Here is a 72,089-nt window from a genome sequence, read left to right as displayed (position 1 = left end):
GTGTGGTAATGTGGTGGGGGATTATGTGTGATAATGTGGTGGGGGGGCGGGATTATGTGTAGTAATGTGGTGGGGGGCAGGATTATGTGTGGTGATGTGGTGGGGGGTGGAAATATGTGTGGTAATGTGGGGGGCGGGATTATGTGTGGTAATGTGGTAGGGGGGGCGGGATTATAGGTGGTGATGGGGTGGGGGGCGGGATTATGGGTGGTGATGGGGTGGGGGCGGTATTATGGGTGGTATTGATTTTGTGTGGTAATGTGGTGGGGGGGCAGGATTATAGGTGATGATGGGGCCAGGGGCGGTTTTATGGGTGGTGATGGGGTGGGGGGCGGGAATATGTGTGATAATGGGGTGGGGGGTGGGATTGATTTTGTGTGGTAATGTGGTGGGGGGCGGGATTATGTGTGGTGATGGGGTGGAGGGAGGAATTGTGTGTGGTAATGGGGTGGGGGGCGGGAATATGTGTGATGTGGTGGGAGCGGGATTGTGTGTGGTGATAGGATGGGGGGCGGGATTGTGTGTGGTAATGGGGTGGGGGGCAGGATTGTGTGTGGTGATGTGGTGGGGGACGGGATTGTGTGTGGTGATGTGGTGGGGGTCAGGATTATGTGTGGTGATGGGGTGGGGGGCGGGATTGTGTGTGGTAATGGGGTGGGGGGCGGGAATATGTATAATGTGGTGGGGGGGCGGGATTGTGTGGTGATGTGGTGGGGGCGGGATTGTGTGTGGTGATGTGGTGGGGGGCGGGATTGTGTGTGGTGATGTGGTGTGAGGCAGAGCATCTGTGCAGGGGGCGGGATTAGCGAGTAATCACGATGCCTCTTATATATATAGATGTATAAATGTACTGTATGTAGTATGTATGTAGTATGTATGTAGTATGTATTTTTTATTTTCATTCAACACATTAGCCGGATGATGGGACTACTACTGTCCCATCATTGGCTAATGTGTCAATCACTGTCACTGTAGCAGGCATAGTCCGATGGGACTTGTAGTCCCATCGGACAATGCCTGCACAGACCCCCGGCAGCCCGCACAGAGCCCCGGCAGCCCGCACAGAGCCCAGGCAGCCCGCACAGAGCCCCAGCAGGCCCGTACAGACCCCTGGCAGCCCGCACAGAGCCCCGGCAGCCCGCACACAGCCTCGGCAGCCCGCACAGGGCCCCGGCAGGCCCGTACAGACCCCCGGCAGGCCTGCACAGAGCCCCGGCAGGCCCACACATACCCCTGGCAGCCCGCACAGACCCCGGTCAGCCTGCACAGAGCCCCTGCAGGCCCGCAAAGACCCCGTCCGCACACACAGACATGCACAGTGTCCGCCCACGCACCGCCCACACTCTTCCCCCTCCGGAACAGGATGTAGAAGGAGAGAAAGGGCTTTTTTACATTCCGATATTTGTGTCCCATTGACTTGCATTGGTATCGGGTATCGGCAATATCCGATATTTTTTGGATACCGGCCGATCCAATCCGATACCGATACTTCTGGATATTGGAAGGTATCGCTCAACACTAGTTATAATATGTTACTATGGAGTAGGACTGGTACTGTTATATTATGTGACTATGGAGTATTCCTGGTGCTATTATATCATATGGATATGGAGTATTCCTGGTACTATTATATCAAATGGATATGGAGTATTTCTGGTACTGTTATATTATGTGGATATGGAGTATTCCTGGTACTGTTATTTTATGTGATTATGGAGTGTTCCTGGTACTATTATAGCATATGGATATGGAATATTTCAGTTACTGTTACACGTTATATTATGTGACTATGGAGTAGGACTGGTACTGTTATATTATGTGACTAGGCAGTATTTCTAGTACTGTTATATTATGTGACTAGGCAGTATTTCTAGTACTTGTATATTATGTGACTAGGCACTATTTCTGGTACTGTTATATTATGTGACACTGGAGTAGGACTGGTACTGTTATATTGTGACTAGGCAGTATTTCTGGTACTGTTATATTATGTGGCTATGCAGTATTTCTGGCACTGTTATATTATGTGACTAGGCAGTATTTCTGGTACTGTTATATTATGTGACTAGGCAGTATTTCTGGTACTGTTATATTATGTGACTATGGAGTAGGACTGGTACTGTTATATTATGTGACTATGGAGTAGGACTGGTACTGTTATATTATGTGACTATGGAGTAGGACTGGTACTGTTATATTATGTGACTATGGAGTAGGACTGGTACTGTTGTATTATGTGTCTAGGCAGTATTTCTGGCACTGTTATATTATGTGACTAGGCAGTATTTCTGGCACTGTTATATTATGTGACTATGGAGTAGGACTGGTACTGTTATATTATGTGACTAGGCAGTATTTCTGGTACTGTTATATTATGTGACTATGCAGTATTTCTAGTACTGTTATATTATATGACTATGGAGTATTTCTGGCACTGTTATATTATGTGTCTAGGCAGTATTTCTGGTACTGTTATATTATGCGACTAGGCAGTATTTCTGGTACTGTTATATTATGTGACTGGGCAGTATTTCTGGTACTGTTATATTATGTGACTAGGCAGTATTTCTGGTACTGTTATATTATGTGACTGGAGTAGGACTGGTACTGTTATATTATGTGACTAGGCAGTATTTCTGGTACTGTTATATTATGCGACTAGGCAGTATTTCTGGTACTGTTATATTATGTGACTAGGCAGTATTTCTGGTACTGTTATATTATGCGACTAGGCAGTATTTCTGGTACTGTTATATTATGTGACTAGGCAGTATTTCTGGTACTGTTATATTATGTGACTAGGCAGTATACCCCTCCTCACATGTAAAGCGCCATGGAATAAATGGCGCTATAACAATAAATAATAATAATAATAATAATTTCTGGCACTGTTATATTATGTGTATAGGCAGTATTTCTGGTACTGTTATATTATGTGACTAGGCAGTATTTCTGGTACTGTTATATTATGTGGCTATGCAGTATTTCTGGCACTGTTATATTATGTGACTAGGCAGTATTTCTGGTACTGTTATATTATGTGACTAGGCAGTATTTCTGGCACTGTTATATTATGTGACTAGGCAGTATTTCTGGTACTGTTATATTATGTGACTAGGCAGTATTTCTGGTACTGTTATATTATGCGACTAGGCAGTATTTCTGGTACTGTTATATTATGTGACTAGGCAGTATTTCTGGTACTGTTATATTATGTGACTAGGCAGTATACCCCTCCTCACATGTAAAGCGCCATGGAATAAATGGCGCTATAACAATAAATAATAATAATAATAATAATTTCTGGCACTGTTATATTATGTGACTAGGCAGTATTTCTGGTACTGTTATATTATGTGACTAGGCAGTATTTCTGGTACTGTTATATTATGTGACTAGGCAGTATTTCTGGCACTGTTATATTATGTGACTAGGCAGTATTTCTGGCACTGTTATATTATGTGACTAGGCAGTATTTCTGGTACTGTTATATTATGTGACTAGGCAGTATTTCTGGTACTGTTATATTATGTGACTAGGCAGTATTTCTGGTACTGTTATATTATGTGACTAGGCAGTATTTCTGGTACTGTTATATTATGTGACTAGGCAGTATTTCTGGTACTGTTATATTATGTGACTAGGCAGTATTTCTGGTACTGTTATATTATGTGACTAGGCAGTATTTCTGGTACTGTTATATTATGTGACTAGGCAGTATTTCTGGTACTGTTATATTATGTGACTAGGCAGTATTTCTGGTACTGTTATATTATGTGACTAGGCAGTATTTCTGGTACTGTTATATTATGTGACTAGGCAGTATTTCTGGTACTGTTATATTATGTGACTAGGCAGTATTTCTGGCACTGTTATATTATGTGACTAGGCAGTATTTCTGGCACTGTTATATTATGTGACTAGGCAGTATTTCTGGCACTGTTATATTATGTGACTAGGCAGTATTTCTGGCACTGTTATATTATGTGACTAGGCAGTATTTCTGGCACTGTTATATTATGTGACTAGGCAGTATTTCTGGCACTGTTATATTATGTGACTAGGCAGTATTTCTGGTACTGTTATATTATGTGACTAGGCAGTATTTCTGGTACTGTTATATTATGTGACTAGGCAGTATTTCTGGCACTGTTATATTATGTGACTAGGCAGTATTTCTGGCACTGTTATATTATGTGACTAGGCAGTATTTCTGGTACTGTTATATTATGTGACTAGGCAGTATTTCTGGTACTGTTATATTATGTGACTAGGCAGTATTTCTGGTACTGTTATATTATGTGACTAGGCAGTATTTCTGGTACTGTTATATTATGTGACTAGGCAGTATTTCTGGTACTGTTATATTATGTGACTAGGCAGTATTTCTGGTACTGTTATATTATGTGACTAGGCAGTATTTCTGGTACTGTTATATTATGTGACTAGGCAGTATTTCTGGTACTGTTATATTATGTGACTAGGCAGTATTTCTGGCACTGTTATATTATGTGACTAGGCAGTATTTCTGGTACTGTTATATTATGTGACTAGGCAGTATTTCTGGCACTGTTATATTATGTGACTAGGCAGTATTTCTGGTACTGTTATATTATGTGACTAGGCAGTATTTCTGGTACTGTTATATTATGTGACTAGGCAGTATTTCTGGTACTGTTATATTATGTGACACTGGAGTAGGACTCGTCTATTCTCTGAGACCACATGGGACCCATAGACACAGTGTTGTTTTTCCTTTCTTCTCCTGTTACTTTCTCCCCACAGGAGTTTCTTGTTCTTCTCTGTAGTTGCCCTCTGGTGTTAATGGGATTTGCTCAGTGCAGTCCAGGTCTTGTTCTTACTTCTTGCTCCAGATCAGGGTTTCCTCTGAGGGTCTCTTGAGATTGCCACTGTCCAGCGGGAGATCCTGACCCCGTGTTATTCCACTTCTCTCAAACTCAAAAACAATAAACATGAGTGTGCGCATTGCTGTGGCCCATGTATGTGCTGGGTTATTACAGCTGCTGCTGGGAATGCGCTGGGAACCTCACTCCGTGCTGCCCCTGCAGTGTGGGAGCAGTAGCAACATGAAAACCATCCATAAGATGATTGAAAAGCAGTAGTCGGCACTTAATAGTAAAACTCTGGGATTCCAGAGGAAATGTAAGAGTTCTGAGTTCAGTTGAGCAGTGCTCCTCCAGTATTTATTATTGAACCCCTAGTCATCCAAGCGGAGCCTCCGATTCCTTAATAGGCAGAGCAGGTTCCCACTAGTCACAGCAGTGCTCTTCCCATTATGGCCCTGTAGAGGCCCAGACCCTCCTTACTACCCCAATAAGCAGAGAAAAGCCCCACCCTGGTGGCCTAGTTGTCAAAGCAGTCTGATCCCAACTCCCTAATAGTCACAGCAGCATTTAAAATGTATACTCGATTCTGCAGTGCTCAGATATGAACTCTCCCCGCATCCCCTGCTTGTTCAGTAATCATAGCCATTCTTGTTCTTGGAAGTGTCATCTTTATTATTACAAGTTTTCTACCACTTTTAAGAGGGATCTGAAAAGTCTTCTCAATAACAACCAGCTGAATAGTGAGTTCAGCTCTGAAGTACTTTAAAGTCTATTATGAAATAAGTGATATAACAGCCAACCCTCATTTCCCCAGTGGGCAGAAGCGCAGGTGCTCTTCACTAGCCTAATAGGAAAGCCCCATCCTAATACCCTAGTAGTCACAGCAGCCTGTCCCAAACTCCCCAGTAGTCACAGCAGCACTTACAATGCATACTATTAATGTCTCATCTGCATTCTCGATTCTACAATGTTGAAATTTGAAATCTCCCAGCATCACCTGCTTGTTCGGAAATCACAGCCATTCTTGTTATGGGAAGTGTCATCTTATACCAGGTTTATGCCACTTTTAGGAGGGACCTTAATACGTATCTCAATAAAAAACAGCTGCATTATAAGTTCAGCTCTGAAGTACTGTAAAGTCCAATATGAAATAAAGAATATAACAGCCAGCCCTCATCATTCCCCCAGTAGACACAAGTATAGACCCTCCCCAGTGGCACATTAGACACAGCAGACACAAAGCCCCACCTACTACCCTACCTATCTTCCCTTTATCCCCCCAGCAGTCACAGCAGCACCTCACCAGTGTTGTGACCTCGGCAATTCTGTGTATCTCAGCCTCTAAGGGTGTCTGCGGGGCACCTTAAATATACAGAAATGCTTCCAAAGGATGGTAGGGCATATACATGCGCCAGCACTAGAGCAGCTGTACTCATTACTTGTGTCACCCATCTGGCTTTCAGATGGCACAATTACGGCCCGTGCTGTAGTTTGATTACAGATGTGGGCTGGGTTGTCGCTAATGAGCCCAGATACATTTATGTGCCAAAAAAACTGCCAGACTGAAGAATTCTAAGTTTCCCCGGGGATCGACGACGGCATCTGAGCTGCACGATATGTCACTGAGTGTTTACAGGGCATTAAACTATCAAGTCAAGTTCTGGAGGCCGGGAACCATACAGCGATCTCTTATTTTTTATTATTATTCCATAATTTGTTTTTTATTTTAATGTTGCAAATCGCCAAAATATTCAGATTTTTCCCTGCTAATTAATGACTGCAACTAGTCTATTGGACGATTTACAGCTCATGTCTTGGACTATCAGAGCAGCCACTGTCAAAGGGTTGTGAGGACCCTTTACCACAATCTTCATCCTGTGGCCCCATCTCCGCCTCTTACTTGTACTCATAATTCGTAATGGAGTGGGTGTGCTTGTGACTGTTTCTGATAACAATAGGAAGAACAGTGAGTGCAGCTCTGGAGTATACACTGTGTTCCTAATTATTATGCACAAAGAGTTTAGGAGTGATAAGGTTAGAATTTTTTTGTTTGTCATTTAAACTCATTGATGGTGATGTGTGTCAGGGCTCTTTCTATCACTGAAAGCAATTGCAGATACCTGTGCAAATTAGTTTGGCAGGTGTGTCCAAATAAAGGCAAGACTACTTAAGAAGGCTGGTCCACATTATTAAGCAGCCTACTTTTTGGCCAAAATGGGAAAGAGAAAGGATGTGTCGGCTGCTGAGAAGCAACAAATTGTGGAGTATTTAGGTCAAGGCATGACTACAATCAACATTGTCAAGACATTTCATCGTGATCATCGCACAATCAAGAAGTATGTAGCTGATTCCCAGCACACACGTGTGCGTGCTGATAAGGAAAAATTGAGGACTCTTTCCAACAGGCAATTGCGTAAGGTTAAAAGAGCAGCTGCAAAAATGCCTTGTCATAGCAGTAGACAAGTTTTTGAAGCTGCTGGTGCCTCCAACGTCCCCAGAACAACAAGATGCAGGGTTCTTCAGAGGTTTGCAGCTGTGCGTAAGCCATCCTGTCGGCCACCTCTATCCACTGCACACAAGCAGAAATGGCTCCAGTGGGCCAAACGATACATGAAGACTGACTTCCAAACTGTTTTGTTCACCGATGAGTGCCGTGCAATGCTTGATGGTCCAGATGGATGGAGTGGAGGATGGCTGGATGATGGACACCCCATGAAAACACGGCTAAGGCGCCAACAAGGAGGAGGTGGGGTAATGTTTTGGGCTGGAATCATGGGGAGAGAGATTGTTGGCCCATTTATGATCCCTGAAGGGGTAGAGATGAACTCCATAATCTATGGACAAACCTATGGTGTGGCCACCATCTTCCCCTGACCTCAACTCCATTGAGAACCTCTGGAGCATCATCAAAAGGAGTGTCTATGATGGCGCGAGGCAGTTCACATCTAAGCAACAGCTCTGGGAGGGTATTCTGTCCACATGCAAAACAATTGAAGCAGAAACCATCCAAAAACTGACAAATTCAATGGACGAGAGAGTTCAGAAGCTTCTTTCGAACAAGGGGTCCTATGTGGAAATGTAACATCACCTAGAATAAAGTTTTCACTTGAAAACTGTTTGATTTCATTTTGTAATAAGCTGATAATGCTTATAACTTCACAGTTTACCATTTTTTTTTGTTCAAAATGAAATAAAAAAGGTTGAAAACTCTGCTGTGCATAATAATTTGGAACATGCATTTTGAGTGTTTATTTTTTTAAAAAAGATACTGTTTTCATAGACAGTTTGTTCCAAAACATTGCAATTATACTAGAATAGTAGATGACTGGAAAATAACAATGACTGCAATTCAGATAGGTAATTTAGAGAAAATATGAGGAAATATTATTTGCATAATAATTTGGAACATAGTGTAATACAGGACGTAACTCGGGATCAATATAGAATAAGTAATGTAATGTATGTACACTGTAGTGCAGCGGTAGCACACTTACGCAATGATGAGGCAGTGACCCAACACAGTTCCAAACAAAAAGTCTCTTTAATGCGTTTACTTCACAGCATTAAATGTCCAACTCACAAAAACACAGCATTAATATCCAACTCACAGCTCTACATAGTAAACAATATTCTCTGGAATGCAGCCAGAAACCATATCCTCCAGATTACAGTCCCTAAATACGCTGGTCCATCTCTGACCTGTTCCCGTGGGCGACTGCACCGCTGAGTACGCTGCGGGTGCCAGGAGTTCGCTCTGCTGGGCTCTGTGTTACTCTCACACAGATCTAAGCTTTTGCAGAGCCGTCTGCTTTGCTTGCTGCAAACTCCACTCTGATACTGACACTAACTTAAACCTGCGGCCTAACAGGTAGTACTTCAGAGTGTCTATGGCCCATTCTATAGCCAAAAACTCCTTCTCCACTATGGCGTAATTCTTCTTCTAAGAATAGAGTTTCCAGCTCAGGTATAGGATGGGATGCTCTTCTCCATTTATCTCTTGAGACAACACGGCTCCCAACACAACCTCTGAAGCATCGGTCTGGATCACAAATTCCTTGCTAAAGTCTGGTGCGACCAGAACCAAATGCTTACACAGAAACCGCGTGAGCTCTTGAAACCCCATCTCTGTGTCAGGAGTCCATTTTACCATCATTGACTTGGTATCTACTGTGTGTCACGCTGGATCACCGAGGTCTGTACTGGCAATTTCGGGCACCCATACGTACCACATCATACCCAAACCCGAGCCTTCCATCGCTGTTGATTAGTGAGAGCTCTATTTACTTTTCCCTGACCCCTGGCCACATCCTTGGCCATTGCCAGAGGATTCTTCGTGGGTACAACCCTAGTCGCCTCCTCGACCACACATTCCCCATTCCTCCGGACTCTCTTTTTACATGGGCGTCTCTGCGTGGGACCCTGGAACTGAACTGTCCCGAACTTATCAGAGGACATTTTCAGCTCGGTTGGGTCTCCTCGACCTCTCCTGCCACAACCTCTAGTGAGAAGCTATCGGGGTTACACTCTCTCCCTAGGTTGGCGACCCCTATGGCGGGTATCCCTGATTCGGGATCTTCGGGTTCTGTGTCCAGAACACCATTCACTTTCCATCCTCTTGGGTTGTCCCCAGCAACAAGGGACCCACGGACCAAAGTCACTACGCGCTACATGGAAAGTGAAGTCTTGAAGGACTAAGAATCACCTAGTCACCCTAGCGTTCTTCTTATCCTTCTTCTCTCTTAACCATCTCAGAGGGGCATGGTTTGGTGTCTGCAGGTTGAGACCTGCAGAGGAAAGGACTCTGTTACCCTTGATTTGCTTTTGTGTTTTTTTTCCGTAAGCCAGAAAGGCTCGGTTTTGCTTTTGTGAAACCCTGCCTTGGTGTATGCTGACTCCAAGTGTTCCGTGTATACCTGAAGCAGCTAAGCATGTGAACGCCTCACAACACAGTGACTCCACCAGCAGAACACTGAGTGCAGCTCTGGAGTATAATACAGGAGGTATCTCAGGATAAGTAAGGTATGATCTATGTACACAGTGACTGCAACAGCAATAGTGAGTGCAGCCCTGAGGTATAATACAGGATGTAACTCGGGATCTTTGCAGGATAAGTAATGTAATGTATGTACACAGTGACTGTACCAGCAGAATAGTAAGTGGAGCTCTGGAGTATAATACAGGATGTAACTCAGGATCAGTACAAGATAAGTAAAGACGGGGGCAGGAGTAGGGTGCAACTATATGGAGGCCCCCATGACTGCATTTGGCCGGGAGGTTTTTAAAAAAATAATAAGGGTTGTGATAGGTGGATGGTAGTGGGGGGGAGCCTTAAGGAGGGGGGATCTGGGGTGTAGGGAAAAGTGCGGGAAAACCGCCATTCCATCCCATTTTCACGCAGGAAGCAGACACGTACCTGATGGAGTCGGCGGAAGCTTTGATGGCCCAGCTGCAGGAGGTGGCTCGCTCCAGGAGGGGAGGATGGCTTGAAACCCAGCTGTCCTCTATACTTGGTGCTGCAGAACAATCCGGAGTGAGCGCAAGGGGCAGGAGGACCAAGCCCCCGGAAAGGATTTCCCCTGAAGTGGCGGCACGTGGCAGGCGCAGGCTCCAGAGCCCCTCCAGGGACCCTGCGGACGGTGAGCGCGGCGGCGCGGTCCCCCCCGCCGCACCCGCTCCGGCAGGAATCCACCCACCTGGCCTGCATGCGCCCATCGACGAGCACCAGGCACCGCTGCTGCTGTAGTGAGGGTTGAACCGGAAGTGCAAGGCAGGCAGCGCGCAGCTGGTGCCCTCTTGGAATCTCGCCAGTCCCCAGCACGCAGGGGGCGGTCGGCAGCAGGATGTGGAGGGACACAGGCAGGACCGGTAGCAGTGGCGACGAGGAGTCCGGATCCACCACCTGCGTCAGGTACCTCCGGCGGTGTTCCCCCCATGGGTCCTGTCGAGCAGAACACCAGGCGCCGACAAGCAGCGGGCAGGCAGCAGAAGGGAGCCCCCCTGCTGCCTGACTCCAGCGTTCAGCAAAGGGATGATGGAGAGGCAGGCAGCAGTGTCAAGCTGTCTGCCAGTCAGCGAGGGAGGGTTCATGACCGGGCCGGCCCGCCCGGGTCTGCATATCAAGACCGGTTCAGATCACCTGCGAGGTCTGCAGTGCGGAGGGCTTCATGCGCCCGGACCCTCTCTGGCGATGAGGAGGCCGGGGGCACTGGCCATGGATGGAGAAATTTGTCAGTCCAGCAGTATCAACACGCTTGGGGCCCCCCTGGTGACGAGGAGGCCAGGGGCACGGGCCTGGGGTAGGGAGGGCTAGCGGAGCAGGGGTCCCAACATGCTCGGACCCCCCCTGGTGACGAGGAGGCCGGGGGCATGGGCCTGGGGTGGCAGCGTAACGCGGAGGAGTTGGTGTCCGGCAGCGATTGTCATGGAGGGACGGAGCAGCAGGGATCCGGAGGTTCGGCTGGCGGGGACACAGCACCCGGGCGGCTGAGTGAGTATGATTCCAAGTCTTGTTTATTGCCCGCAGGGGCCAGGTTGCAAGAGGCTAGGTGGGGGGCCAGGTAGTAAGTAGTGAGGAGCGGCAGCGAGGTGGGCCTATTGTGGCGGAGGTTCCAGGCCTTCAGGATATCTTGCATACTATGTCGCAAATTCTGAGGAGGTTAGATGGTGGGGCGGCAACTGGGGCCGTTACGTCGCCAGTGGGGGCATGGGTGACAGGGCAGGGGGTAGAGCACCAGTCGGGAAGTTTATTGTTGAGTCCTGGTCGGGTAGCGGAGGTCGCATCTTCAGGTGTATCGGTTTCGGATCAGACGGAAAAGGAAAAAGGGGATACGGTTAAATTAGATTGCTTCTCCAAGACACCAAGGAGAGCAGACGTGTCTGTCTGCTCTCTGCTGGATGAGGACAATAAGGCGCCGTGCTAGTGGCAGCCCATTGCAGCAGCAATAGTTTTGTTTTGTTTTAGTTTTGTTTTATTTTACTTTATTTTATTTTGGAATTATTTTTTGTTATGTGTGAACCTTTTTCTTTCTGAACCTCAGCTTTTTGGTACTCCTAAGGAATTTTCTTTTCCCCAGTACCTTCTCCTTCTGAACTTGGATCTGCTGGAATGCTTCCCTTGGATTTATGCTGAACCCTTGGATTTATGCTGAACCCTTGGATTTCCCCTTGACTGGTTGCTTCTGAACCTGGGATCCTCTGATTTGTTTCCCCTGGATGCATACTGCTACCCACAGCTTTCTGGATGTATGCTTCTGATCCTTGGCTCCCCTGGAAGGTTTCCCTTGGATGTTTGCTGCTACCCGCAGCTATCTGGATTTACAGTGCATTTGTGATCTCCTTGCAGTCTAGGACTGGTATTATACGCACCTACTGCCAGGCGGCCACTACCTGTCTGGGAATTGGCACAGTTGTCTGGAGGAGTGCACTGTATACCTCCCTACACGGACAGGCTTAGTGCGACTAACATGGGCAAGGTTTTGACTGATGTCCCTAAGTCTGTTCATAAACGTGTTGCTTACTCAAGGGGCCGACTTCTGGAGCTGCGCAGGCTAATGCCTTCTCCTGCAGTGGGTAGACCATGTGTCCCGTGTGAGGTAAGGCGACCCTACAGAGGCTGCATAGCGGGCAAAAAACTTAAGGCAAGGCGAAGACGGTTTAAACCTGTAGTTCCGTCCATCATCATGGGGAATGTTCAATCACTGGGTAATAAGTCGGATGAACTGCTGGCATTAATACGGACCCAGAGGGAATACAAAGAATGCAGTTTGATATGTTTTACTGAAACATGGTTACGTGGCGAGATCCCGGACTCAAGTGTTTCAGTACCAGGATTTCACATGGTCCGGGCGGATAGAGACACTATGAAGAGCGGCAAAAAAAAGGGCTGTGGAGTTATACTCTACATAAACAATGGTTGGTGCAATCAGGGGCATGTGACTGTAAGGGAGCGCCATTGTTGTCCGAACATTGAATTGCTAGCTGTTGGCCTCAGACCTTACTATATTCCTAGAGAATTCTCGCTTGTTACTGCAATAGTGTTGTACATACCACCAACTGCAAACCATGAGGCTGCAGGTGAAGTGCTGTCAGGAGTCATTGCTCGGCTCCAGCTGAAACACCCCAACTCGCTTACTGTAATCTCTGGGGATTTTAACCGGGCTAAAATGTCTACTGCCTTACCTAAATTCTATCAATTTGTTAAATGTACAACACGTGACAAAATTACGTTGGACTTACTCTATGCGAATGTCAAGAATGCTTATTCATCCTCTACCCTGCCGCCCTTGGGGAAGTCTGATCACAATCTTGTACTATTGTCACCAGTCTACCAACCTGTTGTTAGTACACAGCCTGCTACCATTAAATTAGTTAGAATGTGGAATCCAACGAATGAACAGGCTTTACAGGATTGCTTTCATCTTACAGACTGGGATGTGTTGCTTGGGACAATGGACGAGTATACAAATGTTAATGAAGTGGTTGGTAGAGTGACTGACTACATTAACTTCTGCACTGATATGTTGGTGCCGACTAAAAAGATTAGGTGTTTTGCAAACAACAAGCCATGGATAACAAAGGAATTGAAGCATTTGCTCAACAGGAAAAAAAAGGCATTTAAACTGGGTGACAAAGAGGAAATTAAAATGATACAGCATGAATTGAAGCATAAAATAAAGGAGGCCCAGGAAGCCTTCAGAATTAAACTTGAAAAGAAACTGTCCCACAATAATACCAGAGAGGTTTGGTCAGGAATGAAATTACTGACTGGGCTTAAGCTGAGGCCTGAAAATGATCCAGGAACAATGGACAAGGCTAATGAGATGAATGAGTATTTCAATAGATTTAGTAGTACATGTTTAATGCCAACTGATAGTGGATGGGAACTGGGTGCAAATTCTGCAACATTGATATTGGAGGATGAGCAGACTAATTTTAGAGTATCCGAGAATGATGTGAGGAGGCAGTTTAAGTCACTTAACATTGGTAAAGCTGCAGGACCAGATGGACTCAGCTCACGTGTCCTTAAAGTTTGTGCAGACCAGCTGTGTACTGTCTTTACACGCCTATTTAATGGAAGTCTACAAACACAGAGGGTACCAGTGTTATGGAAAACTTCCTGTCTGGTGCCGGTACCCAAGACGACTTCTCCTGCAACCCTAAATGACTATCGTCCTGTAGCCTTAACATCTCACGCTATGAAGGCCTTGGAAAGATTAGTTCTTGCTCACTTAAGACCGAGGGTCAATGCTTTTATCGATCCCCTTCAGTTTGCTTACCGACATAGATTGGGGGTGGATGATGCTATTCTTTCTCTGTTACATAGGGTACATTCATTTCTGGAGACTGACGGTACCATGGTGCGAGCGATGTTCTTCGATTTCTCGAGTGCATTTAACTCCCTGCAGCCACTTTTACTACACAAAAAGATGACTGATATGAAGGTGGAGGTGGGGATGAGAAATTGGATAACTGACTACCTATCAGATCGGCCACAGTTTGTACAGATGGGAGCAGTGGTGTCAAGCAGATTACTGAGCAGTGTTGGTGCCCCCCAGGGAACGGTGCTTGTGCCCTTTCTATTCACACTGTATACTTCAGACTTTCAGTATAAATCTGAACTTTGCCACCTTCAAAAATTTTCGGATGACTCTGTGGTTGTGGGATGCATTAGGGGAGATCAGGGGGATGAGGAATATAGAAGGGTGGTGTCGAATTTCGTGGATTGGTGCAATGGTAACTATCTACAACTAAATGTTAAGAAAACTAAGGAGTTGGTGGCCAACTATAGCAGGATTAAGTTGGAATGCTTACCGATCACTATTGCTGGTCAGGAGGTAGAGCAGGTGGAGAGTTACAAATATTTGGGGGTCCATTTGGATAGCAAACTGGACTGGAGATGCCACTCAGAGTTTGTCTACAAGAAGGGGATGAGCAGATTGTATTTCCTAAGGAAACTGAGGTCTTTTAATGTGTGCAGCAAAATGTTAGAAATGTTCTACCAATCTGTAGTGGCAAGTGCCATCATTTTTGCAATCACATGCTGGGGTAGTAGTGTTCGGGCCTCTGATGCTAGTAAGCTGAATAAGATTATTAAGAAGGCAAGTTCTGCTGTGGGCTGCAATCTGGACTCTTTTGGGGAGGTAGTGGAGAAAAGAACTCTGAAAAAGTGTATGGCAATTATGAACAATAATGCACATCCACTATATGAGCTATTCATGAGACAGAAGAGCACCTTCAGTAACCGGCTAATACTTCTGAGGTGTAAGAAGGAAAAATATAGGAAATCGTTTGTGCCAACTGCCATGGGAATGTACAACAATAACATTAGGGTTAAACCACCAAGGTGAATGTCTACTTATTTCTCTACATTTCAGTTCACTTGTTGTGTATGTCCTATTCTAATGTATAATGTATAATGTTCTTCTGTCAACAAACATGTCAACTATGTAATTCCTTTATGATTTTTATGATTTAAGTCGTGCTGCTGTGATGCCATAATTTCCCACGGGATCAATAAAGTGTATCGTATCGTATCGTATCGTAGATGATAGAGCAAAGGGGGAAGTTTACGTGTGCTTTGAAGGGCATTTGGGAGCTCATTTGAAGAAGGAGGTAAAAGAGAAGATTTGGCGGGATGAGTATGTGGAGATTTTTTCCCTTCTCCCTTTGGAAAAGTTTAATTTAGATAAAGGGAAAAAAGATGATAGCAAAAAGGAGGAGGAAGAAAAGCGGAGGTGGAGATTAATTCCGCAGACATTTGTAAATTGGTTGCAGGCATTTGCAATATTGTCGAGTGTGGTGGGAGAGAAGTCGCCGGAGAATTGCTCGGGATTTTTTTGTTATTTAGACTCGATTGGGGAAGCGCATCATACCTATGGTGGTCAGACATGGCTACGGTATGATGAGCAGTTTAGGCAGCGGAAGGCGGTGAGGCCAGAAATTAGGTGGGACCAGAAGGATATAGGGCTCTGGTTGAAGGTTATGGCCCCAGCCAGGCATGGGCAGTCCTTTCACGGGGGTGGAGGTGGTGGCAACCAGCAGGTGGGACATGGAAGTGGTAGTCAGGGGGCACAGGGATCAAAGGAAAAATCCGGAACATGCTTGCAGTTTAATGACGGCCAGTGTAAATACGGGAATACCTGTAAGTTTAAGCATGTGTGTTCCCATTGTAACGGAAGCTCCCATGGGGCCTCGAAGTGTTTCAAAAAAGGGAAAGGAAAGCCATTGATGGGTGCCGGTCAAGGGGGAGAGCCCAGTGAGACTTTCAGAGATGGCCCCCTTTCTAAATAGGTACCCAGATCAAGTGAAGGCTGGTGTTATTTTTCATGATTTTGCGGACGGTTTTTAGATTCCCCCTCCGTGTCACGAGGTTCCTTTCTCGATTAAGAATTTGCGTTCGGCAATGTTGCATGCCAAGGTTGTTGATGTTAAACTAAAAAAAAGAGGTGGAGCTGGGTAGGATGGCAGGTCCGTTTTTGCATCCGCCGACTGAAGGGATGGTTGTTTCCCCTTTGGGGGTGGTGCCCAAAAAAGAGCCGAATAAATTTTGGTTGATTCAGCATTTGTCATACCCAAAAGGCCTGTCGGTGAACTATGGTATCGCCCAAGAGTTGTGCTCTGTGGAATATACATCATTTGATGCGGCGGTGCTGTGGGTGAGGAGGCACGGCCCTGGAGCCTTGCTAGCAAAAACGGATATTGAATCGGCCTTCCGTTTGTTTTCAGTACACCCAAACAGTATTCCGTTGTTAGGTTGTTTTTGGAATGGTGGATACTATTTGGATAGAGGTTTGCCAATGGGTTGCGCAAGTTCTTGTTCCTTGTTCGAGACGTTCAGTACTTTCCTGGAGTGGGTGGTTAGGGATGTTGCGGGAGTTCAGTCAGTTTTTCATTACTTGGATTACTTTTTGTTTATTGGTCCGCCTGATTCAGCATTGTGCAGGAATGCGTTAACGGCCATGTTTTGGGTTGCTGAGTGTTTTGAGGTTCCGTTAGCAAAGGAAAAGACGTAAGGTCCTAGTACTGTTTTGAGTTTTCTGGGTATTCTAATTGATTCAGAGAGAATGGAGTGTCGGTTACCAGAAGATAAGCTGGCCCTGCTGCAACAAGAGGTGGATAGAGCTAGGAAGATGCGGAAGCTGACTTTGAAAGAGTTGCAATCTTTGTTGGGCAAGTTGAATTTCGTGTGCAGGATTATGCCCATGGGCAGGATATTTTGTCGCAGGTTGTCGGTCGCGACGGCAGGGGTGAAGGCGTCTCACCATTTTATTTGTTTCAATAAGGAGCACAGGGACGATTTGATAGTGTGGCAACATTTTGGGAAAATTTCAATGGGCGGTCTTTGATTCAACTGGAGGTATTAACCAATTTTGACTGCGAGATATACACGGACGCAGCAGGTGCGGCTGGTTATGGGGCCTATTGCAAGGGAAGGTGGAGTGCGGGACGATGGCCGGAGCATTGGAGGAAGTTGGGCCTTACAAAAAACCTGGCTTTGTTGGAATTGTTTCCTATTGTCGTGGCGGTTTCCATTTGGGGGGGAATGTTCGCTAACAGGAGGGTTCATTTTCATTGTGACAATATGAGCGTGGTGTCGGTGATTAACAGTTTATCGGCTTCGTCCCCCCCTGTGATTAAGTTGGTGAGGGAGCTGGTTCTCAGGTGTTTGGAGCTGAATGCTTGTATTTCTGCGGTACATGTGCCAGGTGTCCAGAATTCAATAGCGGATGCATTATCTCGTTTTCAGTGGGAGCGTTTTCGGGAATTGGCGTCGGACGCAGAGGTCTCGGGAGAGGAATGCACTTTGCATCTGTGGAACATGATTATATACGAGCAGGACGGTTGATTCAGGAGTCTGTTACAAGCCAAACCTGGTCATCATACGAAGCCTCGTGGCGGGTATGGCAAAGTTGGGTGTCTTGTTGGGGCGATTTGGTGTCCGAGGAAGATACGATGTTGGTGGTGTTATTTTTAATTTGCAAGGCGGCCGAGGTAGGTTGGTCGATTTCTAAAGTGAATAAATTTGTGGCTGGACGTGCTTTCGCTTTTAAGTTGCATGGGTTGGTGGATGTTACGAAATATTTTTTGGTTAGACAGGCACTAAAGGGTTTTAGAAGAGGCAATCAGATGCTTGATAGGCGGCGTCCAATTTCGTTCAGCCTTTTGAAACGGTTGGGCGGAGTTTTGGAGACTATTTGTTGTTCCAATTTTGAGTTGGCGTTGTTTCGACTAGCTTTTTCTTTAGCCTTTTTTGGGGCCATGCGAGTTGGTGATCTTATGTCAGGCTCCAGGGACAGGGCAGGCGGTTTGTTGGCAGAGGATGTAGATTTTTGGACGGGGGTATTGTTTTTTGGATTCGGCGTTCGAAGACTGATCGTTTGGAAGAGGAAAACGTGTGGTGTTGGGGAGTATTAACGGGTCGTTGATGTGCCCGAGAGGGTGTTTGGAAGCGTATTGGCACTTGTGGTCAGGTAAAGTAGGCCCTTTGCTGTGTCAAGCGGGGGGGCATTTTTGTCTCATTTTCAGTTTATTGCGGTATTGAAAAGTGGTTTGCAGGAGTTGGGCCTTCCCCGGATATATACGGGTCGCATTCCATTAAGATTGTGGCTGCATCGGAGGCTGATAGTCTGGGGTTAGGTGCGGATGCAATAAGGAGAATTGGTAGGTGGACTTCGGACCGCTACTTAACTTATGTGCATCATTAAATATTGGATAGCATGTCAGGATATTGTGTTGAAGTTAATTGCTTTTTATGTATTTTGTTGCAGGTGGTTCTCCCTATTTAGCCTGGATCTTTGGACATTAGTTTGTGCATTTGGGGGGCGATGCGTGCTGATGTGAGGCCGGACGGTAGGCAACTGAGTTTTAGCAGGCAGCAAGTGGTGATTCGATGGTTGGGATTTAGAGGGATGGTTTGGAGTAGGGTCCTTTCTGAATTTTCCAGGGCAGTCCATTTGGATAGACAGCCCGACATTTTGGTGGTGCATATGGGTGGGAATGATTTGGGGGTTCGGCCGGTTAGAGAATTAATTAAATATATACGGTTCGACCTATTGAGATTGTGGATATCGTTTCCGGGAGTGTTGACCATGTGGTCAGATATTGTGCCTAGGAAGAGGTGGAGGGTAGCTAGATCTTTGAGGGGGATTAACAGAGCTAGGGTAAAATTAAACAGGGCATTATCGGGTTTTGTATCCAGAAATGGGGGGATTAGCGTCAGGCATTTTGAATTGGAATCGGGGGTTGGTAATTACTGGTTGGAGGATGGAGTTCACTTAAATGCAATTGGGATTGATTTGTGGACCTAGGCATTGCAAGAAGGGGTGGAGAGAGCATTGGTGGCATTGGGGCACTCATGAGCATGAGGTGGTCAGGGCTGTTCGTGGTTAGTGGGGGGTGGGGGTTCTTGGAGTTGAAGCTGATTGGTAGGAGGATGGAATTGTAACATAATTACAGGCACTTGAAAATGGTGTGGGGTTTGATCTGGCGTTTGGTATGGGCTCTGGACAAGGTTTTATCCTGGGAGCTTTTGGTGGTTTCTCTTCCTGGAACGGGATGTACGGTGCCCTCGAGCTGGTGATGTACGGCTGAGGGTAACATGGTGGTCGATCTTCATTTTGGGGTTTTGCCTTTGCCAGATCTTTTAGCCCCAAGAACCCTCCGCTCATATTTATATACTGATTGTATTACTGTTTATGTTATTGTTTTGTTAATAAAAGTTGGCCGCAGTGGCCAAAATTATCCAAAGAACATAAATGGTTCTGTTTTATTTAAGGAATGGGTTGGGACAGTATGTCGGGGTTTGTTAGTATTTAGGTTTACGCACGAAGGAAAACCATATTCGACATACGCGGTCATGTAATGTATGTAGACAGTGATTGCACCAGCAAAATAGTGAGTGCAGCTCTGGGGTATAATACAGGATGTAACTCAGGATCAGTACAGGATCAGTAATGTAATGTATGTACACAGTGACTGCACCAGCAGAATAGTGAGTGCAGCTCTGGAGTATAATACAGGATATAACTCAGGATCAGTACAGGATAAGTAATGTAATGTATGTTCACAGTAACTGCACCAGCAGAATAGTGAGTGCAGCTCTGGAGTATAATACAGGATATAACTCAGGATCAGTACAGGATAAGTAATGTGATGTATGTGCACAGTGACTGCACCAGCAGGATAGTGGGCGCAGCTCTGCTCATTGTGCTAATTGTTGGTGCGGTCGCTGCTGAACCTGCTGTGTGCTCCTGAGCTCCTGGGAACCACCACCTCTCCGCCTGGGGACCTGCTCTCTCTCTTACCCAGGGAGGGAGTGGGTTTCCTGGGATGAGTGAGGGAGCCAAGTCCCAGGCTTCTGCTTCCCGGACCAGGCTGGCGGGGGGCAGAAGGAACCAGCAACCAGCCTGCACATCAGAGGATTCGGGGGTGAGACGCTCCACCAGGAGTCGCAGCAATGTGGCTCCTACTCCCCCCAGGTCTGCAGAGACCCAGAGAAGCCGCAAGGTTTCCATGGAGGAGAAGCCTGCTAGCGTGCAAGATAGCAGTCCTTCCGGAGGAAAGCTGAGTGCTCACGGAGGTGAGGCCGACCTCACTGAGGAGGGTTGGGCGCTGCAGAGACCCCGGGAGTCTGTGTCCACCTATGCCTCCCGGGTCATGAGCCACCACCGTGAGTATGAACAGGCTAGTAAGACCCTGAGAAGGCTCCGGGAGGAGCTGCGCTGCACAAGCGCTAAAGCTGCAGGCACCTCCAGACCCAGGAAGACGCAATTCCAGGCGGAGGTAAAGATCCTGACGCTTGAAATTAATGACCTGGAGGTAAGAAAAGCATTTATTCGAGAAAAAAAGTGGACCATTTAAAGAAAAGCTAATAAATGAAGACCGATTCAGAGAAATGTCTGATAACAGAGAGCAAAGGCAGATGGTGCTGCAGCCTGAGGGCCAGGTGGATGATGATGATGATGAGGAGGAGGATGTCCAGCAGAAAGCCCCACCTGGCAGCCTGCTTAGTCACTCACAGGCCACGTGCAGCGAGGTCCCTGGAGGACAGGCGACAATGACATCTCGTCGCAGTTCTGCTGGCTCTGGGGAGGACAGTGACATCGGCCAGGGAGGGGCGCTAATGGCAGAGATCAAGCTCCTGGAGTCCCCAGTGTGCCTTCGGAACTTCCATCTTGGTGATGATTTACCAGAGGAGGCACCTGGGGGCCTGAAGAAAAAGTCAAAGAAGATCAAACCTAAGCTGCAGGAAGCGGTGAGCTATTAATTTATTATTATTATTATTATTATTATTATTTATTGTTATAGCGCCATTTATTCCATGGCGCTTTACATGTGAGGAGGGGTATACATAATAAAAACAAGTACAATAATCTTGAACAATACAAGTCATAACTGGTACAGGAGGAATGAGTACCCTGCCCGCGAAGGCTCACAATCTACAAGGGATGGGTGAGAATACAGTAGGTGAGGGTAGAGCTGGTCATGCAGCGGTTTGGTCGATCGGTGGTATATGCCCCCCTCCCTGTACCCCCTGAGTCGGCTGCAGGGTCAGCTCGCTGTATAAGCCCCGTTGCCCAGCCCAGCCCGGTTTCTGCTGTGAATCCGGTGCAAAGGCGCGGGAAGATTACAGAGCACGGTAATGAGGTGCAGAGCTCCGTCTCTGCTTGTAGTAGCGGGGATATAGCAGCAGGTGCATCAGCAGCGGAAAATATCAACTGATGATGCGGAGGGCACACATAAAACCAGGGGTGAGGTCACCTCCAGTTCTGTGGAGGAGAGTCAGCCCCTTGTGCCTGATGATGTGGAGGCCAAAGTGTCACCCCCTGTTGTCACTGGTCCAGCAGGAGTGAATGTGGTGGGTATGGATGCTGAAAACTCTTTGTCTAGTGGTGTGGTTGCTGGTTTGGTGGAGGGTGAGGGGGTTATGGAGATGGGTAATTGTGATACTGTTGGTGTGGATGTGGTCACTGGTACGGTTGCCCCCCTGGTGATGGCAGCGCCTGTCAGGAGCTTGACCGCTGTCACCTCAGGGGGAAATAGGGTGTCCTCCTCGTCTCTGGGCTCTGGGGACGGCATGTTGCAACGGCGTCTCCTGGAGGCTATAAAGAAGGGGGAGAGGGTCGAGAGGTTGATCTATCCTTCTGGATAGAGAGGCATGGCCTTGGGGCCTTCCGAGAGCAAAGAGTGGGGGATACAGTGTGGTCCCTCCCAACAGCCAGGCCTGGTAGTGTGTGTAGGAATGTGGAGGGGCAGTGATGCATGTCCTCCAAGGTCGAAGGTTGTGGAGCTCCTGCTGAGGATGGGCTTCAAGGCGATTGACATCTACGCCTTGATACATCCCTATTCCACACCTGAGTTTGATGTCAACTTGAACTTTTCTGGTCGAACTATGAGTTGGCAAAAAATGAGCCCAGCTGGCGAGACTTTGCCGTTCAGGCAGTGTCTCGCCAAAATCAAGTCAAGAAAGTGACCGTGATGACATGTAACCAGAGGCGTAGCTAGAGCTTTTGCCGCCCGGGGCTGATCCCGAGTTTGGCGCCCCCCCCCCCCCATCCTCCCCCCCAGCTCAATACACACAAAGGTTACCAAAAATGGTTTTCCTGTTTTGTAGAACTTAAACTGGGCCTAATGGTGTCACCCCCACATGCCACACCTGTGACTTAATACCACCACACCATGACCAGGCCACATAGTGACCGAATAATACTACATACAAGGGACAAATACCACCGCACCATTTCCAGACCACATATTACCACCACATAGTGACTGAATACTACAATACTGATCAGTAATAAAAAATAAACCACAATACTATCACCATAAGTGCCAGTATTCACAGGAGATCTGTACTAAGTATGCAGTGTCTGTGTAGAGGTAATACAGAGATCACTGGTGACATTATACACAGGACCTCTATATAGTATACAGTGTATAGTGTCAGTGTATAGGTAACACTGACTCACCAGTGACGTCTCTAGGTGAAGTCCTTCATCTTTCATCCAGCACAGACCGCCATCATTCCTTCCAGCCAGGACTCGTTTCTGCAGGAAATAACACAGTTATCTCGAGCTCCGCTTGCAGAACACATTGCTTAATTTTTCACAACTTCTACATTACACCACATGAAGAAAAAAAGGTGATATAGTGTCACTCTGCACAGTAACAGGACCGCCCCCCCATTTAAAACAGTATACTCAAAAAATAAAATAAATACATCACTGCAGTAACAATATCCCTTAATTATCCCCTATGGTAATAATATTCCCCACCCTGGCCCCGTTTATCTCATTCCTGGCTCCAGCCATATGTTGTCGTATCCTGCCCTCATGAGTACGGTATCCATTCTACCCCATATGATCTCCCCATCCTGCCCCACCAGCCTCCATCGTATCCGTCCTGCCCCATGATCCAATCCTGCCCTGTGTCTCCAATCATGCCCCGTATCTACATTCTGCCCATGCCTCAAGTCCTGCCCCCAGTGTGTCCAGCATATTACCCCCATGTTGTCCAGCAATCTGCCCCAGTGTGTCCAGCATATTACCCCCATGTTGTCCAGCAATCTGCCCCAGTGTGTCCAGCATATTACCCCCAGTGTGTCCAGCAATCTGCCCCAGTATGTCCAGCATATTACCCCCAGTGTGTCCAGCAATCTGCCCTCAGTGTGTCCAGCAATCTGCCCCAGTGTCCAGCCTTTCCCCAGTGTGTCCAGCAGTCTGCCCCAGTGTGTCCAGCATATTACCCCCAGTGTCCAGCATTGCCCCAGTGTGTCCAGCAATCTGCCCCAGTGTCCAGCATTGCCCCAGTGTGTCCAGAAGTCTGCCCCAGGGTCTCCAGCATTGCCTCAATGTGTCCAGAAATCTGCCCCAGGGTCTCCAGTATTGCCCCAGTGTGTCCAGCAATCTGCCCCATGGTCTCCTGTATTGCCCCAGTGTGTCCAGCATTCTGCCCCATGGTCTCCAGTATTGCCCCGGTGTGTCCAGCAATCTGCCCCATGGTCTCCAGTATTGCCCCAGTATGTCCAGAAGCAGAGGCGTAGCTAGAGCTTTTGCCGCCCGGGGCTGATCCCGAGTTTGGCGCCCCCCCCCCCCAGCTCAATACACACAAAGGTTACCAAAAATGGTTTTCCTGTTTTGTAGAACTTAAACTGGGCCTAATGGTGTCACCCCCACATGCCACACCTGTGACTTAATACCACCACACCATGACCAGGCCACATAGTGACCGAATAATACTACATACAAGGGACAAATACCACCGCACCATTTCCAGACCACATATTACCACCACATAGTGACTGAATACTACAATACTGATCAGTAATAAAAAAAAAACCACAATACTATCACCATAAGTGCCAGTATTCACAGGAGATCTGTACTTAGTATGCAGTGTCTGTGTAGAGGTAATACAGAGATCACTGGTGACATTATACACAGGACCTCTATATAGTATACAGTGTATAGTGTCAGTGTATAGGTAACACTGACTCACCAGTGACGTCTCTAGGTGAAGTCCTTCATCTTTCATCCAGCACAGACCGCCATCATTCCTTCCAGCCAGGACTCGTTTCTGCAGGAAATAACACAGTTATCTCGAGCTCCGCTTGCAGAACACATTACTTAATTTTTCACAACTTCTACATTACACCACATGAAGAAAAAAAGGTGATATAGTGTCACTCTGCACAGTAACAGGACCGCCCCCCCATTTAAAACAGTATACTAAAAAAATAAAATAAATACATCACTGCAGTAACAATATCCCTTAATTATCCCCTATGGTAATAATATTCCCCACCCTGGCCCCGTTTATCTCATTCCTGGCTCCAGCCATATGTTGTCGTATCCTGCCCTCATGAGTACGGTATCCATTCTACCCCATATGATCTCCCCATCCTGCCCCACCAGCCTCCATCGTATCCGTCCTGCCCCATGATCCAATCCTGCCCCGTGTCTCCAATCATGCCCCGTATCTACATTCTGCCCATGCCTCAAGTCCTGCCCCCAGTGTGTCCAGCATATTACCCCCATGTTGTCCAGCAATCTGCCCCAGTGTGTCCAGCATATTACCCCCATGTTGTCCAGCAATCTGCCCCAGTGTGTCCAGCATATTACCCCCAGTGTGTCCAGCAATCTGCCCCAGTATGTCCAGCATATTACCCCCAGTGTGTCCAGCAATCTGCCCTCAGTGTGTCCAGCAATCTGCCCCAGTGTCCAGCCTTTCCCCAGTGTGTCCAGCAGTCTGCCCCAGTGTGTCCAGCATATTACCCCCAGTGTCCAGCATTGCCCCAGTGTGTCCAGCAATCTGCCCCAGTGTCCAGCATTGCCCCAGTGTGTCCAGAAGTCTGCCCCAGGGTCTCCAGCATTGCCTCAATGTGTCCAGAAATCTGCCCCAGGGTCTCCAGTATTGCCCCAGTGTGTCCAGCAATCTGCCCCAGGGTCTCCAGTATTGCCCCAGTGTGTCCAGCAATCTGCCCCATGGTCTCCTGTATTGCCCCAGTGTGTCCAGCATTCTGCCCCATGGTCTCCAGTATTGCCCCGGTGTGTCCAGCAATCTGCCCCATGGTCTCCAGTATTGCCCCAGTATGTCCAGAAGTCTGCCCCAGGGTCTCCAGCATTGCCTCAATGTGTCCTGAAATCTGCCCCATGGTCTCCAGTATTCAGTGTGTCCAGCATTCTGCCCCATAGTCTCCTGTACTGCCCCAGTGTGTCCAGCATTCTGCCCCATGGTCTCCAGTATTGCCCCAGTGTGTCCAGCAATCTGCCCCATGGTCTCCTGTATTGCCCCAGTGTGTCCAGCATTCTGCCCCATGGTCTCCTGTATTGCCCCAGTGTGTCCAGCAATCTGCCCCATGGTCTCCTGTATTGCCCCAGTGTGTCCAGCAATCTGCCCCATAGTCTCCTGTATTGCCCCAGTGTGTCCAGCAATCTGCCCCATGGTCTCCTGTATTGCCCCAGTGTGTCCAGCATTCTGCCCCATGGTCTCCAGTACTGCCCCAGTGTGTCCAGCAATCTGCCCCATGGTCTCCAGCATTGCCCCAGCCCCAGACAGTCAGACATAAAGAAAAAAAAAAAAAAGTAAAATCCTCACCTCTCCCGTTCCCAGCGCAGGTCCGGTGCAGTCAGCGTCTCTCCGGCTCTGCGACGCTCAGGACAGAGAGGCAGAGCGGCGCGCACAGTAGTGACGTCATCGCGCCCTCTGCTCTGAGACGTCGCAGAGTCAGAGGACGCTGAAGCCGCAGGAACCAGGAGAGGTGAGTATTAGAGCGGGGGGCGGGGGCGGGGGCGGGACCCGGGGGTGGGGGGAGCTGGCCCTGGTCGTGGCGGCGGACGGCGCCGCCCGAAGATTTAAAGGGGCGTCTTTCTTAGGTGTCACCTGTGTGGTGAGTTAGGTCACCACAATAGAAAAGCAATAAAAAGACGCCTGCCCAGCTAAGGCGTCTAGACAAGCGCAGACAGGATAGGGAGCTGGGCGAGCCTCGGGCTACTGGAGCGGCCCCTGTTCTGAATGCCAGTCTTGCTGCTGAGGCCCCAAGGGATGATGAGTTGGATGAGGAGGTCAGGAGGATCCACAGGGAGGAAAGTGCCACTGCCTCAGAGTCCTCCCATTATGAAAGTATGGATATGGATAATAGGCAGTGGCTAGAGGACAAGCGTAAGCTCGGCACCAAAAAGAAGAGAAAGAAGGGAGATAAAAAATCTTCTCTCGCTCTGACCAAGGTACCTAAGGAAGGAAAAACTGACTCCCCTCTGGTTGGTTTTTCTAACCGGTTCCAAGCCCCTGAAAACATCTCTTCCTCTGAGGGGGAAGTTGAGAGTAAGGTTCTGGCTTCGGCGGGGCTCACAGGGGACGCTGAGTCTCCTCCTTCTGGGAACGTAAGATCCTTGGAGGGAGGGACTGGCCCAGAGTCCGGAGACGAGGACGAAAAAAATAAAAAGCACGTGGAAATGGATACCTCCATGTCATTAAAGAGGGGGAAGGATTCCTCCTCTGAGGCAGAGGATAAGGGGAGTGGGAAAAAGAAAGCCAACTAACTCAATAACCAAAGATGGCGGAACTCACTCCATTGACGCTGGCGTCCATTAACGTTGCCAGCATAAAGTCAGATACAGCTAGATTTGCGGCCTTTGATTTTCTCAGCCGGGTTGAAGCTGACATTTTCTTTTTGCAAGAGACCAGGCTGCCAAACATGACAGATGTGTTTAAAGCTAAGAGGGAGTGGAGACTCCGGCCCTCCTATTGGTCTCTTGCGGCCGAGCCGTATAGCGGAGTGGCGGTCCTTTTTACTGCACCGGTGGAATGCCGATGGGTTATTGAGTTAGAAATGGGGAGGTGCCTGATTTTAGATGTCCTCATGAAGGGACAAGAGCTCCGGCTCATTAACATCTATGGTCCCCAATCTAAGTGGGACAGGAAGTGTCTCTTTATGAGGATCAAGCCCTACCTTTTTACAAGTCGGCAGGTTGTCTTTGGAGGGCACTTCAATGCTGTCACGAGGCCCCGAGATAGAGGAGGTTCCAGAGACAAGCTGACTTATGATAGCGTCGCCCTTAATAGTTAGTGAGGCTCGCCTGGTGGATGTCCACATTCGGCACACCCCAGGCCACGAGGGGTTCACCTATCATAGAGGTAACTGTAGGTCCAGAATAGATAGGTTTTATTTAAAGGAGGAAGCTGTCTCTTCAGCAGTGTCTGTTGTTGAGGTGGAGTTCTCCGACCACTGTTTAATTTTGTTTTCTCTGAATGTTACAAAGACCCTCTGGATGGGAAGAGGCTTTTGGAAGCTCAATTCGTCTCTCTTGGAAGAAGCGGAGATAAGACAGTCCTTTGAGGATTTTCTTCAGAGCCAGGTACCCTTACTGGATCTTTGTAGTAGTAAGTCAGAGTGGTGGGAGATGTTCAAGGAAAGGGTGGTGAGATTCTTCCGCCAGCTCTCGAGCCTCAGGAGTCTGAGCAGGTACCGCCTGTATCAGGGTCTGAGGAGGAAACTCGAGCATCTTGTCTCAACTGGAAGTAGCCGCGAGGAGATCTCCGGAGTGAAATCTTTGCTTATGAGGTGTCAGTACGATAGACACGCATCTTTGGTTTTTGAGAGGGATTACGGGAAGTACCGCTCGCCCGACCCTTACAGAAACTGCAAGATGTCAGTGAATAGTAAAGTGGTTACAGGACTGGTCGACACTACAGGGTCCCTGAGGCGATCCAGATCAGGGATCCTGGAGGTTGTCAGATCCTTCTACTCGCACCTCTTGGGGAAGAGGGATCTTGATTGGGACGAGATGTCGGGTTTCCTGGCTGAAGCTGTCCCCAAACCAGGGGTAGACCCCTCTCTTGACGTTTTGACAGAAATGATCAGGGAAGAGGAAGTTCAGTTGGAGATTGAAGGGATTGCCCCCAAAAATCGCCTGGTTCAGATGGCTTAACATCTGAATTCTATAAGACCTTTAAGGACATTTTGGTTCCCCTCTTGACTGAGGTATTCAATGAGTGTCTTTCCTCGGGCACTCTGCCGAAGTCAATGAGGAGGTCTGCTCTGATCATCTTGTCAAAGGGTAAGGACCCATCTTGCATTGAGAATTGGCATCCCATAGCGCTTCTCAATGCAGATAGGAAGGTTCTGGCAAAGGTGCTGTTTAATCGGCTGGTGAAAATTGCACCCCGACTCCTTTCGGAGGCCCAGCATTGCTCTGTTCCAGGCCGCAGCACATTTAGTGCTGTGCTCTGTGTCCGAGAGGCAATGGAGCCGGGTAGGGCTGGTCACTGGAAGGGGTACATGCTGTCACTGGACCAGGCAAAAACGTTTGATCGGGTTAATCATTAGTACCTCTGGTCCGTCCTTCTGAGAAATGGCCTGCCGGGGGGGTTTGTTGATTGGCTTAAGACCTTGTACAGTGGAGCAGAGAGTTTCCCGCTTGTGAATGGTTGGATTGGCAGCTCTTTTGAGGTTGGGTCCGGTGTTCACCAGGGTTGTCCCTTGAGCCCGCTGCTGTACGTGTTTGCGATTGACCCTCTTCTTAGGAGGGTGGAGCGTGGACCATTGGCCGGGATCGGAATGGACCAGGCAGCACCGGAAGCCACTCTGAGGGTGGTGGCGTATGCCAATGATGTTACTGTGTTTGTTTCCTCTCATGAGGAGGGAGGGTGGCTGATGTCAGAGGTAGATCGCTACTCGGAGGCATCCGGGTCCAAGATCAACCGGGATAAGTGTGAGAGTCTCTGGCTGGGAGGAGGAGATCCTGATCAAAACTTACCTGCTCCCTTTACTGATTTATCTGGGCAGTGTGTGCATCTTGCCGGAATCTCTCTGGACTCGGGTCTACAGTTTATTCTTCCAACTGTTATGGGGGAATAGACTGAACCTGGTCAAGAGGGAGGTTACTTACCGTACGAGGAGACTAGGAGGGTTGGGTATGGTCAACCCTGTGGTATTCCTTGTGGATACCTTCATTAAGATCAATATTGCAAACCTCTGGAAAGAGAGGGCTCCTCCGTGGGTATTCTCCTGTAGAGGATGGTTTCAGCCTTTCTTCCAGGAATGGGAGACAGGAAGGCAAGTGAAGGATCTTCGCACACCGCATGGACATCTTCCGGCTTACGCTACCTTGGTTCTGAAGGTAATTCGTCGGTGGGGTCTGGGAGTGTGGGAGATCAGGCCTCTGCCAAGGAAACTCTTTGACAATAGGTTTCTGTTGACCCATTTCCAGAGGCCTCTGGCGCTCAGGGACTGCCCAAGTCGGGATCTTGGGGTGGGTTTGCATCTTTTGAATTCTATCAGGATTCCCTCGAAGTTTTGGGACTTGGCTTGGCGCTGCTTCCATGGGAAACTGTGTGTGAGGGACAATCTGAAGTGTAGGAGCTCTGAGGACAGGAATTGTCCTCGGGAGCATTGTGGTACCTTGCTGGAAAGCATGGACCACTTCCTGCTTCATTGTCCCTTCAACACAGAGGTGTACAACAGGGTGGGGGCCTCCATTGGCTGGGCTCGGTTAGCCAGTCTCTCCTATGCGGAATGAGCCTATGGAGCATTCAGAGACCTTGGTGGTCGGGACCGCTGCACCTTATTTCTAGTTAGCGCAGTGGTTAGGTATCACACGTGGAATGCACGGTGCTTAGTATCGACGCAACGAAAAATCCTCCCAGTGGACGATGTGTTTAGGACCATACTCGGTGACCTGGTAAAGGTGCACTCTCTGGAGTATGGGAGACTGGGCGCACGGAGGGCCGCTCTCCTCTGGAGGGGCTTTTCTTTTAGTGTGCCCTAGTCTGGTCATCTCTTTTCCTGGTGGTGGGCTGCTGCTGACACTGTAGATTTTTGTTTTGTTTGATCATTATACAGTGATGTAGGGCTGCAGGCGCCGAACTTGGGCTTCGTGATTTGTAATTATTGCGGTGTGTGCTGCTGTATATAATGTATACATTGTATATAAGGATATAGATTTGGGTGTAGGTGTTAGGTTGGGTGGTGGGAAAAGGGGGGAGGTGGGATTATCTTGTGGGTCTATGGGACACTGGGTTGTTTGGGGGAAAACTGGCACTGCCTGATCTGGCCTATGGACGTTGGACATGGACTGAGGCATGAGACGCAGGACCAGCTCTCAGGTCAGTGCGGGGGGTTGGGAATGAAGGATAGCTTAGTATTGTATATATTTGTTTAATTTGTAGTTATTTTATTTCAAACAAAAAAAAAAAGTTCATGTATATAGTTTTTGTTTGCCATTGTTTATTTTATTTGTTATTATTATTTTGTTTGGTGACCGGACCAGAGTCAAAGTAGTTATTCTGTATATACTGTATAATATGTGTGAGAGGAGAGAATGAGCAGCTGGACCAGTGTTCAGTATACTAATTAATTTCTGGCTAATATTTTTGTTATGTTTTCTGCTATTATTATTGTTATGTTTTTCATTTTTATAATAAAAGATCTACAGGATGTAACTCAGGATCAGTACAGGATAAGTAGATTAATGTATTAGATACAATAACACCGCCAGCTGAATAATGAGTACAGGTCTGGAGAATAATAGAGAAATATTACAGGATGCATAATATAATATATTTACAAATTTACTAAGTTTTTAATTCACTACTGTAAAATACTTTCAAAAGATGGACACCCACCTCTAAAAATAATAGTGAATATATATTATTTAGATCACTAATACACATTGTGCATTCCAAGACTGGAAACTATAATTGTTGAAACCCCTCACGTCACTTCTTTTCTATAAAGCATAAGCAAAAAGAGATTATATTTAAGTTTGTTAAACCAACCTCAAAGGCAATTAAAAAGTTTTAATTAGAAATGAAAGGGGTCATTCACCTTCATCTTCCTGGCCTTGCCCAGGACGCGTTTCGCGGCCAGTGGTAAAATCTTATAATCAAACTTTTGCCTTATCATTAAAATGTCACCTCTCAAGGAACCCGAAGAGAAGAGACGTGAAGCCAAACAAATTTGGCCCTGTCCTCCATGGAATACGAAGTGACTTCAGAAAAAAAACAACAAATTGAAATTAAATTTTTAGCCGTGTGTTGCATGGTGATTACCGCTTCAGAAATGATCCTAAACAGATGCAGTAGCCTTGGGGCACCTTTGAGTAACTCGTAAGCCATAGTTTTGCCAATTAAAGGCTCCTCGCCAGGACTTGACCAATATGTTTACTTTTTTTTAGGCATCTGGGGCTGAATAAATCAGAACAGCTCCAGTTGAGAAGATGATGGAAGGAGAGATAACATGTCTCGTGTTGTGCAGTGGAGACGGCAGGTAACGCTTGTCTGGATGCAATCAGTTTCGATAAAGAATCCTTTGTTCATACTCTTGCATGTATTGTGGATCACAATCTTATTTCTCAGATGCCCGTTCCATTAACTGCTCAGAGTCCGTCTTCAAGACACTTCATAGTCAGATGTCACAAAAGACTTAAGCGATGATACTTATGGTTGGGCTTCATATTGTGAAAAAATGGATTAAGCCAGCCCATCATACTTCACTAATTCATGGTTGGTTCGTCTAAAAAAAATGTTAAATACTTTCCATTAAAATGATTTTCAGAGATTTTATCACCATACCCCATTCATTCATTCATTATTGGTGTTGGCAATGGGGGAATATTTAGGTCTCACTCTTGCCCATGAAAAGACTCAAATCTGGACAACATTCCGCCTCATATTTTGATCAAGCATAGACCCTATATGCTAGGTGCTAGTACTATCTTGATTTTTCCGAAATATTCCTGGCAAAGTTGCAGGCAACTGAGCCTTTTCAAGCAGGAAAAGACACATTGAAGCCACATTTCTGCCCCTAGAACACAATTCTGGATGTTTGTCTTAGTGTCATGGTAATGTAATAGCTCAAGGAAGCGCTACTTTCTTCGTGGTTCCAGGAGGCATCTATAGCACCCAGGAAGTTGGCCAACTTTTATGGTAGATGCAGATTGTCAGGAATATGATGTATTTGATTCTCTATTATCACGCATACTGAGCTCGGCTACATCCATTAGGTCTGGGTACAGACACACGCTATGGGCTTTTGACCCACCTTCCTCCCATCTCTTTCTCCCTGCTGACAATACAGCTGTAACGTGAAACTCCAGTGTGTGACTCCGTTCCCCCTCTCTCAAGAATGAAGGCGTTAGCAGAAAACAAGTCCTTTTTTTTCAGCAATGTGCCTTCTACTGTGTATGAGAGTTATTCAAGAGGGAATAATTTGACCCCAGTTAGTGAGATAGGTGTGAAAGTTACATATTTGGGATGTCTCAGGGTAGAGCGACACATACAATGTTTTTCCAAGCTCAACGCCTAGCAGAAATAGAGAAACGGATTACTACTTATCCAGGTCACACAGCTACCCCATGTGTAGACTTAAATGGAAGCTAACCTCGTGAGAAGACATGTAATACTTTCGTGGTCACTCTACGAGGTTCCCACGCTATGACGGATATGAGTTTTAATAAAGTTCTGAGTCTCTTAGGAAAGGGGAGTGGAGTCCATGGCACAGCCCACTCAGTAATGTCAATACCAGGGGGTATAAGATACGTGGGAGCTCATTTTGCACTAGTCTTTGCCCAGGGAGCCAGCTAAGAGACACTGTGATGCATTTTGATGTCATCCCTCCCCCACGCCGCATGGTCAGCCATGATACATGACAAATGTAAGATTACTTTCATCTTTAATCCCTTTTATTTTGTGATCGATCTGCACATACAAGATTGTCTCATTTTCGTAATATCTTTTTATATACTTTTGTAAACACTGCCTAATCTTTTTGGAGTAAAAGTTATAATACTTACTAGTCTCGCCCTCCTTGCTCTAAAATGTACCTCCGGAGTCCTCTGAAGTAAATTACGCTACTGATTGGGTTGGCTCCTGACCCGCTATTAGTCATAGGAATCGGAGCTGGTGGCAGCAGATCGTACGGAGCTTGTTGGGTAACGCTGGCAGTGACAGAATGGGGTTTATAAGTGAATTGCTCGGCTGCGGCTGGGAATAATTATATCACCTTCACGGCAGCATGCCCAATAGCCAGTACACGAGCAGGCAGCCTTTCTGGCGACTAATTATCCTAGGTGCAGTGCCCTTACTGACCTTAGGGTAAAGTGGCGCAAGAGAGCTGCCAGTTCCAAACTGGAACCGGGAAGTGGAATGTAAATAAATCCCTGAGGAAAGAACTGGGGCAACCAAATACTCCCGGTTCATGACACAGATCCCTGCTTTTTCTGAGAGCCTCCCAATGGTTTCTGTGAGGGTTGGCCATTTCAGTTTTATAAGATCTATTAGGATTAAAGGATGTGTTCCATCTGGACAAGAAAGTTGTCATAAAGGGGAGTATGGACACCAACTTTCTGTGCCAAAGCAGAAAGCAGCTTCTAGTCTGAAGGACTTGTGACAACTAAATATTACATGGTCTCATGATTTAATGGCTGCTACATGGAGGGAGATATTCGCCCTTCTTAAAGAGGCCTTCTGGCTACTGAGTTATATTGGCAATGCTTCTTGCTGAAGACATGCAAATTTTCACTCTCCTGGATGGAAATCAGCTATCTTGCTAGTGCCACCAATTGGAGGTGGCTACTCTGTAGGTCAGTCTTTCACTCTGAAAGGGGTTATCTGGCCTTAGGGTACATGTCTGCAGTCACTCTACGTGACTGCAGACTTTTGAATCCTCACAGTATGTGAGAATTCTCCTGTACCGCTGGGCCATGACTGCAAGTATTTGACTTGCTTACTGTACACAGGGGTGGATTAAGGGTAGCCAGGGCCCCGGGCTCTTCACACACTGTGGGCCCCCCCCCCGGTCATGTGACGGGGGTCATGTGACGGGGGTCATGTGACGGGGGTCATGTGACGGGGGTCATGTGACGGGGGTCATGTGACGGGGGTCATGATATACCCGAACCAGATTATACCAGAAAAATGGCCGGGCCCTACTCTACTGTAACCTATTAAATATTTGTTAAAATCTGCAATACAATTTAGGTATAGCTTGACCAATAATATCACATACAAGGAACAAATACAACCGCACCGTGACCAGACCACAAATTACAACCACAGTGATCGAATAATATCACATACAAGGAACAAATACCACAACACCATGTCAAGACCACATATTACCACTTGGTGACCAAATAGCACATACAAGGGACAAATACCACAACACCATTTCCAGACCACATATTACCACCACATAGTGACTGAATACTACAATACTGATCAGTAATAAAAAAACAACACAATACTATCACCATAAGTGCCAGTATTCACAGGAGATCTGTACTTAGTATGCAGTGTCTGTGTAGAGGTAATACTGAGATCACTGGTGACATTATACACAGGACCTCTATATAGTATACAGTGTATAGTGTCAGTGTATAGGTAACACTGACTCACCAGTGACGTCTCTAGGTGAAGTCCTTCATCTTTCATCCAGCACAGACCGCCATCATTCCTTCCAGCCAGGACTCGTTTCTGCAGGAAATAACACAGTTATCTCGAGCTCCACTTGCAGAACACATTACTTAATTTTTCACAACTTCTACATTACACCACATGAAGATAAAAAGGCGATATAGTGTCACTCTGCACAATAACAGGACCGCCCCCCCATTTAAAACAGTATACTCAAAAAATAAAATAAATACATCACTGCAGTAACAATATCCCTTAATTAGCCCCTATGGTAATAATATTCCCCACCCTGGCTCCGTTTATCTCATTCCTGGCTCCAGCCATATGTTCTCCCATCCTGCACTCATGAGTATCCATTCTACCCCATATGATCTCCACATCCTGCCCCATCTGTCTCCATCGTATCCATCCTGCCCCATGATCCAATCCTGCCCCATGTCTCCAATCATGCCCCGTGCCTACATTCTGCCCATGCCTCCAGTCCTGCCCCCAGTGTGTCCAGCATATTACCCCCAGTGTGTCCAGCAATCTGGCCCAGTGTCTCCAGCATTGCCCCAGTGTGTCCAGCAATCATCTGCCCCAGTGTATCCAGCATTGCCCCAGTGTGTCCAGCAATCATCTGCCCCAGTGTCTCCAGCAATCATCTGCCCCAGTGTCTCCAGCAATCATCTGCCCCAGTGTGTCCTCCAGCAATCTGCCCCCAGTGTGTCCTCCAGCAATCTGCCCCCAGTGTGTCCTCCAGCAATCTGCCCCACTGTCTCCAGCATTGCCCCACTGTCTCCAGCAATCTGCCCCCAGTGTGTCCTCCAGCAATCTGCCCCCAGTGTGTCCTCCAGCAATCTGCCCCAATGTCTCCAGCATTGCCCCACTGTCTCCAGCAATCTGCCCCACTGTCTCCAGCAATCTGCCCCACTGTCTCCAGCAATCTGCCCCCAGTGTGTCCTCCAGCAATCTGCCCCCAGTGTCCGTCCTCCAGCCATCTGCCCCCAGTGTCCGTCCTCCAGCCATCTGCCCCCAGTGTCCGTCCTCCAGCCATCTGCCCCCAGTGTCCGTCCTCCAGCCATCTGCCCCCAGTGTCCGTCCTCCAGCCATCTGCTCCCAGTGTCCGTCCTCCAGCCATCTGCCCCCAGTGTCCGTCCTCCAGCCATCTGCCCCCAGTGTCCGTCCTCCAGCCATCTGCCCCCAGTGTCCGTCCTCCAGCCATCTGCCCCCAGTGTCCGTCCTCCAGCCATCTGCCCCCAGTGTCCGTCCTCCAGCCATCTGCCCCCAGTGTCCGTCCTCCAGCCATCTGCCCCCAGTGTCCGTCCTCCAGCCATCTGCCCCCAGTGTGCGTCCTCCAGCCATCTGCCCCCAGTGTGCGTCCTCCAGCCATCTGCCCCCAGTGTGCGTCCTCCAGCCATCTGCCCCCAGTGTGCGTCCTCCAGCCATCTGCCCTCAGTGTCCGTCCTCCAGCCATCTGCCCTCAGTGTCCGTCCTCCAGCCATCTGCCCTCAGTGTCCGTCCTCCAGCCATCTGCCCCCAGTGTCCGTCCTCCAGCCATCTGCCCCCAGTGTCCGTCCTCCAGCCATCTGCCCTCAGTGTCCGTCCTCCAGCCATCTGCCCCCAGTGTCCGTCCTCCAGCCATCTGCCCCCAGTGTCCGTCCTCCAGCCATCTGCCCCCAGTGTGCGTCCTCCAGCCATCTGCCCCCAGTGTCCGTCCTCCAGCCATCTGCCCCCAGTGTCCGTCCTCCAGCCATCTGCCCCCAGTGTGCGTCCTCCAGCCATCTGCCCCCAGTGTCCGTCCTCCAGCCATCTGCCCCCAGTGTGCGTCCTCCAGCCATCTGCCCCCAGTGTCCGTCCTCCAGCCATCTGCCCTCAGTGTCCGTCCTCCAGCCATCTGCCCCCAGTGTCCGTCCTCCAGCCATCTGCCCCCAGTGTCCGTCCTCCAGCCATCTGCCCCCAGTGTCCGTCCTCCAGCCATCTGCCCCCAGTGTGCGTCCTCCAGCCATCTGCCCCCAGTGTGCGTCCTCCAGCCATCTGCCCCCAGTGTGCGTCCTCCAGCCATCTGCCCCCAGTGTGCGTCCTCCAGCCATCTGCCCTCAGTGTGTGTCCGCCGTTATAAAAAAAAAAAAAAAAACTCCTCACCTGTCCTCGCTCCAGCGCCGCGGTGAGCTCCCTCCAACAGAGCACACTCGCCGGCGACTGACAATGACGTCAGACGCCGGCGACGTGTGCGCGCGGCCGACATCAGCTGCCAGCCTCCAAATGGCTGGCGGCTGGTGTTAACTATTGACGTGCGGGCGCGCGCCCGCACATCAATAGGAAACCGCCGCAGCGCCGGAAGGGGCCCGGTGAGCAGATGAGAAGGGGCCCGATGCGGGCCCCCTCTCTCTGCCCACCGGTTACGGCAGGAGCACATAAATGCCGGCGGCGGCATTCACAGATGATTAGCAGAGGGTCGATCTCTGCGGTAGCCCAGGGCCCCCCCAGACCACAGGGCCCTGGGCTACCGCCCATATTGACCCTCTGATAATCCGCCCCTGACTGTACATGAGGTCACGTGCTGACTAGACATGGCCTCCCTCAATACAAGTCAATCGAGTGAGGCTGGACACGTCTAGTCGGAATGTGGCTGGAAGTCACGTTGCAAGGCTCGTTACAATTTGGGACATTGATTTACACAGATGTTACCTTCAAAAGGTGGCACTAGAAAAATTATTTTCTTTCCGTTCTGGAGAGAGGTAATCTACACATGGGCGCTATCTGATACTATTGCCCCCACCCTCCAGCCAATGAATACTGATTGATCAGGGCTTCAAAAACTAAACCCATGCGAATAAGGCTTCTTTCACACTAGCGTCGGAATCTCCCCGAGATTCCGACGCTAGCGTTTAACGCATTGCACAATGGAGGCAGCGGATGCATTTTTCCGGCGCATCCGCTGCCCCATTGTAAGGTGCGGGGAGGTGGGGGCGGAGTTCCGGCCGCGCATGCGCGGTCGGAAAAAGCGGTCCGTCAGGAGCAAAAAACGTTACATGTAGCGTTTTTGGCTCCCGACGGTCCGCCAAAGCACAACGCATCCGTCGCTTGACGGATGCGACGTGTGGCAATCCGTCGCAAATGCGTCGTCAATACAAGTCTATGGGGAAAAAACGCATCCTGCAAGCACTTTTGCAGGATGCGTTTTTTCTGCAAAACGACGCATTGTGACGGATTGCAGAAAACGCTAGTGTGAAAGTAGCCTTAGCTGGTCACTAACACTTTTGAGAAAATCAATGCCAACTAGTTAACAAAAAAAGGTATTGCCATCTCAGATATTTCGGGATATCGACACTTGTAGCGGGTCCACTTCTGGGACATGAACCTTACTCAAGAATATGCCCTCTTTTACACTGATGTGAATAAAGAAGTGGTTGCGCATGTGCAGTATAGAATTCTATGGAAGTTTGTGAAGAAAGCTGAACAAGCACGCACCGCTATTTTCGGAAGTGAATGTAGAGGAAGTGAATGTGCGGCCACCTCTCCATTCATGGCAGAGGGAGAAGAGGTCCTGTTCTCGAGATAAATGTTGGTGCCTAAGTTTGCCAGTTGGTCAAATAATAGATTTTTAGGTTTGCCTCTATTTTTGCTGATTAGTGAGATTGGAGAGTGGAACGAGACCTCAATTGACAAGAAGCATTTCCTTAAAGGACAAACAAGTGCGAGAAACTCTGTTAAGGACTTCTTTTTCTAAAAAACAGAGGTGTAGACACAGCGACTTGTGTATGCCATTTATGCATTAGAGAAGCAAGACATCTTCACACATGACCGGCTTTAATGGACCTTTCGATGGTGAAGATTTAATTAAATTAACAGATCTGAGTACAACACAGAAACAATGACAGAGGGAGAGGAAAAAAAATAAAAGGCCAATATTCCAAGAGTGCCAACCGTGAAGAGACGAGAAATGCATTACTTGTCACTGACACAACAAACGACGTTCATTAGTCATTTTCCGAGTGACCAGGTCTGCCGCTCGGCGGCGTCCATGAAGGGAATTTCCGGTAATTCTGTTTTAATCATTTTGGGTTTTTTTGCCCAGTGAAAAATGGGAGTCAGCCAAGAGGAGAGAAGATGAGGTTTGCATAAAATGTCCCATTCTTGAAATTAATTTAAATATTTAACATGTTGTACATTATGGCAGAAACAAAGAAAACCTGTGGCCAAAGAAACCAACCTCCTGCTGTATGGAAAAAAGGAAATGCTCCTCATATTTATACTAACATTTGAGACTTTCTGCTCTTGTGGACACAGAGTAGATGGCGGCTATAATAATGAGCACCTGACTGTTCACTAGAGCCGCTGATGGTGAGGTTAGGCTTGGTTTCAGATGGACACTAGGTGCTATTCCAGGACAGACCATGGACGCAGAGCAGTTGACCCCCAAAGGATCTGTAGCTGGAACAGCCCTGCAGGAGAGTACATCTGATGCAGGCAGGCATGGCAGAAAAACAGGAACCACAGATTCTGGTGGGTACGGCTGGTATACTGATAAGCAGTGGCAGGTGTGGGCTGTCTAGCTGGTATACTGATAAGCAGTGGCAGGTGTGGGCTTTCCAGCTGGTATACAGCTAAGAACTGGCAGGTGCGGGGTGGACCGGCTGGTATACAAGGTGCATGCTGGTACAGCTGAAATACAGGGAGACAAGGCAAGTGTCATGTTGTGACAGAATAAAGTCATTAAGAGGGACCTCAAACTGTCCCTGTCCAGGGGGTACTCTTGAAGGCCTGAGTCTCTGACCTTACTATGCCCTTGTAAAAACCCTAATCTGTCTCCTCCCCCACTCCATGAGGCATGGGAAAGAAAAGAAAGTTAACCAAGACACAGACAAAACAGGGATAACAGAAAACCTCTATCATACCAAAGCACTAACCAACAATAGGGTGGAGGATAGAGACTGGGAGGAATAAACTAAATGGGAAAAGGGACCATGAGAAACACACGTACAACAGCAAACTACAGAACACTACAGCTCCAACTCTAAACTTCAGCTGCTTAGCTTTAGCACACAGCACAGGAAGACAAATCTTTCACTAGCTGGGACTAAACGCTCAGATTCTGTACATATAGAGGGAGCAAATGATAAGCAGTTGCAGCACTCATCACTGAAGGAAAGGGAAATCTATTTAAATTAGGACATGAATCGCAACATCTCTAAAGAGGACTGCGATTCATTACCCGATGTGCTCAGGCAGCATCCCAGAGAAGGAAGAGGAGGAAGTGTGGGACAGGGCCCTAGGCGGTGAGTGAGTCGGCATCCCTGATGGCTGAGGACTGAGGAGATTCAATGACGGTGGCACTACAGCAGCAGGAGGTGGGAGAGGGCATGGCCTCCATGATTATCACGCATTATTATCGCTGTTTGAAATTGACACCAATTGTAGCAAAAACGGTAAAGATTTTGTTTTCTGGTGTAAGGAAAACCAAATCTGTGCAAGATGTTACAGAACAGGAGAAGATAATTAGAATAATATACATTTTCTTAATTGAACGGTCCTATGAGTGATTGACAGTCCTCTCGTTATGAATGTGCATTCAGACATAGCTGTCCATAATTACTAGGACCTCCCACTGGAACTATATGTCGTTTATAGATTCAGCTATGTATAGACCTAAATTCTGCTTGTTATTTACTAATACAGAAGGTATATATTTATACATAGGAGGGATATAAAATGCACATATTCATGTACATAGGGGGCAGTATTATAGTAGTTAAATTCTTGTACATAGGAGACAGTATTATAGTAGTTATATTCTTGTACATAGGATACAGTATTATAGTAGTTATATTCTTAAATATAGGAGCAGTATTATAGTAGTTATATTCTTGTACATAGGAGGCAGTATTATAGTAGTTATATTCATGTACATAGGGGGCAGTATTATAGTAGTTAAATTCTTGTACATAGGAGACAGTATTATAGTAGTTATATTCTTGTACATAGGATACAGTATTATAGTAGTTATATTCTTAAATATAGGAGCAGTATTATAGTAGTTATATTCTTGCACATAGGGGGCAGTATTATAGTAGTTATAGTCTTATATATAGGTGCAGTATTATAGTAGTTATATTCTTTTACATACGAGCAATATTATACTAGTTATATTCTTGGATATAGGGAGCAGTATTATGGTAGTTATGTTCTTATACATAGGAGCAGTGTTATAGTAGTTATATTCTTGTACATAGGAGGCAGTATTATAGTAGTTATATTCTTGTATATAGGAGCAATATTATAGTTGTTATAGTCATATATAGGAGCAGTATTATAGTAGTTATATTCTTGTACATAGGGGCAGTATTATAGTAGTTATATTCTTGTACATAGGAGACAGTATTATAGTAGTTATATTCTTAAATATAGGAGCAGTATTATAGTAGTAATATTCTTGTACATAGGGGCAGTATTATAGTAGTTAGTTTCTTATATATAGGTGCAGTATTATAGTAGTTATAGTCTTTAACATAGGATCAGTATTATAGTAGTTATATTCTTATATATAGGAGCAGTATTATAGTAGTTATAGTCATATATAGGAGCAGTATTATAGTAGTTATGTTCTATAACATAAGAGCAGTATTATAGTAGTTATATTCTTTAACATTGGAGCAGTGTTATAGTAGTTATATTCTTGTATATAAGAGCAGCATTATAGTAGTTATATACTTGTACATAGGGATAATAATATAGTAGTTATATTCTTATATATAGGAGCAGTATTATAGTAGTTATATTCTTGTACATAGGAGCAGTATTATAATAGTTATTTTCTTGTACATAGGGGACAGTAATATAGTAGTTATTTTCTTGTACATAGGGGACAGTATTATAGTAGTTATAATCTTATATATAGGGGCAGTATTATAGTAGTTATATTCTTGTACATAGGAGCAGTATTATAGTAGTTATATTCTTATATATAGAAGCAGTATTATAGTAGTTATATTCTTGTACATAGGAGCAGTATTATAGTAGTTATTTTCTTGTACATAGGGGACAGTAATATAGTAGTTATTTTCTTGTACATAGGGGACAGTATTATAGTAGCTATATTCTTGCACATTGGGATAGTATTATAGTAGTTATAATCTTATATATAGGGGCAGTATTATAGTAGTTATATTCTTGTACATAGGGAGCAGTATTATAGTAGTTATATTCTTGTACATAGGGGTAGAATTATAGTAGTTATATTCTTTAACATTGGAGCAGTATTATAGTAGTTATATTCTTGTACATAGGGGCAGTGCACATGCGCCCGCCATTTTCTTCCCGGAAGAAGATGCCTGGGGACAGGACCGGGGTATGTTGGAGATGCTGGAGGTTCCGATGCTAGGGGATGTTATAACCTTATTTTTCAGCTCGGTTAAAAAGTGGCACTGAGGCATAAGTACCCTTTACTGCCACCATTAAAAGGTGTATCAGCGGTCATTAAGAATTTGAATTCTGCATACATTTTCTGCATTATGAGGTGTGATGCACAAATTTGGCATTCTTTCGTTTCTACAATAGACTCTACATAAATTTCTCTGTGAGTATTCCAGCCCTACTCTATAAGAAGCATGTTCATTTTAATACACGGTGACAGATCCAAAGGCAGTTGAAGGCAACGACCGTAAAGGCTGACAGGAATTTTCTGCATCTCTAGAGAAAACCTTGGAAGTGATTGACTCGTGGGACTTGTCCCTCGGGTTTGTAAACAAATTTGTAGAAGTCTTATTGGATTCCGCTCAGCCTGGCTCTCTCTCATCCACTTTCCGGCACTCTACGAGATTGGTACCTTCTTTGTTTGGGCCTTTTCTAACCATGAAATCACTCTCAGATGTTCCAAGTGTAGGATAATGACTAACAGAGCGAGAGAGTTAGAGGTGCGTTCCCATCAAACAAACGTATTCCAAAGTCTCCAGGAAGAACATGGAAGGGTCATGCTAGGATAAGAAGAAGGCATTGTCTTGGCCGGTTACTCAAGTCTGTGACAAACAGATCTTCTGGAATTTGAGTTTTCTAAACAAAAAGTGAATTAAAAGGGTTCAGTTCCAGCCAACATGGATTCATTAGGAGTGCCATAAGGGTAAACGCTTGAAGCACACACATACCAAAACAGGACAAAGTGACCTCCATGACTGGCAGCAGAGAGTGCAATCTGTCCATCCTACCATAGATCTACATCTTGATCTTGGTGGTGTGTGAACATGTTCCTACAGACTTGTTCACTGTGCAAGTAGCCCATGTGTTCCGGTTTCCATTTCAGGTTAATAATCCACCGGCTTACCTGACCCAGTACCCACCATTCTGCTCCCAGCTGCACTGCTCTACCAGAAGGTTTCATGTTTGCAATGGCTCCTGATATCATTAATGTTCAGTCTCCCAGGCTTTATAAGGACCTTGCCCCATAACTCAGTCCCTAAACAATAGGTTTGCTAGTCCAAGTTGATTTGTTTGACCTTGTCTTTTTGTTTGCTGCTCATCCTGATCTCTGCTTGCCTTCCTTTTCCAAAGGAACATTATTTACCCTGAACCATGCTTTTCAAGTACTGTTCTTGACTTACACCATAGGAACATTCATTTCTTCTTTAAGGGGATAACGGTGAGGAGCTATCAATCCCTACCAATCTCCCTGCTTTATCCAAAAAACAAAATAACTTTCAGTAAGACTGATTATATGAAAAAGCCTGTGCCATTTTTGTGATCCTGAGTTCAACTTTTCCAAATTGACAGATTTTTAAACCTAAATAAATATCTTCTTAATCATTCAGTTTTAGAAGCAGGGAGGTGGAGAAGTGTGTACACAGCAGATCAGTGTGTAGAAAGGGAGAAAGCATCCAAGTGTTCGGACAGGGCAGATCAGACAGTCTGTAAAAAAGGGAGGAAAGCGCAAATAGTGCAGTTTACACATAAGGAGGGGAGTGAAATGGGCTCTTTATGAATGTAGATAGACAGGAGAGTTCGAAACACACTATTTCCAGGGAGCAGTATTCTAATAGTTATATTTTTGTAAATGAGGGCAGTATTATAGTAATATTGCGATTATTAATGAAAATGGATTTTAATGAACTTTAAATAAAGAATAATAATTTTATTGGACCGTTTGCTGGATTTCTTTGCTTTTTTACAGTATTATATCACTTACAGTCTTCTACATAGGGGAAGTATTGTAGTAGTAATATTCTTGTACATAGGGGCAGTATTATAGTAGTTATATTCTTGTACATAGGAGGCAGCATTATAGTAGTTATATTCCTGTACATAGAGGCCGTATTATAGTAGTTATATTCTTGTACATAGGAGGCAGCATTATAGTAGTTATATTCCTGTACATAGAGGCAGTATTATAGTAGTTATATTCCTGTACATAGGAGCAGTATTATAGTAGTCAAATTCTTGTACATAGGGGCAGTATTATAGTAATTATATTGTTGTACATAGGAGCAGTATTATAGTAGTTATATCCTTATACATAGGTGCAGTATTATAGTAGTTCTATTCTTGTACATAGGGGCAGTATTATAGTAGTTATATTCTTGTACATAGGGATAGTATTATAGTAGTTATATTCTTGTACATAGAGGCAGTATTATAGTAGTTATATTCCTGTACATAGGAGCAGTATTATAGTAGTCAAATTCTTGTACATAGGGGCAGTATTATAGTAATTATATTGTTGTACATAGGAGCAGTATTATAGTAGTTATATTCTTATACATAGGTGCAGTATTATAGTAGTTCTATTCTTGTACATAGGGGCAGTATTATAGTAGTTATATTCTTGTACATAGGGATAGTATTATAGTAGTTATATTCTTGTACATAGGGGCAGTATTATAGTAATTATATTGTTGTACATAGGAGCAGTATTATGGTAGTTATATTCTTATACATAGGTGCAGTATTATAGTAGTTACATTCTTGTACATAGGAGGCAGCATTATAGTAGTTATATTCCTGTACATAGAGGCCGTATTATAGTAGTTATATTCTTGTACATAGGAGGCAGCATTATAGTAGTTATATTCCTGTACATAGGAGCAGTATTATAGTAGTCAAATTCTTGTACATAGGGGCAGTATTATAGTAATTATATTGTTGTACATAGGAGCAGTATTATAGTAGTTATATTCTTATACATAGGTGCAGTATTATAGTAGTTCTATTCTTGTACATAGGGGCAGTATTAAAGTAGTTATATTCTTGTACATAGGGATAGTATTATAGTAGTTATATTCTTGTACATAGAGGGCAGTATTATAGTAGTTATATTCTTGTATATAGGAGCAGCATTATAGTAGTAATATTCTTGTACATAGGGATAGTATTATAGTAGTTATATTCTTGTACATAGGAGAAGTATTATAGTAGTTATATTCTTGTACATAGGGGCAATATTATAGTAGTTCTATTCTTGTACATAGGAGGCAGTATTATAGTAGTTTTATTCTTGTATATGGGGCAGTATTATAGTAGTTATGTTCTGTACATAGGGGGAAGTATTATAGCAGTTATATTGCTAGAAGAGGAAAACATCCAGGTCTGGAAGAATGGCAGATCATATTTGCTGTAGATAGGGAAGTAAGTATGGTATTGAACAATTAGAAGGAGGAGGATGTAAAAGTGTAGGGGTACACGAGCTTGGTATCAGTGTAGAGCAGACATAGGCAAAGTGGAGCCCTTGGCCATGTCTGGCCCTCTGGCTTTTCCTGTCTGGCCCATGGACCAAAACAGCCAAATAGCTGAAAACAATGGCCACGCCATGCAGCTGCCCTCCCTCTCCTGATGTCTTGATTTTACCACTATCTGCATCCTCAGGATGAGTTTAATGGTGAAGGAGGGAGCCACTATCTCCCTCTTCCACCAGTACATCACATCTGCTGTGCAGAGCTTCAGTGCACCCAGCAAAGATTAGAGTGCTGGGAGGAATGGGAGCAAGTTGAGTATTTTTTTTTTTAAGTGGGGGAAATAAGAATTTACTGATTTTGTAAGTTTGCCCACTGACAAAGACATGAACAGTCTATAATTTTAAGGGTAGGTTAATTTTAACATTGAGAGACAGAATATCAAAAATAAAATCCAGAAAATCACATTGTACAAATTCTATACATTTATTTGCATTTTGCAGTGAGAAATAAGTATTTGATCCCTCTGGTGAACAAGACTTAATACTTGGTGGCAAAACCCTTGTTGGCAAGCACAGCAGTCAGACGTTTTTTGTAGTTGATGGTGAGGTTTGTGCACATGTTAGAAGGAATTTTGGTCCACTCCTCTTTGCAGATCATCTTTAAATCATTAAGATTTTGAGGCTGTCACTTGGCAACTCGGATCTTCAACTCCCTCCATATGTTTTCTATGGGATTAACCTCTGGAGACCTTAATGTGCTTCTTTTTGAGCCACTCCTTTGTTGTCTTGGCTGTATGTTTTGGGTCATTGTCTTGCTGGAAGACTCAGCCACGACCCATTTTTAATGTCCTAGCAGAGGGAAGGAGGTTGTCACTCAGGATTTTGCGGTACATGGCTCCATCCATTCTCCCATTGATGCGATGAAGTAGTCCTGTGTCCTTAGCAGAGAAACACCCCCAAAACATAATGTTTCCACCTCCATGCTAGACAGTGGGGACGGTGTTCTTTGGGTCATAGGCAGCCTTTCTCTTCCTCCAAACACCGCGAGTTAAGGCCAAATAGCTCAGTTTTTGTCTCATCTGAAAACAGCACCTTCTCCCAATCACTCACAGAATCATCCAGGTGTTCACTGGCAAACTTCAGACGAACCTGCACATTTGCCTTCTTGAGCAAGGGGACCTTTGCAGGCAATGCAAATTTTAAACCTTTACGGCGTAACATGTTACCAATGGTTTTTTTGGTGACTGTGGTCCCTGCGGTCTTGAGATCATTAACAAGTTCCCCTGTGTAGTTTTAGGCTGATCTCTCACCTTCCTCATGATCAAGGATACCCCACCAGGTGAGATTTTGCATGGTGCCCCAGATCTATGTTGATTGACAGTCATTTTGTATTTCTTCCATTTTCTTACTATTGCACCAACAGTTGTCTCCTTCTCACCCAGCATCTTACTTATGGTTTTGTAGCCCATTCCAGCTTTGTGCAGGTCTATGATCTTGTTTCTGACATCCTTATAAAACTCTTTGGTCTTGCCCATGTTGTAGACGTTAGAGTCTGACTGATTAATTGACTCTGTGGACAGGAGTCTTTTACAAAGGTGACTATATAAGACAGCTGTCTTTAATGCAGGTAACGAGTTGATTAGCTGCGTCAAACTGGTCTGTAGGAGCCAGAACTCTTAATGGTTGGTAGGGGATCAAATACTTATTTCTCACTGCAAAATGCTAAGAAATTTATATAATTTATACAATGTGATTTTCTTGCTTTTATTTTTGATATTCTATCTCTCCATGTTAAAATTAACCTACTCTTAAAATTATAGACTGTTCAGGTCTTTGTCAGTGTGCAAACTTACAAAATCAGCAAGGGATCAAATACTTATTTCCCCCACAGTATGTATGAATGTATAATGTATATGGGGGCTCTGTGTTGGATAATACTGTACATAGGGGGGGCTGTGTGGGGAATCATACTATTTGGTGGAGGCAGGGCCAGTTTTAAACAAAGTGGGGCCCTGGGCAAATGTTTAAAGTGGGGCCCCAAATGCTAACATATCGCAGCATTTCTGTTGTATTTACAAGCGCTACGTTTAGGACACTAAACGAGCGTGATCGACAATACTGAAGTCATTTGACTCTTGTTTCCCGGCCATTTTAGGGTAGGTGCACACGTTCAGTAAATGGCAGCGCTTTGGACGCAGCACATGTCCGCTGCCGGATATTGAAAGCAAGTGAATCCGCATGTGTTCATTGAACCGTGCAGATTCACTTCATCCAATACATTCTACGGGTGAAATTTATCTTGTGGAGACAAATAAAGATAAAGTGACATTCTGCAGTCTGGAAAGATGCGCCGCATGTCCATCTCCACGGGTGAGCTGCAGGTTTATGTGCACGCATAGTGGGCAAGGGATTTCTTGAAATCCCATCAACTATGCTGTAACATCTGGCCACTGCACAAGTACACAACATCCAACCCCACATTGTTTACTGACAGTGTGCACCTGTCATTACTCTGGATGAGGAGGAATGATTGGTACAGATAATCCTCGATACACCATAATGCAGGTCTCATATAGTACATATAGTAAAATGCACTCCCCATGGTCCTTCTTAGAGGATAATGCAGCCCCCTCATAGAGTATACTGCAGCCCCCTCATAGAGTACACTGCAGCCCCTTCAGAGTATACTGCAGTCCTCCTCATGGTGTACACTGCAGCCCCCTCAGAGTATACTGCAGCCCCATCATAGAGTATACTGCAGCCCCATCATAGAATATACTGCAGCCTCCATCATAGAGTATACTGCAGCCCCCTTATAGAGTATACTGCAGCACCCATCATAGAGTATACTGCAGCCCCATCATAGAGTTTACTGCAGCCCGCATCATAGAGTATACTGCAGTCCCCTCAGAGTATAATGCAGCCCCCACACACAGTGTAATGCAGCCCCCCACACAGTATAATGCAGCCCCCCACACAGTATAATGCAGCCCCACACGCACAGTATAATGCAGGCCCCACGCCCACACAGTATAATTCAGCCCCCCCACAAACACACACAGTATAGTGCAGCCCCCACACACAGTATAATGCAGCCCCCTTCACACACAGTATAATGAAACCCCCCACACAGAATAATGCAGCTCCCCCCGAGTATAAAGCACCCCCCTCAGAGTATAATGCATCCCTATACAGTATAATTCAGCCCCCCCAAACATACACAATATAATGCAACCCCCTCACACACAGTATAATGCAGCCCCCACACACACAGTATAATGCAGCCTCCCACACAAACAGTATAATGCAACCCCCAGAGTATAAAGCAGCCCCCTCAGAGTATAATGCAGCCCCCCAGAGTATGAAGCAGCCCCCTCAAAGTATAATGCAGCCCTATACACAGTATAATTCACCCCCCACAAACACACACAGTATAGTGCAGCCCCCACACATAGTATAATGCAGCCCCCTTCATACACAGTATAATGCAGCCCCCACACACATAGTATAATGCAGCCCCCTTCACACACAGTATAATGCAGCCCCCCAAACACATAGAATAATGCAGCCCCCTTCACACACAGTTTAATGCAGCCTCCCACACACACAGTATAATGCAACCCCCAGAGTATAAAGCAGCCCCATCAGCGCATAATGCAGCCCCCCGAGTATGAAGCAGCCCCCTCACAGTATAATGCAGCCCTACACACAGTATAATTCAGCCCCCCACAAGCACAAACAGTATAGTGCAGCCCCCACATACAGTATAATGCAGCCCCCTTCACGCACAGTATAATGCAGTCCCCCACACAAATAGTATAATGCAGCCCCTTCACACACAGTATAATGCAGCTCCCCACACACATAGTATAATGCAGCCCCCTTCACACACAATGTAATGCAGCCCCCCAGCGTATAAAGCAGCTCCCTCAGAGTATATAGCAGACTGTGTGAGTGATCATACTGCACATTGAGGGGGTATGTGTAGGATAACAGTGTATATAGGGGATGTGAGGACCCATGCTGTACATAAAGGAGCTGTGAGGACCATCATACTGTGTAGAGGGTGGTGTTGGCCATCATACTGTGTAGGGGGAACATACTGTGTATAGGGGGCTTGTGAGAACCATCATATCATGTGTGGGGCAATGTGAGGACTATCATACCATGTGTGGGGCATTGTAAGGACAGTAATGCCATGTGTGACTGGCTGGGAGGACCATGTCATACTGTGTGTCGGGGCACTGTTGTGAGGCTGTGTGTAGGACAGTTCTGAGGACATCGTAATGTGTGTAGGAGGGCTCTGAAGACATCATACTGTGTATGCGAGAGTTATAGGTACTTCATACTGTGTGAAGGGCTGTGGGGACATCATCCTTTGTGTAGGAAGGCTGTGGGAACATCATACTGTGTATGGGAGGGCTGTGGGAACATCGTACTGTGTATGGGAGGGCTGTGGGGACATCATACTGTGTATGGGAGGGCTGTGGGGACATCACACTGTGTATGGGAGGGCTGTGGGGACCTCAAAGTGTGTGGAGGGCTGTGGGAACATCATACTGTGTATGGGAGGGCTGTGGGGACATCGTACTGTAAATGGGAGGGCTGTGGGAACATCATACTGTGCATGGGAGGGCTGTGGGGACATCAAAGTGTGTGGAGGGCTGTGGGAACATCATACTATGAGGGATCTGTTGATCAAGGTACAAAGGTCGATTAGCAGGAGCAGTGTGATTTATATGTGTCACTTATTCGTCACGTGCCTGCTCTCACACGTGACTTGGGGTTGTGCCTGCAAGGGTTAATCTATCTCCCCACTCTCAGTCCAGCATTCAACCTCTGTCCTACGCTGTAATGGGAGCATAAATCACACACACCGACCCAGGCCACACACCCGCTCATACGCGCTGCCACCACTCATCGAATACATGGGCGATGAGTCCCGGAACTAACAATAATACTAATAAAAATATGTCTATCACTCATAAGGCTCACACACCTTTAGGCTATGGATTCTTTTAGAACATTCAAGGTTCAACTTGTGGATTCTTTTAGAACATTCAAGGTTCAACTTGTTAAAGTTTTATACTTTAATAGCAAAAAGTTCAATGCTTACAATAAGAAAAAGGTATAAAGATATGATAATAAAAATACATACAACTTATGCGAAACAATGTCAAAATAAACAGGAGAAAACTTGCAGAAATCGTCTAACTGGTAGTTTGCTTTCTGCTCCATGAGGGGGGGTGAATGGAGTTGGTGGAACACATCAGCTTCTCAGGCTGCCCTCACATGTGAACACAATTCTCTGTCTGCAGCCTAAATTTATAAATTTGGTCTGAGGTCAGGTTTCTAGACCGGCCTCCCAAGTTAATATCATAATTGCGGTCTGCTTGATTGGGCACGGCCACTCTACTAATGAATATATATTATTTTCCTCTGGAGACACCTGTGAGGTGGTTCCCAGGGATAGCCAACCCTCAGGCCGCAATTAGTGTCTCCCCTCCAAGACCTGGAAGGTGCAAAATGTTCCTTTTCTTTTCGGCCCTAGCTAGACCCCCTGGTGAGATATGGAGACAGAATTTCTACTAGTCCCAAGGAAGTACCTATTAACACCTAGGTGCGACTTGGCTTCAGGACAGATGTTACATTATCACTAGTCACACATATAACCCTAGACACATGTCCCTACCTACACACATATATATATATATATATATATATACTAGCTATTGAACCCGTTCTACGCCTGGATGGCGAGCATCTATATTGGTATATGGTCTCCATCCTGGTATGTGCTGCTCCATCCTGCGTCCCCATCCTGTCATGAGCTGCTCCATCCTGCGTCCCCATCCTGACATGTGCTGCACCCATCTTGCGCCCCCATTCTGTCATGTGCTGCACCCATCCTGCGCCCCCATTGTGACATGTGCTGCTCCCATCCTGCGCCCCCATTGTGACATGTGCTGCTCCCATCCTGCGCCTCCATTCTGACATGTTCTGCACCCATTCTGCGCCTCCATTCTGTCATTTGCTGCTCCCATCCTGTCATGTGCTGCTCCCATCCTGTGCCCCCGTTCTGTCATGTGCTGCTCCCATCCTGTGCCCCCATTCTGTCATGTGCTGCTCCCATCCTGCGCCCCCGTTCTTTCATGTGCTGCTCCCATCCTGCGCCCCCATTCTGTCATGTGCTGCTGCCATCCTGCGCCCGTTCTGTCATGTGCTGCTCCCATCCTGCGCCCCCGTTCTGTCATGTGCTGCTCCCATCCTTCGCCCCCGTTCTGTCATGTGCTGCTCCCATCCTGCGCCCCCGTTCTGTCATGTGCTGCTGCCATCCTGCGCCCGTTTTGTCATGTGCTGCTGCTATCCTGCGCCTGTTATGTCATGTGCTGCTCCCATCCTGTGCCCCCGTTCTGTCATGTGCTGCTCCATCCTGCGTCCCCATCCTGTCATGAGCTGCTCCATCCTGCGTCCCCATCCTGACATGTGCTGCACCCATCTTGCGCCCCCATTCTGTCATGTGCTGCACCCATCCTGCGCCCCCATTGTGACATGTGCTGCTCCCATCCTGCGCCCCCATTGTGACATGTGCTGCTCCCATCCTGCGCCTCCATTCTGACATGTTCTGCACCCATCCTGTGCCTCCATTCTGTCATTTGCTGCTCCCATCCTATCATGTGCTGCTCCCATCCTGTGCCCCCGTTCTGTCATGTGCTGCTCCCATCCTGTGCCCCCATTCTGTCATGTGCTGCTCCCATCCTGCGCCCCCGTTCTTTCATGTGCTGCTCCCATCCTGCGCCCCCGTTCTGTCATGTGCTGCTGCCATCCTGCTCCCGTTCTGTCATGTGCTGCTCCCATCCTGCGCCCCCGTTCTGTCATGTGCTGCTCCCATCCTGCGCCCCCGTTCTGTCATGTGCTGCTGCCATCCTGCGCCCATTCTGTCATGTGCTGCTGCCATCCTGCGCCTGTTATGTCATGTGCTGCTCCCATCCTGTGCCCCCGTTCTGTCATGTGCTGCTCCCATCCTGTGCCCCCGTTCTGTCATGTGCTGCTGCCATCCTGCGCCCGTTCTGTCATGTGCTGCTGCCATTCTGCGCCTGTTCTGTCATGTGCTGCTGCCATCCTGCGCCCGTTCTGTCATGTGTTGCTCCCATCCCGCGCCCCCGTTCTTTCATGTGCTGCTGCCATCCTGCGCCCGTTCTGTCGTGTGCTGCTGCCATCCTGTGCCCGTTCTGTCATGTGCTGCTGCCATCCTGCGCCCGTTCTGTCATGTGCTGCTCCATCCTACGCCCGTTCTGTCGTGTGCTGCTCCCATCCTGCGCCCCCGTTCTGTCGTGTGCTGCTGCCATCCTGCGCCCGTTCTGTCGTGTGCTGCTGCCATCCTGCGCCCGTTCTGTCGTGTGCTGCTGCCATCCTGCGCCCGTTCTGTCGTGTGCTGCTGCCATCCTGCGTCCGTTCTGTCGTGTGCTGCTGCCATCCTGTGCCCCTTCTGTCGTGTGCTGCTGCCATCCTGCGCCCGTTCTGTCGTGTGCTGCTGCCATCCTGCGCCCGTTCTGTCGTGTGCTGCTGCCATCCTGCGCCCGTTCTGTCGTGTGCTGCTGCCATCCTGCGCCCGTTCTGTCGTGTGCTGCTGCCATCCTGCGCCCGTTCTGTCATGTGCTGCTGCCATCCTGCGCCCGTTCTGTCATGTGCTGCTGCCATCCTGTGCCCGTTCTGTCATGTGCTGCTGCCATCCTGCCCCTGTTCTGTCATGTGCTGCTCCCATCCTGCGCCGCCATTGTATTATAGGCAAGTGTAGGACCTGGTATAAGAGAGATGCCGTAAAGGGGCTACCAAGTACACATAAAATTGGCCATTTTTATGCGCTAAACGCTCTCATTTTTCATATTTCTAGTGCAGTAATGCAGTTCAAATTTCGTGTTTCAAGTTTGCATGTTTCAGCGCTGCAGTGTGCTGCCTTATTTACTTAACTATATACGAGTTGGCGACTCTAGGTTCAGCACCTGTTCACACTTAGTCTATGTTTGGATGTGCCGGTCAGGTTTTTGAAATGTATTCTTTAGCCTTCTGATCGTGCACTCCGCCTCCTAGCCACAGGTGTTTTAATTACAGCAGGTCCAATACCCCTCCACAGAGAGAGAGAATTTTAGTCTAAGAAGAGGTTTCACATGTACCCATTCAGATGGAGACGTTTATTCTCAGCGAGGTTAGGCAAGTGTAGGACCTGGTATAAGAGAGATGCCGTAAAGGGGCTACCAGGTACACATAAAATTGGCCATTTTTATGCGCTAAACGCTCTCATTTTTCATATTTCTAGTGCAGTAATGCAGTTCAAATTTCGTGTTTCAAGTTTGCATGTTTCAGCGCTGCAGTGTGCTGCCTTATTTACTTAACTATATACGAGTTGGCGACTCTAGGTTCAGCACCTGTTCACACTTAGTCTATGTTTGGATGTGCCGGTCAGGTTTTTGAAATGTATTCTTTAGCCTTCTGATCGTGCACTCCGCCTCCTAGCCACAGGTGTTTTAATTACAGCAGGTCCAATACCCCTCCACAGAGAGAGAGAATTTTAGTCTAAGAAGAGGTTTCACATGTACCCATTCAGATGGAGACGTTTATTCTCAGCGAGGTTAGGCAAGTGTAGGACCTGGTATAAGAGAGATGCCGTAAAGGGGCTACCAGGTACACATAAAATTGGCCATTTTTATGCGCTAAACGCTCTCATTTTTCATATTTCTAGTGCAGTAATGCAGTTCAAATTTCGTGTTTCAAGTTTGCATGTTTCAGCGCTGCAGTGTGCTGCCTTATTTACTTAACTATATACGAGTTGGCGACCCTAGGTTCAGCACCTGTTCACACTTAAGGTACCTTCACACATAACGATATTGTTAACGATATCGTTGCTATTTGTGACGTAGCAACGATAACGTTAATGAAATCGTTATGTGTGACAGCGACCAACGATCAGGCCCCTGCTGGGAGATCGTTGGTCGCTGAATAAAGTCCAGAACTTTATTTCGTCGCTGGACTCCTGCTGACATCGCTGGATCGGCGTGTGTGACACCGATCCAGCGATGTCTTCACTGGTAACCAGGGTAAACATCGGGTAACTAAGCGCAGGGCCGCGCTTAGTAACCCGATGTTTACCCTGGTTACCATGCTAAAAGTAAAAAAAACAAACACTAGATACTTACCTAATGCTGTCTGTCCTCCAGCGCTGTGCTCTGCACTCCTCCTGTACTGTCTGTGAGCCGGAAAGCAGAGCGGTGACGTCACCGCTCTGCTTTCCGGCTCACAGCCAGTACAGGAGGAGAGCAGAGAAGCAGAGCGCAGCGCTGGAGGACAGACAGCGTTAGGTAAGTATCTAGTGTTTGTTTTTTTTACTTTTAGCATGGTAACCAGGGTAAACATCGGGTTACTAAGCGCGGCCCTGCGCTTAGTTACCCGATATTTACCCTGGTTACCGGCATCGTTGGTCGCTGGAGAACGGTCTGTGTGACAGCTCTCCAGCGACCAAACAGCGACGCTGCAGCGATCCGGATCGTTGTCGGTATCGCTGCAGCGTCGCTTAGTGTGAAGGGGCCTTTAGTCTATGTTTGGATGTGCCGGTCAGGTTTTTGAAATGTATTCTTTAGCCTTCTGATCGTGCACTCCGCCTCCTAGCCACAGGTGTTTTAATTACAGCAGGTCCAATACCCCTCCACAGAGAGAGAGAATTTTAGTCTAAGAAGAGGTTTCACATGTACCCATTCAGATGGAGACGTTTATTCTCAGCGAGGTTAGGCAAGTGTAGGACCTGGTATAAGAGAGATGCCGTAAAGGGGCTACCAGGTACACATAAAATTGGCCATTTTTATGCGCTAAACGCTCTCATTTTTCATATTTCTAGTGCAGTAATGCAGTTCAAATTTCGTGTTTCAAGTTTGCATGTTTCAGCGCTGCAGTGTGCTGCCTTATTTACTTAACTATATACGAGTTGGCGACTCTAGGTTCAGCACCTGTTCACACTTAGTCTATGTTTGGATGTGCCGGTCAGGTTTTTGAAATGTATTCTTTAGCCTTCTGATCGTGCACTCCGCCTCCTAGCCACAGGTGTTTTAATTACAGCAGGTCCAATACCCCTCCACAGAGAGAGAGAATTTTAGTCTAAGAAGAGGTTTCACATGTACCCATTCAGATGGAGACGTTTATTCTCAGCGAGGTTAGGCAAGTGTAGGACCTGGTATAAGAGAGATGCCGTAAAGGGGCTACCAGGTACACATAATATTGGCCATTTTTATGCACTAAACGCTCTCATTTTTCATATTTCTAGTGCAGTAATGCAGTTCAAATTTCGTGTTTCAAGTTTGCATGTTTCAGCCCTGCAGTGTGCTGCCTTATTTACTTAACCATTGTATTATATGCCCCCCATAAGATGCTCCATTATATATGCCCCGTATGCTGCTGCCATATAAAAAAAAAAATACCATACTCACCTATCGTCGCTGAGTGCTGGGGGGCCTGAGCAGGCGGCGACACCGGCGCGCTGTGGGGGTCAGGTGCCGGAGTCACCGCTCGCTCAGGCCCCCAGAACTTGCTATACTCACCTGTCTGCCCCGTTCCAGCGCTGCGCGCCGCCATCTTCCCGGCTCCTCTAGCTGTGACTGTTCAGTCAGAGGGCGGCGCCGGCGCGCATTAAGCGCGTCATCGCGCCCTCCGAACTGTGAACGTCACAGCAGAGGACCCGGGATTCGGAGCCGCACGCAGCGCTGGAACGGAGGACAGGTGAATATAATACTCACCCTCCTGGCGCGTCCACGGTCCCTGCCTCTCCGGTGGAGATCGCGGTGTGCGTTCAGTGTTTACGCATACCGCGATCTCCTGGGAGCGTCACTCTGCGGGGGCCAGACTGCGCCGGCGCCTGCGCAGTCTATAAAGGCTTCGGACAGAGTGACACTCCCAGCGTTATATTATAGATATATACATATATATATATATATATATATACTATATAAAGCTGAATGTGTGTGTGTGTGTGTGTGTGTGGGTGTGTGTGTGTATGTGTGTATGTCCGGGATTGGCATCTGCACCGTCGCAGCTACAGCCACAAATTTTTGCACAGTCACACGTCTGGACCCCGAGAGCGTCATAGGTTATGTTGTGAGGCGAAATTTTAACCCCGCGCGTTCCAATTCACCAAACAATTTTGCCCCTATCTACATAATGGGGAAAAAAGTGAAAGGAAAAGTGTTGGAGGCGTCGCAGCTACAGCAACAAAATTTTGCACAGTCACACGTCTGGACCCTGAGAGCGTCATAGGCTATGTTGTGAGGTGAAATTTTAACTCCGCGCTTTCCAATTCACCAAACTATTTTTCCCCTATCTACATAATGGGGAAAAGTGAAAGGAAAAGTATTGGAGGCAAATTGACAGCTGCCAGATGTGAACAAGGGGGACTTAAAGAGTGAGAGCGATGGCGCAAAAGAGTATATACCGTACAGTTGCTAAGGTGGGGCCCCGACATGAGATACTCACCACACACGGGGATATGAACACACACACAAAATGCACCACACACTACCACGTGCTTGAACACATATACCACCCTCAGCACACATTTCACCACACATACACCAACCTCGCCACATAAAAGTCGAAACACAAAAGTCGCCGCTCAAAACTCGCCACGCGCAAAACTCGCCACATGCAAAAACTAGGCTCACGCAAAACTCGCCACAAGTGCAAAACTCACCTCATGGAAAAATCGCCTCATGGAAAACTCGCCACGCGGAAAAATTGCCACATGCACAAAATTTGCAACACGTGCAAAAGTTGCCTCATACAAAACTTGCACATACTCAAAAGGCACAACACATAAAACTCGCCACGCGCAAAACTCGCCATGCGCAAAACTTGCTGCACACAACTTGCTACTCTAACCTGTCACATGCAACTCGACACACAAAAAGTTGCTACACGCATGTTGCCACACAAAACTCATCTCACAAAAGTCGCTACATACATGTCGCCACACGCAACTCAACACACACAACTTGACAAACGAAACTCACCCTAAAACACACACAAGTATGGTATTATCCTTCAAAAATAAAAATCTGATTAATAAGCAGACAAACTACAAGAGCAACAAATGTACCATATAGGAAATACGGCAGCTGTCAGTCACATGACCTGTCTATTATGTGTATGTGTGAGCTAATATATACTGCCAGGGGGAGGGCTTCCTGTTGGCTGCGGATTTATCAGACTGCAAATTTATCTTACAAATACTGAGGTAAAAATACTGAGCAAATAACGTGTGAACGAGGTCTAATACAGGAGATCACACAGGTATATACTATATACAGGGGAGATAACACACAGATATATACTATATACAGGAGAGATGACACACAGGTATATACTATATAGAGGAGGAGATGACATACAGGTACATACTATATACAGGAGGAGATGACATACAGGTATATACTATATACAGGAGGAGATGATACACAGGTATATACTATATACAGGAGCAGATTACCTACAGGTATATACTATATACAGGAGGAGATGACACACAGATATATACTATATACAGGGGAGATGACACACAGGTATATACTATATACAGGAGGAGATGACATACAGGTATATACTATATATAGGAGGAGATGACATACAGGTATATACTATATATAGGAGGAGATGACATACAGGTATATACTATATACAGGGGAGATGACATAGAGGTATATACTATATACAGGAGATGACATACAGGTGTATACTATATATAAGGGAGATGACAAACATGTATATACTGAGGTGAAAATGAAAAGGTGTGAGTGCAAAATGAGAGGAGTGAGGGAAAATAGTGGAGTGATCGGAAAATGACAGATGTGAGGTCGAAATGACAAGTGTTAGGGGGGAATGAGAGGAGTGAGGGAGAAAATGAGGTGTGAGGGAGAAAATGAGAGATGTGAGGGGGAAAATTAAAGATGTGATTGGGAAAATGAGAGGCGTGATGGGAAAATAAGAGAAGTGACGTGCTATAACTAACCACAGATATTTACTATGCCCAGGCAACGCCGGGCTCTTCAGCTAGTCTAATATATAAAGCTGAATGTGTGTATGTATGTATGTGGGTATGTCCGGGATTGGCATCTGCACCGTCGCAGCTACAGCCACAAAATTTTGCACAGTCACACGTCTGGATCCCGAGAGCGTCATAGGCTATGTTGTGAGGTGAAATTTTAACCCCGCGCGTTCCAATTCACCAAACAATTTTGCCCCTATCTACATAATGGGGAAAAAGTGAAAGGAAAAGTGTTGGAGGCGTCGCAGCTACAGCCACAAAATTTTGCACAGTCACACGTCTGGACCCTGAGAGCATCATAGGCTATGTTGTGAGGTGAAATTTTAACCCCGCGCTTTCCAATTCACCAAACAATTTTACACCTATCTACATAATGGGGAAAAAGTGAAAGGAAAAGTGTTGGAGGCAAATTGACAGCTGCCAGATGTGAACAAGGGGGACTTAAAGAGTGAGAGTGATGGCGCCAAAGAGTATATACCGTACAGTTGCTAAGGTGGGGCCCTGACATGGGATACTCACCACACACGGGGATATGATCACACACACAAAAGGCGCCACACTACCACGTGCTTGAACACATATACCACCCTCAGCACACATTTCACCACACATACACCAGCCTCGCCACATAAAAGTCGAAACACAAAAGTCGCCGCTCAAAACTTGCCATGCGCAAAACTCGCCACATGCAAAACTAGGCTCACGCAAAATACGCCACATGTGCAAAACTCACCTCATGGAAAACTCGCCACATGCAAAACTTGCACACGCTGAAAAATTGCCACATGCAAAAGTTGCCTCACACAAAACTTGCACATACTCAAAACGCACCACACAAAACTCACCACGCGCAAAACTCGCCATGCGCAAAACTTGCAGCACACAACTTGCTACACTAACCTGTCACATGCAACTTGACACACAAAAAGTTGCTACATGCATGTCGCCACATGCAACTCAACACACACAACTTGACACATGAAACTCGCCCTAAAACACACACATGTCTGGTATTATCCTTCAAAAATAAAAATCTGATTAATAGGCAGACAAACTACAAGAGCGACAAATGTACCATATAGGAAATATGGCAGCTGTCAGTCACATGACCTGTCTATTATGTGTATGTGTGAGCTAATATATACTGCCAGAGGAGACGACAACATGGTATATACTATATACAGGGGAGATGACATACAGGTACATACTATATACAGGGGCGATGACACACAGGTATATACTATATACAGTGGAGATGACACACAGGTATATACTATATACAGGAGGAGATGACATACAGGTATATACTATATACTGGAGGAGATGACACACAGGTATATACTATATACAGGAGGAGATGACTTACAGGTACATACTATATACAGGAGGAGATGACACACGTATATGCTATATACAGGAGGAGATGACATACAGGTATATACTATATAAAAGAGGAGATGACACATAGGTATATAGAGGAGGAGATGACATACAGCAGGTATATACTATATACAGGGGAGATGACACAGGTATATACTATATACAGGAGATGACATACAGGTATATACTATATATAGGAGGAGATGACATACAGGTATATAGTATATACAGAAGAGATGACATACAGGTATATAATATATACAGGAGGAGATGACACATTGGTATATACAATATACAGGAGGAGATGACATACAGCAGGTATATACTATTTACAGGGGAGATGACATACAGGTATATACTATATACAAGAGAAGACATACAGATGTATACTATATATAAGGGAGATGACAAACATGTACAGTTGGGCAAAAAAGTATTTAGTCAGTCAGCAATAGTGCAAGTTCCACCACTTAAAAAGATGAGAGGCGTCTGTAATTTACATCATAGGTAGACCTCAACTATGGGAGACAAACTGAGAAAAAAAAATCCAGAAAATCACATTGTCTGTTTTTTTATCATTTTATTTGCATATTATGGTGGAAAATAAGTATTTGGTCAGAAACAAACAATCAAGATTTCTGGCTCTCACAGACCTGTAACTTCTTCTTTAAGAGTCTCCTCTTTCCTCCACTCATTACCTGTAGTAATGGCACCTGTTTAAACTTGTTATCAGTATAAAAAGACACCTGTGCACACCCTCAAACAGTCTGACTCCAAACTCCACTATGGTGAAGACCAAAGAGCTGTCAAAGGACACCAGAAACAAAATTGTAGCCCTGCACCAGGCTGGGAAGACTGAATCTGCAATAGCCAACCAGCTTGGAGTGAAGAAATCAACAGTGGGAGCAATAATTAGAAAATGGAAGACATACAAGACCTCTGATAATCTCCCTCGATCTGGGGCTCCATGCAAAATCCCACCCCGTGGGGTCAGAATGATCACAAGAACGGTGAGCAAAAATCCCAGAACCACGCGGGGGGACCTAGTGAATGAACTGCAGAGAGCTGGGACCAATGTAACAAGGCCTACCATAAGTAACACACTACGCCACCATGGACTCAGATCCTGCAGTGCCAGACGTGTCCCACTGCTTAAGCCAGTACATGTCCGGGCCCGTCTGAAGTTGGCTAGAGAGCATTTGGATGATCCAGAGGAGTTTTGGGAGAATGTCCTATGGTCTGATGAAACCAAACTGGAACTGTTTGGTAGAAACACAGCTTGTCGTGTTTGCAGGAAAAAGAATACTGAGTTGCATCCATCAAACACCATACCTACTGTAAAGCATGGTGGTGGAAACATCATGCTTTGGGGCTGTTTCTCTGCAAAGGGGCCAGGACGACTGATCCGGGTACATGAAAGAATGAATGGGGCCATGTATCGTGAGATTTTGAGTGCAAACCTCCTTCCATCAGCAAGGGCATTGAAGATGAAACGTGGCTGGGTCTTTCAACATGACAATGATCCAAAGCACACCGCCAGGGCAACGAAGGAGTGGCTTCGTAAGAAACATTTCAAGGTTCTGGAGTGGCCTAGCCAGTCTCCAGATCTCAACCCTATAGAAAACCTTTGGAGGGAGTTGAAAGTCCGTGTTGCCAAGCGAAAAGCCAAAAACATCACTGCTCTAGAGGAGATCTGCATGGAGGAATGGGCCAACATACCAACAACAGTGTGTGGCAACCTTGTGAAGACTTAGAGAAAACGTTTGACCTCTGTCATTGACAACAAAGGATATATTACAAAGTATTGAGATGAAATTTTGTTTCTGACCAAATACTTATTTTCCACCATAATATGCAAATAAAATGTTAAAAAAACAGACAATGTGGTTTTCTGGATTTTTTTTTCTCAGTTTGTCTCCCATAGTTGAGGTCTACCTATGATGTAAATTACAGACGCCTCTCATCTTTTTAAGTGGTGGAACTTGCACTATTGCTGACTAAATACTTTTTTGCCCCACTGTATATACTGAGGTGAAAATGAGGGGTGTGAGGTGAAAATGAACAGGTGTGAGTGAAAAATAAGAGGAGTGAGGGAAAATAGTGGAGTGATCAGAAAATGACAGATGTGAGGTCGAAATGACAAGTGTTAGGGGGGAATGAGAGGAGTGAGGGGGGAAATGAGAGGTGTAACGGAGAAAATGAGAGGTGTAAGGGAGAAAATGAGAGGTGTAAGGGAGAAAATGAGAGGCATGATGGGAAAATAAGAGACGTGAGGTGCTATAACTAACCACAGATATTTACTATGCCCAGGCAACGCCGGGCTCTTCAGCTAGTATATATATATATATATATATATATATATATATATTTCACCACAATAAGCTTTATAAAAAAAACAGTAAATTATATGGTTTTGATTAGGTGCTAGCGGCCTTATTACATGTATGAGCAGTAGCAGCAAGACGGGATATTTAATTCTGCTTAATATTAAAGGGAATCTGTCAGCAAGGTTTTGCTATTTAATCTGAGAGCTGCCTAAATGTAGGGGCAGAGACCCTGATGCTCATCAGTGTTTGTCAGTACATAGAGATATTGTATAACACTTTTCCTATGAGAAATGATCGAATCCACAGCGGGTGTGATGCAGATATTAACAAAGCCTCAAATACTTTGCTCTGCATGAAGGCCAATATGTGAGACGTATACAGTTCTTTCTCGGGATTAGTCATTTAGAAGTTTTATACATCAAAATATCTTTGTTGTCAGATGAACGGGTACAAAACGTCTGTGGTAAGTGACAGATATTTCACTCTGTATCTTGTTCGCTCAATTACAGAACATCACAGGCTGTACAAGCGATAGCAGGAAAATGGATTTTCTCTTCATGTCCGGAGGCAGAATCTCTAGGACAGAACACAGAAACCATCATGTATTATTTACTAGGATAACAAGAAAATAAAACTGTGTCGCAAAGCATCCGCCAGCTTAGATATGTGTCTTTTTTATCCTGGTGTAGTGTACGGGATTCAGATACATCAGTCATTTAGTTGCATTTCATTTCAAGCACGTAGGCTTAAAGGAAATCGGTCACCATTTTTTTATATCCTACCTGAAAGCAGCATGATGTAGGGCCAGAGACTCTGATTCCAGTGATGTGTCACTTACTGGGCTGCTTGCTGCAGTTTTGATAAAATCTCAGATTTCTCTTCGGCAGATCTAGCAGTTCCTTGATGCTTAGCTCTGTGTATTCCTGCCCATAACACTGATTGGCAGCCTTCTGTGTGTACTGTGTATAGATAGAAAGCTGCCAATCAGTGGTGGGGGAGGGGCTATACTAAGCTCATAAATAAGGAGGACTACCTGGCAGCAGCGTTACTAGTCCTCTAATGATAATCTCCTGCTGATAAAACTGTGATTTTTTCAAAACTACAGCAAGCAGTCCAGTAAGTGATACATTGCTGGGATCATGGTCTCTGTCTCAACATTATGCTGCTCTCAGATTAGTTGGCAAAAATCTGGTGACAGCTTCCCTTTAATATATGGCATCACACATGGTAGGCTTAGATACGCCGCTCAGCTGGCAGTGTCACACATGACAGGATTAGATAAAACTTGTTCATTAGATGGTGTGATAAGCTTGGCTCAGCTGATGGCATCACACATGTCAGGCTAAGGTACACCAACTCAGCAGACATCTCATATGATAAGCTTAGATACACAAGCTCAGCTAAGCTGAGGGAAACATACACAGTAAGGGTACCGTCTCACTATACGATTTACCTACGATCACGACCAGCGATATGACCTGGCCGTGATCGTAGGTAAATCGTAGTGTGGTCGCTGGGGAGCTGTCACACAGACAGCTCTCCAGCGACCAACGATGCCGAGGTCCCTGGGTAACCAGGGTAAACATCGGGTAAGTAAGCGCAGGACCACGCTTAGTTACCCGATGTTTACCCTGGTTACAAGCGTTAAACTAAAAAAAAACAAACAGCACATACTTACATTCTGGTGTCCGTCAGGTCCCTTGCAGTCTGGTTCCTGCACTCAGTGACTGCCGGCTGTAAAGTGAAAGTGAAAGCACAGCCGCTGTGCTCTGCTTTCACTTTACGGCCGGCAGTCACAGTGCGGGAAGCAGACGGCAAGGGACCTGACGGACACCAGAATGTAAGTATGTGCTGTTTGTTTTTTTTTAGTTTAACGCTTGTAACCAGGGTAAACATCGGGTAACTAAGCGCGGTCCTGCGCTTAGTTACCCGATGTTTACCCTGGTTACAAGCGAACGCATCGCTGGATCGCATCGCTAGATCGGTGTCACACACACCGATCTAGCGATGACAGCGGGAGATCCAGCGATGAAAGAAAGTTCTAAACGATCTGCTACGACGTACGATTCTCAGCAGGATCCCTGATCGCTGCTGCGTGTCAGACACAGCGATATCGTAACGATATCGCTGGAACGTCACGAATCGTACCGTCGTAGCGATCGAAATGTTATAGTGTGACGGTACCCTAAGCCTAGATACAAAGGTCTGTGGAATGTATCACTAAAGTTAGACTTAGAATACATCAGGAGATGATATTACACATGATAGGCTTAGATACTCTGGTTCTACTCACTGTATCACACACGATAAGCTTAGATAACAAAGCTCAGGAGAAAGTATAACAAATGATGAGATTAGATACACCGGCTCAGTAAATGGTATCTCACATGATAGTAGATGAAAATTCTGCACTCGGGTGGATGAAATGAAGATAGGATATTTATTCATTCGATCCAATAAATAAAAAATAATATTAATGTTTCAGGCTTACGTCTGGGCCTTCATCAGAATGATGCAGACTGCATGGGGTGGAATGGAGGAAGGATGTTGGCAGGGCTATGGAGAGTGATGTATGCTCGTGACAGTACACGCTGCACGGCGCCACACAGCCAACCACATACATCGCGCTCTCCACAGCGTTGCCAACATCCTTCATCCATTCCACCCCACTTCTGATGAAGGCCCAGACGTAGGACCGAAACGTTAATATTAGTTTGGATTGACTGGATTGCATAAATAAGCATTCCTTTTTCATTTCAACTACCTGAATGCCAAGTTTTCAGCTGTTACTTACTGGTCCGAATTGGAACCCTACTCGGGCACCTAACAAATTTCTTCAAAACTGTTGCACATGAGATAGGCTTAGGTACACTTTCGACGCTGATGGTATCACTCATGATATGCATAGATACACCATACAGTAATACACAACTACCGTGTTTCCCCGAAAGTAAGACCCTGTCTTACATTTATTTTACCCCAAAAAGTCCCACCCTGTCTTACTTTCGGGGGAGGTCTTACATTAGCCGAAAAAAAAAATGACAATTTTCAAATTCAGTACAGTACTTAACGTTACACCATTCAACTGGAAAGCAGACAACAAATCAAAGTACGGTAACAGTAACACACTACGGTACGGTACTGTACGGTAATTGCCGTATACCCTCTGCCTGCATACCATAACAGTGCCGTATCCCACTGCACACAGCCCCATACCCCATAACAGTGCCGTATCCCACTGCACACAGCCCCATACCCTATACAGTACATGTTTCCCTACTTGGTTTTTAAATGCTGGACGTTTTCCTCTGCGGTGCGGCTGTGGGTGCGGAAGGCCTGTGCTGCAGGGAACGCTGTGCCAATCAGCAGGGAAACAGTGGTGACATGGGGCTGGGGCGGCCAATTACAGCCCGAGCTGCTGGGCCAATCAGCACTCGAGCTGATTGGCCAATCAGCGCTCGAGCCGGGGGCCGGCGGTGACGTGGGGAGCAGGGGCGGCCAATGAGCTGTTGAGCTGGGCGGATTGCGGGGTTAACACGGCGAGTTAACCCCATGAGCGCTGGACCCGCCCAGCTGCACCTGAGGACACCTCTGGAGCCTGGGGACCCAATGGGGGACAGCGGCGGCCCAAAGGTAAGGGCCTTACATTTCACAGCGGCCCCCCCCAACCCTGCCTTACATTCGGGGGAGGCCTTACATTGGAGGACCCCCCCGAAACCCCCACCCTGTCTTATTTTCGGGGGGGTCCTACTTTCGGGGAAACAGGGTATGTGATCAATATCTACCATGATGGACTTTAGATATACTGCTCAGTGTATAGTATCACTCATGAGAGGATTAGATACACAGTTCAGCAGACTCTATCACACATGAAAGGCTTAGGCTACTTTCACACTTGCGTTGTTTTAGATCCGTCGTAATCCGTCGTTTTGGGAAAAAAAAATGCATCCTGCAAATGTACCCGCAGGATGCGTTTTTTCCCCATAGACTTGTATTGCCAACGGATCGCGATGTATGGCCATTATACGTCGCATCCGTCGTGCACTGGATGCGTCATGTTTTGGCGGACCATCGTCACGAAAAAACGTTCAATGTAACGGATCCGCCGTTTCCTACCGGGCATGCGTGGCCGGAACTTCGCCCCCTCCTCCCCGGAACGTAGAATGGGCAGCGGATGCGTTGAAAAACTGCATCCGCTGCCCACGTTGTGCTGAATTATCACAACGTCCGTCGTGCCGACGCTTTGCACGGCCGCGTACTGATGCAAGTGTGAAAGTAGCCTTAGATACACAGCTTAATATACAGTATCACAGATACACCTGCTCATTGAACTACTATTTGTAGAGATGATATGTAATTCGCGACGAGTGAACGTTCTCAGATAAGGAGTTATCCCGCATGCTCGTGTGCTAACCACGTGTCTTTGGCGTACTCGAAATATATGTTCGAGTCCCCGCAGCTGCATGTCTCCGAGCTGTTCGATAACCGCAACACATGAAGGAATTGCCTAACACACTCCGGGAACTTATTTTTCGGAGACACTCGGTTAGCACCTGAACATGCAGGATAACATCTTATCTGAGATTGTTCGCTCATCACTATACGAGAGGCGATCCAAAAGTAATGATAATCAATACTAAACACAATGAATATAGTCAAAAAATGTTTTTATTTTTTTACATAGTCTCCTATCAAGTCTATACATTTAGTCCATCTCTTTTCTAAACTTAGAATTCCCTTAGAAAAAAATTCTTGATCTTGACCCTCAAAAAAATCCCCAACAGCAGTTATCACGTCGCTATTGTCATCAAATGTCTTGCCCCGGAGGTGTTCCTTGAGCCGAGGAAAGAGAAAGAAGTCACTGGGGGCTAGATCTGGCCAATAGGGGGGGTGTTCCACCAGTTCAAAGCCCGCTTCTTGAATGGTAGCCATGGCAACTGCAGCTTTGTGAGCCGGCGCGTTATCTTGGTGAAACAGCACTCCAGCCCGCAGTTTGCCGCGCCTTTTCTCCTTGATAGCCTCCTACAATCTTCTTATTTGTTCTGCGTAGTAGGAGCCCGTAATAGTGGCTCCCTTCTCCAAATAGTCCACCATAATAATTCCTTCAGCGTCCCAAAAAACAGACGCCATAACCTTCCCTGCTGAGCTTGACACTTTGAATTTCTTCGGCGTCGGTTCGTCGGCTCGTTTCCATGTCATCGATTGTTGTTTAGTTTCGGGATCAAAGTGGTGGATCCAGGTCTCGTCCATGGTCAAAAAACGTGACAAAAAATTTTCCTTGTCTGCTTGGAACTTTTCGAGATTTGCTATTGAAATGTCAACTCGTTTCTTCTTTTGCTTGTCGGTTAACATTTTTGGCACCCAACGCACGGAGACCTTTCTCATATGCAATTCTTTTGCAAGGATTCTTTGAATACTGCCATATGAGATCCCTGGGACCTCAGCTACATGCCTGATAGTCACTCTTCGATCTGCCTATACAACTTCTTCAACTTTTTTCACGTTTTTTTCATTGAGGGACGTTGATGGGCGTCCTTGACGATGTTCATCTTCCGTCGATGTTCTTCCCAGCTTAAATTCCTTGGCCCAGCATGCAACTGTGGGATATGGAGGAGAAGAGTCCCCCAATGTTTCCACCAAGTCGCTGTGTATGTCTTTGGTAGTCATTTTTTTCAAGCAGAGGTATTTGATGACAGCTCTGAGCTCGTTTTTTTCCATTTTGATGTTCATTCCTCGGCAGTTCATATTCAAATGAATGTAGCTCCCGGGAATCGTGGTCTATTTAAGTGATTTTTTTTTCCTGGACTAGTGGGTACCTAAGAGAGAAGAAAACATTTTATTTTAATTTCTGTGTGCAATAGAAATAACCGATTATCATTACTTTTGGATCGCCCCTCGTATATAACCACCTACAGTATTTGCCAAAGCAATAAAATATCATGTACAGATTCCTACTGAAATACACCAAATCCCCTTGTATGACCTCTACTATCCTCTCCGATGGGGCGATCATCCTGCCGTGCTTTACCTGTGTGGGAATATGATTGCTACTTGTATATTATATGCTATAATATTATATTATAATAAGACGTTTGGACCATACGGAGCTCGTGGTGGGATCTAAACCACAGTGAGCTGACTGCGGAGTTTCTGCAGGAATTCCTCCTCCCACCAAATGCCCACACACCGGGAGAAGGATATGGTCTTGGCTTTCCCTCCCAAGGTTCGTACCCACAACAGAAAATGATGCCAGCCTTCAGTACCCATCACAGCCACCTGAAACATTCCTCCATGTTACCACTGTCTAGATTCCCACCTACACATCTATCCAACCCATCTCTTTCATGAGGAGGCCAAACATCGGCCGAGAGATTTATTGCCTTGAGTAGGAGGAAAACTCTTGTAAAAGTTAAATATAGTGTGTCCCCTGTCCAACCCCAGATGGCATTGACTGCCCTCATCACAGGACCAAGCAGATATATGATTTCACCACCATATTGTCCCCAGATCTATTAATTCCTAGTGACGGTTGCTCTTTAAACAGAAATCCAGGGAGGAACAGCCCCAATCAATGATCATCAATGGTTCTCAGGAGACCTTCCCTCCACAGGTTAGTAAATTACTGTCTCATTGTGTCCAGAGCTTTTGGCAGATGTTCAATAACCGTGATTAGTAAATACGTTGTGTAATCTCACGGCTTGATCTATTTCACGGCAGTTATGATAGGGTTAAAAAGATAAATCTGCGGTTTCATGGAGAATTCCAGAAAACATTCTTAGGGTATGTGCACACAGCATCTTTTTTTAAGCATGTTTTTATGACATCTTTTGCAGCAGTCTTGTCACCGGCTGTTTTAATTTTGTATTGTATGCATTGATGGCGAACGGCTTGCAAACCCCAAGAATGGTCGGGTCACTTCTTTTAACTGATTTCCAGCTTAGTCGTTAACAGAAGTTTGAAGTGAAGGAACATATGCACAGCAAGTCGTATTCCTTTTGCCCTTTTTTTAGTGCTTTTTCATGTGGATTTCTGGCACATATAGGGCCTTAAAGCGGTTATATCACGAGTAAATCATATTTTAATTAATAGATCTTGGAATAATAATAAGTTCCACAATTTGATATGTTATAAAAAAAATGTTCTGGTGCTGAGCTAATCTTATAAATGTGCCCCAGCAATGTACTGTGTAATGGCTGTGTCCGACCATGCAGAGCTGCTCTAGTTCACACCCAGTGCACACCGCAACTCCTTGCCAGGGGAGTGATCATGAATCACTTATGGTGAGTATGCAGATGAAAAAGCAGGGGCTTGCTAAAGTTACATATTTCCCTGCCTATTTTATCACAGGAGTGAGTGTTTCTGACACGTCTCCACCACTCTGAGCTCATCATAAATCAAGTCAGTGACTTGACTGACTTGATTTATGATGAGCTCAGATTGCTGGAAGTGCTGCAGAAACACTCACTCCTGTGATAAAACAGGCAGTGAAATGTGTTTGCTCAGAAAGCAGCAGCTGCAAGTCTCTGCTGTGACATTGATATATTTACTTACCTTATGTGACCTCTCCCCAGCAGCTGTAGTATGTGCCGAATATAAACTGGAGCAACTAAGCATGGTCGGACACAGCAGGTAACAATATATGGCAATATATGAACTTCTTAGTATTCCAAGATCTATTGATTAAAATGTACTTTGGCGCATGCGCGGTTCTTTCCATTAATTAGAATTGGAGTTATAAAATTACAATTTTCTAAACAAACGAAAATAGAAAGCTGTGCATGCGCAATCACTGTGCAAAACACCTTAAAAACATAATCTACATGACTACTGGTTAAGCCTAAGATCAGAATGAGTCCATAGGAGAGGTGTAAGCCCCCTTTAATTGCATTTCAAAACTTTATTGAGCATTCTAACCTCACAGGTCTCATAGACCCTGTCGTGTCTGAAGCCTTTATCAAGGCCAGGACCGACCAGATTGTCCTCTTGGTCTTTGGTGGGCGAGCCAAGCCTGTTGATGCCCCATGTGGAGCACAAGTAGCCTCCTAGCTCTTGCCTAACCCTATTACTAGTTGGCATAGATCAAATGGATTACCTATTGGCAGAGCTAGTCTAAAATATGCCGTGAAGATTTCTGGTAGCCTGTTCTGCTTAGCTATGTTATATCCTATGTGGAGTGGCTGAGAATTTGGAAATGATGTCAGAGGGAAGGTGGCATATGCTGAATCCCATTTATCCGGTGTTGGGTAGTGCTCCTGAAAAAACGGGGCACAAGAGTTTATTGGCACACTCAGACTCTATTTTTCCACAATTCCTGGTGCAGAGTAATTGAAAGCTCATATTTCAAGGTACCCATGAAGCGTGCCACTGATTAGCTTTCAGAATGTGCTGGCTATCACCATGATTAAGTAATGTGAGCAGGTCGGGCATATTGTACCATCTCTAGGCTTATTGTATCGTATCCTGCCAAGCTCTCCTGGCGGTGTGACAGAAAACCAATAAAGGACATCGACAGCAAAATAGCTAACAGATGTCATGCACCCAGCTTCTTAAATATTTTACAACGGTTGTGGAGCGCATTGTGGAAAAGTAAAAAAAAGAAAAACAAAAGTGAAATTCAATTGGTGACATGAGACATTGATGATTTGTATGTAATAAGATTCGTACTCTACCCATGGAAATTTAGACAATACAAAAGTCTGTATAGGAGCTGATTTATAGGTTCCCTTTAAAGGGACTCTGTCACCTGAATTTGGCGGGACTGGTTTTGGGTCATATGGGCGGAGTTTTCGGGTGTTTGATTCACCCTTTCCTTACCCGCTGGCTGCATGCTGGCTGCAATATTGGATTGAAGTTCATTCTCTGTCCTCCGTAGTACATGCCTGCGCAAAGCAATCTTGCCTTGCGCAGGCATGTACTATGGAGGACAGAGAATGAACTTCAATCCAATATTGCAGCCAGCATGCAGCCAGCGGGTAAGGAAAGGGTGAATCAAACACCCGAAAACTCCGCCCATATGACCCAAAACCAGTCCCGCCAAATTCAGGTGACAGGTTCCCTTTAAGGCTACTTGGTGTTGTATGGAACTAACTGATTTTTATATCTATAATACTGCTCCTGTGTACATAAATATAACTACTATAATACTGCCCCTATGTACAAGAATATAGCTACTATAATACTGCCCCTATGTACAAGAATATAACTACTAAAATACTGTCCCTATGTACAAGAATATAACTACTATAATACTGCCCCTATGGACAAGACTATAACTACTATAATACTGCCTCCTATATACAAGAATATAACTACTATAATATTGTCCCTATTTACAAGAATAGAACTACTATAATACTGCCCCTACGTACAAGAATATAACTACTATAATACTGCCCCATGTACAAGAATATAACTACTATAATACTGCCTCCTATATACAAGAATATAACTACTATAATACTGCTCCTATGTACAAGATTATAACTACTATAATACTGTCCCTATGTACAAGAATATAACTACTATAATACTGCCCCTACGTACAAAAATATAACTACTATAATACTGCCTCATGTACAAGAATATAACTACTATAATACTGCCCCTATGGACAAGAATATAACTACTATAATACTGCCCCATGTACAAGAAAATAACTACTATAATACTATCCCCTATGTACAAGAATATAACTACTATAATACTGCTCCCAATGTACAAGAATATAACTACTGTAATACTGCCCCTATGTACAAGAATATAACTACTGTGATACTGCCCCTATGTACAACAATATAACTACTATAATACTATCCCCTATATACAAGAATATAACTACTATAATACTGCCCCTATTTACAAGAATATAACTACTATAATACTGCCCCTATGTACAAGAATATAAC

This window comes from Ranitomeya imitator, chromosome 2, assembly GCF_032444005.1.
Source record: "Ranitomeya imitator isolate aRanImi1 chromosome 2, aRanImi1.pri, whole genome shotgun sequence".
In the NCBI taxonomy this organism is placed as follows: Eukaryota; Metazoa; Chordata; class Amphibia; order Anura; family Dendrobatidae; genus Ranitomeya; species Ranitomeya imitator.
This window is presented reverse-complemented; position numbering follows the sequence as displayed.